General features: G+C 40.2%; 1 protein-coding gene and 1 pseudogene across 1 annotated transcript; one reads left to right on the top strand and one right to left on the bottom strand.

Annotated features, from left to right (window-relative positions):
* Positions 1-27,839: 27,839 nt before the first annotated feature.
* On the bottom strand, positions 27,840-61,165 carry ska2 (spindle and kinetochore associated complex subunit 2). Its single transcript, XM_062433550.1, has 7 exons — positions 61,043-61,165; positions 54,896-54,988; positions 53,453-53,629; positions 43,115-43,189; positions 40,007-40,122; positions 37,335-37,562; positions 27,840-28,019 (listed from the first exon to the last, which is right to left on the bottom strand). Exons 1-7 carry the CDS (start codon positions 61,073-61,075, stop codon positions 27,926-27,928), a joined length of 816 nt encoding a protein of 271 aa, XP_062289534.1. The 5' UTR covers positions 61,076-61,165; the 3' UTR covers positions 27,840-27,925.
* Positions 61,166-63,900: 2,735 nt separating this feature from the next.
* Positions 63,901-66,836, top strand: LOC133994303 (zinc finger BED domain-containing protein 5-like; annotated as a pseudogene).
* Positions 66,837-72,089: the final 5,253 nt, after the last annotated feature.

Below are 72,089 nucleotides of genomic sequence, written 5' to 3'. Positions count from 1 at the left end.
GTGCTAATGGTGTATGAATGTGTGTGAATGTTAATTCCCTTATGATGAGCAGGTTGGCACCCTGCGTGGCAGCCCATGCCATCAATGTGTGTGTGCATGGGTGAATGTGACATGTAGTGTAAAAGCGCTTTGAGTGATCAAAAAGACTAGAAAAGAACTACATAAGTACACTCGATTTACCATTTTGCGTTGAACTAACATTAAAAACACACCCCCAAAAGAATTTAGTAGCTAGAAGTTAGCTAGTGTTTTTAACCCTTGAAATATTTGGACTACATGTTAAAAGTGCTACATCTTTCACACAGTTATTTCTGTATTGATCTTAACCTACTCACATTAAAGGTGAGACTTGGGACTCAAATGTAGTATCCATTATTTTAATTCGAATGTGCACAGACCCCGAAGAGTAAAAAAATGTTAAACTGTCCAAATACTTCCTCTTAACTGACCTTTACATTTGGATATACTGTATGCTTTGTGTTAGTCCAAGAATATTTAAAATGACATCTGCAATATTTACAGTCTGTAAGACAAAAATTAATTCTTAAGACATATAGACACATATGTGATGTCCAATTTTAGTCTTGTTCTGTAAAAAACACTTTTCAGCCTCCACCTTTCGAGATAGACTCTGCCAGCAGTCCACCGTGCTTCATCACAGCCAGCCAGGTGGAAGGACTGTTCAAAGATACTGAATCTCCCAGCCCCAGTGTCCACAGATGCTGCAGCACTATGAAAGGAGAGCAGAGACAAGAACAGAAAGAGGAAAGAGAAGGAGCAGGAGGATCTGAGCAAAAGCAGAGTGAAGAGAGACAAGAGGAAATTAATGGAACAAGTCAAAGTCAACCAAGGGTATATGTAAAGGACAGAGCAGATGAGGGACTTGAAGAAATGGAGCAAGGATTAAAGAGGGTCAAAGAGTGCAAAGGCAAAGAAAACAGAGAAGATGAGGTTGAGGGAGGAAAACATGTGGTAAAGGGCAGTGGGGAAGAAGAACATGGCTGGTGTGACCCACAGAGAGGTGAGAACCAACAAGCTGTACAAGCAGCACCAACATGACTGATTTCAGTTGCTCGTCTGATAGTCATCGGTCACGTTTATTGACCCATCAGACTTACCATGTACAATGTTATTATCACTGATAGGAATGATAGAGGAAACTATTTAATTTCTGTAACTATGTATTTGACGTATTGTTATTCTTAAATGTTTACTGCTGCTTTATCATAGTAAAGAGTCATGTATACATTGTACTGCAAGAGATGCAGGAGGAAGGCTGGTCTGATGATGATCAGATGAGCAGCAGAAACCTGATCCCATGCTGTCCCATGAATAGTTTTTCAAAAAGTGGCAGAGCACAGTAAAAGGCTTTGTTTATTTGATGAGGTATTAGAGGTGCACAGTAACTTAATACAGTTCTTATACAGCAAATTGCAAGGCTGATGACAATTAAATAAAATTAAAAAGTGATAAAAATGATAAACTAATAATGAATACTACATAAGAACTTAGTGCTTAAATTTTAAGTATGTCTCTTTACTAGAGAGAGACTCTACTACTTACACTTAAAGGGCTCTTTCCCTTATTTCTCTTTACTTCAAGAGATAATCGTTTTTTAGTACAGAATGCAGAATAATCCAATTAACTTGATTAATTTAGTCCAATACCACCAGTCTTTTAAGGCCCATATATCATATCATATATCAGATGTTACTCACTGCACCAGGCCTAAGCAAGACCACACAGATAGAATAAAAGAGATTTACCTGTTGCAGCTGCAGTGTGAGTGAACCAGGGGGCAGTCAGCAGACACTTCTATTTTTCCATGTCCTGCCGACAACACCAACTATGTTGTGTCTGTTGTTTGCCAAATATCAGGCTGAAGCATTGATTTGTTAGTACAGAGTACTTCCCGTATTTATAGGTAATTCCAATCAGGTAATTCTCAAATCAGACATTTCCTGTTTTTATGACATTATATAACATTATTATTTATGACATTACTTACCATGCCACAGAAACTGACCTGACTCTTACAGGCTGGCTTCCTGTCTCCTAGCGCCTCACCCAAAATGTCATCCTGTTTTTCAAACTTACCTATTACAATACCATATTATTGAAAAGGGCAATATTTGAAGTACGATTTCAGTCACAGAAACATGCTTAAGACTACAGTGTTAATTATTCCTCATGCATTGATATTTTATTTATTTATCCCGGTACTTCTTTAGAAAGATGCTAAACACAACTTTGTATGATTGTGATCATTTATTCTTCCACATTGATTTGGCTCTTGAGGGAAAATATTTTCTCGGGGCAAGAACATGCTTATGTACTTATAGCTCAGGACAATGACAATAATAGAAACTTAAATGTTACAGATAACAAATCTTTGAATTCAGTAGAAGAGCATGTACATTATAGATTTTTGGAGATTTTATGCATTTGACTTTGCTTTACAGATGTGGGATCAGAAGTAGAGAAAGAGGATAATGATGATGATTTTGAGGACAGGAGAAAGAAAATAATAGGATTATTCGGCAATGGTGAAGAAGTAGGAGACATCAACTTCGCTAACATCAGTAAGTAAAAAGAAATCACAGTGTAACTAATCTTGAAATAGATTACCTTCAGTTTCATTTGGAATAGTAATACAGTGTGTGCATTATTGGGTTGTAAGTGTTAAAGTCTTGGATTGATGTGTACATGCAGGTGAGCTTGGTGCAGACACAGTGACTGCAGAACCAGAGAACAAGATAGAACTTGGGGTGTCTCCTGGATCACGGCAAAGTCTCCATTTATTAGACGATACCAACAGGTGGGTGACTGGGACAATCCCTTGGTGGGGGCGTGGAAGGGGGGGTTTATCCGGTGGTGGACTCAAATTGGGGAACCACTCAACTATGAGGGCTCCGCGCATCACAACTTTTTCACAGTTAAATAAGCGAACAGCGAGGCTGCTGTCAGTCTGTTTAGAGACTTGGTGACAAAAACAAAAAGGCTGTGAGCAACAGGCCAAGCTTCAATATTTAGTAAGTTAACAATGTCCTGAATGTTTTGTTGTGATGTATGACCTACCTTAACTCTGCTACCTGAAGCCTGTACTACGAAGCTGGATTTTTTCTTATGGAGGTAACTTCAGGGTTAACCCTGGGTTTTCCGTCCTACGACGCTGGTTCACTTCTTACCGGGGTAAATCACCATGGTAACTTACCCTTAACGGCTAACCTGCTCCGGAGCAGGTTAAGTTCCAGAGTAAGATCTGACCTGTCAAAACCTTGTCCTCTGACCAATCGCATCACCGAAAAAAAGTCATCATTCCTACAAGATCCCGACATGGACAAAAGTCCTGAGTTTACAATAAAGCAAGAAGTTTTTAAAAAAGGATAAATATAGGCTGGCTAAATTTTTATAGGTCATTAGAAACGTCGAGGCTTTTTATTTCCACTCCGGTTTTAAAGCAGAGCTTCTAACAAACAGAGATCATTACTGTAGCTACACTGAACTCATAATGATGATTTTAACTACATTTTAATTGTGCAAAGTATAGTTTATCTCCAGAGTGAAGCTGATTATGATGAGTATAGACTCCGATTTATAGAATAGATTAGAATAACATGAAAAAACTGTGTGATGATCACTGGAAATAATGAAAGATCCTCTTTTATTAACAAAAATCCTCACACTATTAATTTTCTTTAGTGATTATAAATGCAACATTTGGATCAGATAGATCTCAGTCATTAACTACGTTTCCTCTCTTTGCTTCAGCAGCAGATACAGTCTGACATTATGCAGCTATATTTTATTCTTATGTGAGATATTCAGAATGATTCATTCATTATCAAAATACGCACACTGATGAATATTTGAAGTCACACTAATACCTGTTCCTTGTGCCCTAAACTACTTTTAATATTTGGAAATCATTTCTAGTGTTTCTACATCTGTTAAATTAGACAAGATAATGTGTGTAAAATGCGCAATTATATGGGAACTACAAACATATATTCAGGCAATACAGAACTGAGGTAAACTAAAAGAAAGAATAAATTTGCTTTACAGTATGTTGTTCTGTTGTATGGTTAGATGGTTAGTCTCGTTTATGTTTTGGTCTTGTTTATGTTTCGCCTCATTGCATATGACTTCTTCGCAGTGCGTAAAGCATACTTTTGTCTGCGCGTGCGCCTCATCGTTTCCTCTCATATCATAGGCTACAGCTGTGTACAGTCACGGTGCTGATTTCTGTCGCTCGTAATTAACAACTACGCCTCTTTCACGTGAACGCGCTTGTAGCTGAATAGGAAAACCCAGGATTGACTGAGAGAGTTGATAACTCGCTTCGTAGTACAGATAATCCAGATGTCCAATGTTTGGTTTAGTGAAGCCGGGTAACTGAAAGATACCCTTGTATGTTGAACTTGCTTCGTAGTAGAGGCCTCTGGTGTCTGACCATCAATGACAAGCTAGCGTCAGCAGCGCTTGGCTGTACCTTACATCCAGGCTCTGTCTAACAAACATGACTCTGCTTATTTGCTAAGAAGAAGCAAGTAGAAATGTTCTAAAATAAGAACTAGAAAGTGCATTTCCTGTATAAGATGCATTTGAATACTGACAGCTGGAATAAAATGCAAAGCATTACTGAAAATGTAGTAACCTGAAATGTATTTTGCCTGAAAAAGCTAAAAGTTTAGAGGCTGAATCACAATACCTAAAGAAGCTATGATTTAAAATACATTGCTAGAAAAGCTGGAAGCTAAACTTACTGTCAAAGCTGGACGTTAAAATTAATTGCCTGAAAGGGCCTGAAAAAGAAGAAATTCCTTGAAATAAAACCACACAGATTAACTGAATTGCTACACACTGTTGAACAGAAAATGTACTGGCCTGAAGAACTGAGTTGCAAAGTATTACTAAAATGCAGACATTTCAAATGAAGCTATGAGCTGAAATGCATTGCTAAAAAGCTGGAAGCAAAACTGTAATATGTCAAAGTTATTTACGTGTATTGTGATACATTTTTCAAAAAAAGCGTAGTATTTTAAGTATAAAAGATATAAAAGGCTGATTACAAACTTGACTGTCCTTAAAGAGTAGGTTTAACACTTGAAGGGTTTCTGTAGCTTAAAGTCTGCAGAAATAGTAGTCAATTGAAAAAACATACAGAAGAATAACTTGCAAAGCTCTGCTGAAAATGCAGAAATCTTATTTTTAAATTACAGCCTTGTCCATGTCCCGCTTTTAAGCTTCCCATCTGGAGGCTCTTATTTTGAAAAACAAGCCTCATCATGAGCTTCCTGTTAAGATAGGAATTTGGTATTATTTGTATGATTGATTCAAAGATACATCCTTGGGTGTGCAAGGACACATCATCAGTGACAGTGGCGATTCTAGCTTGTACAGGGTACAGACAAATAGATAGATAGATAGATAGATAGATAGATAGATAGATAGATAGATAGATAGATAGATAGATAGATAGTATCAGGGGAAACTAACATTCACACACAAATTCATACACTGTTGGCACAGCCATCAGGAGCAATTTGAGGTTAAGTATCTTGCCGAAGGACACATAAACAAGTGGACTGGAGGAGCCAGGAAGGAGCCAGGGAAGTTTAGTTGTGCTGTTGAACAAACTACTTTGAAACAATCAGAAAATAGCGTTTTATTGATCTGATTCACCTCTCTTCAGCGCTCCCTCTCTTCATTCACTCTCTAGCTCACTCGACCACAGCGTCAGTCAATCCGGCTCTGTGACTACCTATGTAGCCACTTATTGGCAGAGCGAGTCTGTCCCCCCCATTCAGTGTCTGGACCTTATATACAGAACAGTGAGGTGGAATAAAGTAGCAGCATTCCTGCCTTTAACAGATTTTCCTGAGAGCAGAGGAGAGCAGCAACTATAAATGACAGCAAACTGCAGCAGAGGCTAACATTAGGTGCTTCTCTTGTCCTCTCTCCTTTTCTCAGCAGGGGTTAGCTGAGCCCTCCGTGTGTGCAGAACAGAGATACAGACAGCGGTGGAGATTGTTAACAACTTTATTCAGTAATTTAACAACGTAATCCTTATGAAAGAAGATAACATCTCGCCATATATCTCATTTGAAAATATATTGATATATACTCAATATACCGCCCAGCCCTAAAACAATATAACGTTTTGGAGAGTGTACAGACATGTTCAGCTCACTATGAGCTCAGCCTGTACTACACTGATCCACCAGCTCTTGGTACTAACACAGTTTCTGCTGTATGCTACAGGTCATTCTCCACTCTTTCTTTCTTTTTCCAGTCGGCATCTCTGCCAGTTACTATATGAATAAAGGCAAAAAAGCCCAAAATAAATCTTTAAAAAAAGGCTCATTAGCCTTCTCCATATGGTCCTCCCAGGGAACTGTGAGCTCTATTAGGATCATCTGCCTTGAGGAGATTGATAAAACTGCCACGCCTGGCCTCAACAAGGTTTTCAACACATACATATTCTAGGAACTACAGCTGCTTCCCCAAGTAAACTCGCAACTCCCAATCCAACACAATGGTGAGCAGCCTAGCTGCTAATCTGGGCTGTGGTTGAGGCTGCTCCCCAGCCCTGACAAAGGTGATATTTCTGTGGCTGCGGACGTGTTTGTTGTTGGCAATGATACTGGCCCACACTTCTTCTAGGGCTAGATGCCGTCTGTCCTTGGGCCATAGGCTTTATCATATCAGGGTTATGGGATGGCTCCCATCACTGCCCGTCCTGTCGTGACTATGCCCACCAAAGCCCTGTGTCTTAGCTGGGACTCTGCTACTTCCAGGTCTTCCTGACCTCGCCAATTCTTGTCTGTCCAAACCATGATCCCTGCTGATGCCATTCTGGAGTCCCTGAAACGCCTCTCTTGCGCGAGAAACCCTCAGCTCCTTGTTGGGCTGCTGATAGGGAGCTGGACTTTGTCGCTCCTCCGAGATAATGCTACACTGCTTAGGCTGTGCAGCAGACTCAGTCATCTGTGCAGGTAGCTCTGATCTTCCTCTCCAAGGTCTCCACTGTCGACAGGGTCACCTCGTATACTAGAAGACTCGAGATAAGATGTCATGTTGGTCAATCCAAGCCTTGAACTTGACAGGCAAGCCATACTTGTCTACTGTGATTCAAGTCTCAAGCCTCTTGATGGTTGCTTCGATTGCCACAGCATCTCGAGGCAACAGTGAAAGACCTTGCCTATGCTCTTGACTGGCTTTTCTGTGATGCATGGGATTGCAGTGCCATCCAAAAAGAAGCAAAACGTGTCCACCTACTCCTCTTCAACACCAAGGCCTTGGATTTCACTGGTTTGAAATTCATCATTAACCAGGTGATGAGTTTACTCAAGCCCTGGAGGATCCACTGACCCCAAAGCTCTGATGTTGTGGTAATTGTGAGGTCGTCCAAAAAGGCTCTGATGGGTGGCTATCAAACGCCAGACTTGGACAGAGGTCCTCTGCACTCAGTTTCAGCTGCCTTGATCACCCTGACCCAAGGCAAGGCGAAGGGCACAGCGAATAACTGAGGTTTTACACCAGTTATAATCCCATTTTTTTGAGCAAGTGCCATTCTGATGTTTAATTCTCAGAAGTGACTCTGAGTCTGAAGTTCAGGATGAGGTCCTTGATCATGCTGGGTACATGGTGTTGGTTCAGGGTAGTCCCTACTAGCTTGTGGGGTATTGAGCTGTATGCATTAGCGAGGTCAAGTCAAAGCACAACTATGTCTCCCTCCCTTCGTGCCCCTCCCTGATCACCTGGGTTAGCAAGTTCTGATAGGTGTATACAGTGCATCCTGAAAGTATTCACACCTCTTCACTTTCCCCACATTTTGTTATGTTACAGCTTTATTCCAAAATTGATTAAATTCTTTTTTTTCCTCACCAATCTAATAATGACAAAGCGAAAAAGGTTGTTAAGAAATTCTTGCAAATGTATTAAAAATAAAAATAAATATTGCATGTACATAAGTATTCACACCCTTTGCTACGACACTCAAAATTGAGCTTAGGTGCATCCTGTTTCCACTGATCATCCTTGAGATGTTTCTACAACTTGATTGGAGTCCACCTGTAGTAAATTCAATTGATTGGACATGATCTGGAAAGGCACACACCTGTCTATAAGGTCCCCCAGGTGCACTGTCAACAAGGTCCCACTGTTGACAGTGCACGTCAGAGCATAAACTAAGCCATGAAGTCAAAGGAATTGTCTGTAGACCACCAAGACAGGATTGTATCGAGGAACAGGTCTCAGGAAGGGTACAAAAACATTTCTGCAGCATTGAAGGACCCAAAGAGCATAGTGGTCTCCATCATTCGTAAATGGATGAAGTTTGGAACCACCAAGACTCTTCCTAGAGCTGGCCGTCCAGCCAAACTGAGCAATCGGGGGGGAAAGGGCCTTGGTCAGGGAGGTGACCAAGAACCCGATGGTCACTCTGACAGAGCTCCAGCGTTCCTCTGTAGAGATGGGAGAACCTTCCAGAAGGACAATCATGTCTGCAGCACTCCACCAATCAGGCCTTTATGGTAGAGTGGCCAGACGGAAGCCTCTATTCAGTAAAAGGCACATGACAGCCCGCTTGGAATTTGCCAGAAGGCACCTTAAGGACTCTCAGACCATTAGAAACACGATTCTCAGGTCTGATGAAACCAAGATTGAACTCTTTGGCCTGAATGCCAAGCGTCACGTCTGGAGGAAACCAAGCACCTCTCATCACCTGGCTAATAGCATCCCTACGGTGAAGCATGGTGGTGGCAGCATCATGCTGTGGGGATGTTTTTCAGTGGCAGGAACTGGGAAATGGAAAGATGAACGGAGCAAAGTACAGAGAGATCCTTGAAGAAAACCTGCTCCAGAGCGTTCAGGACCTCAGACTGGAGCGAAGGTTTACCTTCCAACAGGACAACGACCCTAAGCACACAGCCAAGACAACGAAGGAGTGGATTCGGGACAATGTGTGAATGTCCTTGAGTGGCCCAGCCAGAGCCCAGACTTGAACCCGATTGAACATCTCTGGAAAGACCTGAAAATAGCTGTGCCGCGATGCATCCCATCTAACCTGACAGAGTTTGAGAGGATCTGGAGAGAAGAATGGGAGAAATACCCCAAATACAGGTGTGCCAAGCTTGTAGCTTCATACCCAAGAAGACTTCAGGCTGTAATCACTGCCAAGGCTGCCTCAACAAATACTGAGTAAAGGGTGTGAATACTTATGTACATACGATATTTCAGTTTTTTATTTTTAATAAATTAGCAAAAATGTAATTAAATTTGGAATATGGCTGTAACATAACAAAATGTGGAGAAAGTAAAGGGGTGTGAATACTTTCTGGACACACTGTATATACACAATCAGCCAAAAGATTAAAACCACCTGCTTAATAATGGATAGGACCCCTTGTGCCACCAAAACAGCTCTGACCTGTTGATTCATGGATTCCAAAAGACCTCTGAAGGTGTCCTCTGGTATCTTGCACCAAGACGTTTGCAGCAGATCCTTAAAGTCCTGTAAGTTGCGAGGTGGGGCCTCCATGGATCAGACTTGTTTTTCCATCACCAATGCTCAATGGAGACCTGGGTAATTTGGAGGTCAAGACAACCCCTTTAACACTTTGTCACGTTTCCCAAACTATTTTTGCAGTGTGGCTAGTTGTAGGGTGCAAGAAAAAATAATCTATATTAAATATATCTAAATTAATATGGGTGATACTTTAGACCAGGGGTCTCCAACACGTCGCTCACGAGCTACCGGTAGCTTGCAACCCCTTTCAAAGTAGCTCGCCAAATTCATAGATGCCCCGCCCCCTTCTTACACAAAATGATTATTTGCCAATCAGTTGTCAGTTAAACAGTTGCGCTGCTGTCAAGCTTGATTAGTCAGTGATGATGTGAGATGGGCAGCAACCATGACCGCGGCAGGAACCCATAAGAGGCTAAAAACATACTATTTTCATGAAGAGTGGGAAACAGAGTTTTGTTTCACAAACGTAAATGACAAGCGTGTGTGTCTGACCTGCAGTGCAAGTGTGTCAGTTGGTAAAAGATGTAACGTGGAGCGCCATTTCACCAAGGTCCACAGCAACTTTTCACGAGACTTTCCTGTGGGTAGCAGTCTACGAAAAGAGAAGATAAAGGAGCTGAAATCAACGCTTCAAAGACAACAGTCTTTGTTTACCAAACCTGCGAAGAAGGTCAATGCAGCAACAGAGGCCTTGTTTAAAGTGGGGCACATCTTAACGAAGCACCATAAGCGCTTCACCGATGGCGGGATTGTAAAGGAGGCTATGACTGCGGTGGCGGAAACATTATTCAGGTACCATAAAAGTAAGACAGAAATTTTGTCTGCTATTGCCGATGTACAACTTGGTGCAAATACTGTGGCAAGGAGAGTGTCTGCGCTGTCTGCGGATGCGGTAAAACACCTGGAAACCGACATTTTCAATTCAGTGTGATGAGTCTGTCGACTCCAGTGACACCAGCCCAGCTAGTTGTTTTCATTCAATTGGTGTTTGATGACTTTTCCGCCAAAGAAGAGTTTTTGACCTTACTTCCACTGAAAACTACAACCAGGGGAGTTGATATTTACAATGCAGTGAAGGACTACTTTAGAAAAAAAGATCCCTGCTGAAAAGCTGGTGTCCGTGACAACTGACGGAGCACCCGCTATGACAGGTCGTCACTCAGGATTTATTGCGCACTGCAAAGCGGACCTGGACTTTCCTAAGTTTCTGAACTATCATTGCATCATTCACCAGCAGACTATGCATATTCCATTAATTTTGCGCATGCAAAATGGGGATCTCCTCCTCCACACTGAAATCAGATGGCTAAGTCGGGGTAAGATACTACAGCGCTTTCTTTCCTTGCTGGGTGAAATCAAGGCTTTTATGGAAACGAGGGAGGATACCACCCTATTATCTGATGCAGATTGGCTACTTGATCTTGCTTTCTTGACAGATGTAACTGAGAAAATTAACCACCTGAACCTACAGTTACAAGGCAAAGATAAAAACATATCTGATATGATCAGTGCTGTTAAGGCCGTCAGTGCAAAACTGTCATTGTACATTCAGCTAATGAAAAACAAAAGGTTTCAGCACTTCCCCTCTGTCTCAAAGATGTTGGAAAGTCACATAGGTGCAGCCAGCGTTTTTTTGTGGCCTCTTGTCAAGGCTTGGACAGGAGTTTTCAGACAGATTCAGTGACTTTGAGAGACTTGAGCCCTGTGTGACATTTATGGCCAACCCCTTCATGGATGTGGACATAAGTGAGATTTCGGGACAGATGGCTGAACTTTTCTGTGTTGATCCTGTAGAAATGGAAATTGGGGTTATAAACCTTCAAAATAATGTGCAGTTAAAGTCTCAACAGCATTCTCAGCATTTCTGGAGCTTAGTAAAGCCAGATAACTATAAGAATCTTCACCAAGCAGCTCTGAAAACATCTGCTTTGTTTGGGTCTACATACCTCTGTGAGTCGGCCTTTTCTGACATGAATGTCATGAAATCAAAGTTCAGAACAAGACTGACAGATGAACATTTAAATGACTCCATAAGAGTGAACCTAAGTGGCTACACTCCACCATACACCTCTCTTGTTGACTCCATGCAGTGCCAATCATCTCACTGAATACACATAACACATACAACTGGACATGTGAATACTCTTCTGAAGTGATACAGACAGATATAACAAAATGACAAGTGAATAAGTAATATCTGTGTATTTGTAATTCCATTGTTTTGTTTTGACAGCATTCATGTTTTAATTTAATATTGTGAGATACACTGGAAAGAAATGCATACAGACATACAAAATGCAGGTGAACTCAATATTTTTTGTGATGTTTAATGCAAAATGTGAGCTGTGGACACCAACATTTTGTAAATGTTCTGGCAAAACAAGCTTATTCAATCAATCAATCAATCTTTATTTGTATAGCGCCAAATCACAACAAAGTTATCTCAAGGCACTTTACACATAGATCAGGTTCTAAACCGTACTCTTCAGGTTTTAATTTTAAAGAGACCCAACATTCCCACATGAGCAGCACTTAGCGACAATGGCAAGAAAAAACTCCCTTTTAACAGGAAGAAACCTCAGACAGAACCAGGCTCAAAGTGGGAGAACATCTGCCTCGACTGGTTGAGGTAGAGAGGAGAGAGAGGAAGAATAGGAGAGAGGGAGAAGCACATAGAAAATAAACATTGAAGCTAGAAGGTCCGGGACTGGAGTCTGTCATCCGGACGTCTACAGGCCCAGATTGCCTGTGAGACCAGAAAGCACAGACAACTCCGGGGAAGAAGTTTGAATGCATTAATAGTACATGAATGTTAATGGATATAGATGGATGGATAGAGAGAGAGAGGAGGAGAGAGGAGCTCAGTGCATCATGAGGTAGGAGTCCCCCGGCAGTCTAAGCCTATAGCAGCATAAACTAGGAGCTTGCTAACTATAAGCTCTATCAAAAAGGAAAGTTTTAAGCCTACTCTTAAAAGTAGAGAGGGTGTCTGCCCTCCGGACCGAATCTGGGAGATGGTTCCACAGGAGAGGAGCCTGATAACTGAAGGCTCTGCCTCCCATTCTACTTTTAGAGATACTAGGTACCACAAGTAGGCCTGCGTTCTGGGAGCGCAGTGTTCTAGTAGGTACATAAGGTACTATGAGCTCTTTAAGATATGATGGAGCCTGACCATTAAGAGCTTTAAAAGTGAGGAGAAGGATTTTAAATTCTATTCTTTATTTTACAGGAAGCCAATGCAGTGAAGCTAAAATAGGAGTAATATTGTCTCTCTTTCTAGTTTTTGTCAGAACGCGTGCAGCTGCATTCTGGACCAGTTGGAGAGTCTTTAGAGACTTGTTAGGGCAGCCTGATAATAATGAATTACAATAATCCAGCCTAGAAGTAACAAATGCATGGATTAGTTTTTCAGCATCATTTTGAGACAGGATGTGTCTGATTTTTGAAATGTTACGCAGATGAAAATAGGCAGTCCTTGAAATTTGTTTTATATGGGAATTAAAGGACAGATCCTGGTCAAATATAACTCCTAGGTTCCTTACAGTAGTGCTGGAGGCCAAAGTAATGCCATCCAGAGTAGTTATATCATTAGATAATGTGTTTCTGAGGTGTTTAGGGCCAAGCACAATAACTTCAGTTTTTTCTGAGTTTAATAGCAGGAAGTTACAGGTCATCCAGGCCTTTATATCCATATTCAGTTTGTTTAGGTTGAAAATAAGCTACAAGAATAAATGTTAGAAAACATGAGTAGCTCTCTGCCATTTTCATTTTGTAAAAGTAGCTCTCAGAGGAAAAAAGGTTGGAGACCCCTGCTTTAGACTGTATGAAAAGCTTCTCTCACTTCATTAAATCCCTACAACTTGTGCAAATAATACAGACATACTTTTGTCAATATTATTTAGTGACCTAGCACAACTACCTTCATGCTCATGCGTCAGTGACTTCTATCTGCTTGGCTTTTGACCTGAAATTAATCATTTCAGGATTAGCTGAGTCATTGTAATGTAACTACTGTATTCTTTTTTCAGAGCCCACTCAACACTAGATGATGTGTTGCAGGGCTTTGCAGTGATGGGCATTAGAGAGACCCCAGGAAAAAGCAAATGGGTCACCAAAATGTGAGTACCAAGCACACACAAATACAATTACAGGTTGGGTAAGGTGGTCCTGATAAGATATCTCAACTACTAAAACATTACATTCTTATCCTTTTTTCAGTTTTTATTGAGGGGTAAAGGTAGCAAAGTGGATCATGCAGAAAAGTCAATAATTTTCTCAACAGCATTCCAGTATTTCAAGAGTGGCACCGGGGCCTAAGCATGGTGGTACTCATCTGGACATCGTGGTTGTTTTAGTAAAAGTGTGCCAGCGGTAGAAAAAATGGAGAGGAGCACAGATGAATGTAGTTGGAGTAATCTGAAAAGGTAGAATACCCCATATGTGTATAATAATCTAAAAATAGCTTTTTAACCTGCCCTAAAAACAAATATATCGCTTGTCTAACATAACTGTGTGGTGCCCTTTGACATTCTTGCAGAAATGACAAAGGCAGCAACAAAATCTGGACACAAGCAGTCATCTATAGACGCATAATAGAGACAGTTCTGAATGGCAATGTCTTGGCTGTCCATTTATGATCGGATCTTTCGAGACGCATGTTGATACCAGGTGTAAACAGGGCCATAGGGACTCAGACCTGCTTAGTCAGCTGCTGCAGGTTATGAGCCTTATTAAGTCATTTTTTTCAAAAAATACACCAGGACATTTTAAAGCACATTTTGATAGTGGTCAAGTTAATAATTCAATTCAATTGTATTTATATAGCGCCAAATAACAACAAAATTATCTCCAGTTTTCGCCCATGAGCAAAAACTGTCCTTTAATGGGAAGAAACCTCAAGCAGAACTGGGCTCTAGGTGGGAGACCATCTGCTTTCACAACTTTAATTAGAGCCCGAGCACTTATCAATCAATCAATCAATCAATCAATCAATCAATCAATCAATCTTTATTTGTATAACGCCAAATCACAACAAAGTTATCTCAAGGCATTTTACACATAGAGCCTTTTTGAAGACCAGATTGATGTAGACAAACGAAATTTGGTACACATATATTTCATGTCGAAACACACAAAAGTCTCTTGGACCCATAACCTAAGTCCAACAGGAAGTCCGCCATTTTTCCCCATTTCCACACCTCGTACTTTAACGAACTCCTAGAGATTTAATCAGACCGACTTCAAATTCACTCAGAAACATCTTGAGACATAGGAGCTAAACTGATTGACAAGCTTGTCGATTAAAATATGGGGTTGAATAGTGTTAAAAGCTGATGAAAAATACACAAATAGCAGTCGGGCATGGGTTTTGCTGCCTTCAAGATGTTTAAAAACAAAGTTTAAAAGTGTGGCAGTATGATCCTCCACCCCACGACCAGCCCTATAGGCGAACTGCAGTCGGTCAAGCAAGGGCTGTAAGTGAGGGAGAAGTGCATTCTTCATTAGCCTTTCAAAAGATTTCATCACTAAAGAGGTCAAGGCAACAGGTCTAAAGTAATTTAATGCTTTGGGAGGCTTATTTTTAGCCACTGGAATAATAATTGATTGATCAATCAATCATGAATAAAGCAAATGGCCACAAATATTTTTGAGTCCAGGGCTCTTCCTGACTTTGGTCTGTTTAAAAGACTTAACCACTGAGTGTTTGTTAAAAGGAGGAGATCCAGTACACTATAGATCATTTTTCAGTGTTAAAATGTAATCGTTATAATCATGGGTATCAAACCTCAGGTAAAATGTATTAATATCCTGAGCCAAAGGTTTATTTGATATAGCACCATTGAGAGAGACCATGGAGTTGTTCCTCCTTCTTGACCCAGTGATGGTCTTTAGGCCGTCCCAAGCAGAACCTAACTTATTTTGTCTAAGTTCCCTTTCGAGTCTGTCTTTGTAATTCAGTTTTGCTCTCCTGATTTCACATTTTATCTCCCTTTTCACTTTATTCAGCTCTGTGAGGTTGCCCTCCCTGAATGCTTTTCTCTTTTTGCTCAATAAAATCTTCAGTGATTTTGAAACCCATGGCTTATTGTTGGGAAAAATTTTAAAAGTCTTTTTAGGAATCACATTGTCTTCACAGAAGGTCACGTAGCTGTTGATGACATCCGTCAACTCATCAATGTCCACGGAAGTGTCTTTGAACATGTCCCAGTCTGTGCACTCAAAACATCCCTGTAGTCACATAACAGCCTCATCAGAGAGAGAGAGACATAGTGAGGCACATAACAAAAAACTAATATGCACAAAAATAAAACAAACAAACATAGGGGATGGTAGGCAATAAATAAATAAATAAATACCCCTTGTTTCCACCAAAACTATGCTATTACACACAATCCGGTAAGGAGTTCAAGTAAGACTTTATTGTATCCCACAGACACTCCAGGTCCAGATCAAACTGCCCATCCCAATTAAATCAATAAACTCTTCTCGCCAACTAGGTCTGTGTATCATTCGTTCATTTGATATTATATATTTAATATATTTAAGAATCCATGGCTTGTTATTTCATTTTTGTTTATGAATTTGATACAAAAAAAGGAACTTGCGCTTTGTTTTTGGGACTTTTGACTTTAGGCACAGGTCAAAAAAAGAAAATGAACAAAACACCCCAGGGCCCAATTAGTTTTTGCTATTTCATTTTGCCAATTTCCGTGGCCCGAAAGTTATTTATTGACTTCTTCTTCATCTGTTTGTAAATCTGCTGCGACGTTTTTGAAAAACCGATCATCTCAGCTGTTAGCAGCCTCTGATCCGGCTCTAAGATGATGAACCGCTCATCAGAGAGAAAATGAGCCGATGAACTGATCTGTGCAGATTTTTGGTGATTTACCGTTAGCTTTAATGTGTAGCATTTTAATATATGATATTATTCCCTTTGTTCTCACAGATGAAATCTAACATGTTTATCTGAATGTAAAGTAAAGCTTCATGTTTTTACTTTACAGAACAACAGCGATGCCCAGACTATCACCAGCTTTACATACTAAACATAAATACATTATTTTATTAAGTGTCCTCCCGCCCTGTAGAAGCCTATTAGTCTATTTGACAAAGACCAGCATAAATTCCCACAGGTTGGAGATGTTAATGAGTTGGTGTTAACTGTGCACAGACTCCTTTCTCTCTCTCTCTCTCTCTCTCTCTCTCTCTCTCTCTCTCTCTCTCTCTCTCTCTCTCTCTTTCTCTTTCTCTCTCTTTCTCTCTCTCTCTCTCTCTTTCTCTGTCTCTGTCTCTCTCTCTCTTTCTCTGTCTCTCTCTCTTTCTCTGTCTCTGTCTCTCTCTCTCTTTCTCTGTCTCTCTCTTTCTCTGTCTCTCTTTCTCTGTCTCTCTCTCTTTCTCTGTCTCTCTCTCTTTCTCTGTCTCTCTCTCTTTCTCTGTCTCTCTCTCTTTCTCTTTCTCTCCCTCTCTCTCTTTCTCTGTCTCTGTCTCTCTCTCTTTCTCTCTCTCTCTTTCTCTCTCTCTCTCTTTCTCTGTCTCTGTCTCTCTCTCTCTTTCTCTGTCTCTCTCTCTTTCTCTGTCTCTGTCTCTCTCTCTCTTTCTCTGTCTCTCTCTTTCTCTGTCTCTCTTTCTCTGTCTCTCTCTCTTTCTCTGTCTCTCTCTCTTTCTCTGTCTCTCTCTCTTTCTCTGTCTCTCTCTCTTTCTCTTTCTCTCCCTCTCTCTCTGTCTCTTTCTCTGTCTCTCTCTCTCTTTCTCTGTCTCTTTCTCTGTCTCTCTCTCTCTCTCTCAAGGCTTGAATGATATCAAATTGATATGTAATTATATCAAGAGTGAAATCTTCAGTCAGGCTCCGGGCCACTTAAAATAATTTCAGCTACTTAAAAATAAAAATATCTTGACAGCTCTGATGGAGTTCAGGGTTAATCTATAAATTCTGCTTTATTATAAACAATCCCACTTTTAAACCTGAGTCGATGTATAACAGCTGATCTTTGTAGATGTGCAGCAGAACATAGATTCAACCCGATCCGGTGTAAATGAAGTTACCTGCTGTACTTTGTGCTGTACCGCTGCTGTATGAAACTGCAGCTGACTGACATACAGCCATCTGCGTGTTACTCTCAGCTGCAGATTTGCGCAAAATCTTTTGTGGGTAGAAACATAAAACCGAGCAGAATGCAGGTGAAAATACTTCAAGGTGCTGTAACATTCTCAGGGAAAGCCTCTGATGAAACACTGCCAAGCTCTGAACAATATTACGCACACACAGTCATATCTGTGGAGGGCAGTGTGTGCTACAAGCTGTCATAAATTCAGGCTCTCTTTAACTCATTTGTAAGAGTTTTTGGAATTGCCACAGTGCGTAACAAATGCCCCAACCAACTTTTAAGTTCAATGTGAGCCCGCTGTGCACACCTGAATGTGTCATGAAGTCCCTCACACATCCAAAGAAGTCAATAAATAACTAACGGGATACGGAAATTGGAAACATTTTATATCAAAAATAAATTTGGCCCGGGGGCGTTTTGTTAATTTTCTTATTTGATCTGAGCCTAAAATTGAAAGTCTGAAAAACACTTTTTGTATCACATTCATAAACAAATAATGAAATAACAAGTCATTTTTTAAAATGTTGGATTCTCAAATGAATATCAAATGAACGAATGATACACAGACCCAACTACTCAAACTGAAACAGTTTTGGAGTTCTTATCTTCCCGTTTATATCAATTGTTTGTTTAGCAGCAAGACGACCCAGTGTTCAAAAATGTAACAGTCTATTTTGTTTCCTAGTATACACAGAATAGGACTTTAATGTCCTATTCTGTTTAACTAATGATAACAGTCTGGAGGATCTCACTGCAGGGCATTCCCACAGACAGTGATCAGGGTGCCTCCAGCATTTGTCTAAGATGTTATTATTCTATATTGGACACATTTTGATATTGAAGTATTCCATATTCTTTGCCAACTGGCTGCTGCAAGAGGGGTCCCCATGTCTTTCTCCCAGCAAAGTTGTGTTGGTGAGTTAGAAAAAAACAAACAATAAAATTCAAAACTAAATAAAAGGACCCTAAAATGCAATTATAACACATATATATACACACAACAATACAATTATAAACTAAGTAAAAGGACCTTAAAGTGCGATTTTAACATAAATATACAACAATAAAATTAAAAACTAAAAAAAGGACCCTAAAGTGCAACTATAGTGCAGCATTGTACAGTCTGACTGCAGTGGGAATGAAGGATCTGCGGAAGCGCTCCTTCTTACACTTGGGGTGTATTAGTCTGTCACTGAAGGCGCTACTTAAGTCCTTCACAGTCTGATGCAGAGGGTGAGAGGTGTTGTCCATGATGGAGGACAGTTTGGCTAAAACCCTCCTCTCTCCCACCTCTATGGGGTCCAGGGGGCAGCCACAGACTGAGCTAGCTCTTTTAATCAGAATATAATTGTTGATAAAGCAAATAAGAGGTATCATTTAAGTTATATTGTTCCATTAGATTACTAAATGGAACCATCTTCCTGTCAGTGATTATATCTCCCAGAAACCTGATGTTAACTGTAGGAGCAGAAGGGAGTGCTCATTATCATAAATTATTATTAATAAGAAATTAAAGAATAATCAATTCTAGGTATTAATTTGGGGCAGCACAGGAAACAATAACCCAACCGTTAAATTAGAGTCCGAGCTCTGACTATTTTGATTAGCCACTTATCAGAATGGCACATGCACAATGATCACAAAACTCTTCTCTTTAAAGCTATAACAATTTATTAACTACCATCAATCAGCAAGTTAATCAATGTATTGTTATAAACCGTCCTACCACTACAACTAATAGACAAACCCTAAACAGATGTGTATGAAAGACTGTACAAATAAACGTGTGTGTGTGTGTGTGCATGTATATGAGGGAGAAAGGAAGTGTGTGTGTGTTAGACAGAGATAAAGAGGGGTGTGCGTGTGTGGATGCAGGTTGGTGTGTTTAGGAGCGTAGGGATTCAAAATGGCGGACTCTGAGCAAAATGGCGCTGACTCGTGGTCAATGCTCCCAAACACACCGGCTCAGCAGCAACCCGTGTGGCTGAGATGAGGTCACTTGGGATGTAGCTTAGCTTTATCCCTTGTTACCTCACCAACAGCTGTGTGATGAGGGACGTGCATGTGTGTTGTTAGAACAAGAGAGAGAGGAGCGAGGGAAGATGTCCATCGAGAGAGAGAGAAAGAAGCTTTGTACACAGCTAAACGTGCGCAGTGTGGATGTTGTTGCGCATGTTATCTGATGTTGGCTAACAAAGCAGCTCGCTCCAAATGGTGCTAACCCGCAAGCAGCTGAATAAATTCAGAAAGGCAGGCAGCCAGTTCAGCAGGGTGACAAAACACAAGCTGATACATCAGTGATATAAAATGCTAACTAGCATTACAACACACAATTTAGCTCTGCCCAGACGAATAACCTGTTACTCTTCATTTATCTACCAATGTAGATATATGGCGTGATGCAAGCGTGCGTTGCGTTCAAAGCCGATATGGAAAAGGTCTGATGCAGTCCTCAAGCGAGTGCTGTCCTGATCCTCGGCTGAACTGGTGCTGATTATGGCCTTGATGGTGGAAAAATCAGCTTTCGACATAAGGGTGGATGGTGTGGCGTTGCAGGCATCCACCGGAGGATATCCTGATCCTCCTTTCTGCAGGCAAAATTTGAGAGCGGTGACTGGTTGTCAGCGGGACTCGCGGATCAGTTCAAAAGGGGGGGTTCAGGTGAACGTGGGAAGTCTCTTCCCAGCAAGTGAGTTGAAGAAGCTTCTAAAAGAAAGGGGAAAGGTAACACACGTGCGTCATCATCTTCTCTCAGCCATTGGCGTTTCGGAAGGACAGCTTGTGTCCCGCCAAATCAGGCTTTACAGGGGAAAAGGCCCATTTGCTGATGTCCAGCCATAACTAATGGTTTGCCTCCTGTCAAATAAGTGTTGGCTGACACACATATTTGTGCTCAACGTCTGCTTTTATTTTATGTCAACCATTACATCATTAGCAACATAGTCAGACATCTCAGCTGAACTTGCTGGTTCTTAACTCCGCCTAGCCCCTTATACTGGTTCTCTGATTGGTCACATGAGGCATCAGTATACATGTATTACCCAATAATGAGGTTCCTGGGTTTTCTTAATGTTTTTGAAATTCCTTTAGCAATTCTAGAAGAAAAAATCATAATTGGGTTGTCAAGTTCTGTAGGAGGATTTGGAAAAAAACATAAAGAAGCCAAAGAAATATTGTTGTCGAGACTAACAATAATCTGTCTCTCCGGCCAATCCCAACTGCCCATTGAATCAGGGTTATCATAAACCCATGCAATAGGATATCTGGCACTGTAAGAAAAATAATGTTGGTAGATGTATGACACAGCCAGACCACACTTGTCTTGGAATTAAAAGTTTCTTTAGGCTTATTTTAAGTTTAAGTTTCCTATTACACCACAAAAAAAGACAAGAACAGAGGTTGTAACTACTTAAACCAGCTTGATGGAAACTGCATGAGTAAGAATATTCATCTTCAGCACCTCAGCCCTCCCCACAAAGGCATTGGCATTCCTTATTTTCCTCAATAAACCAGGTGTATTCAGTTCAAGTTATGATTATAATAGTATTTCCACATGAATGGTACATTACCCAAGTCTGAAGAAAAAGTATTAGTTAAGAGGTATTGCCTCACATTTACTCCAATTTATTTTATATTCAGAAAAATGACTGAATGTATTGATAAGCCTTGACACTGATCAGATTGACGGCTTAGGTTTATGTCATGTTAATAAAATGTTGTCTGCTTATAAACTGGATTTAAAGTAATAACTAATATAGTAACTAATAATCGAAGTATGGCTGAAGATAATATGCAGCATGCATGGGTGTCAATCAAGACATGGTTGACTGGTGTCAAGCAGGGTCAACATCCCTCGCTCACTGGTTTCTACAGGGACCTGTGAGACGAGAGAGCAGAAAAACTCTGGGGAGAAAGTTAGTAACATGCATTAATGGTACATATAGATGTGAACAGACAGAGAGGAGGAGACAGAATGAGAAGCTCAGTGTATAGTGGGAAGTCCCCTGGCAGTCTAGGCCAGTGATTCCCAACCGGGGGTTGCAACCCCCTTGGGAAGCGCCAAAGATCCACTGGGGGTCGCGAAACCCTCTTGATTTTAAGGGGTGTAATAATTTTGAATGTATTAAATATTTGGCGAGGTGTAGGACGTGTGTAATGTGAACATTTTATAGATAGCCTTTTATCGTCCCATGGAGAAATTCGTTTTCACAATCTGTCAAAAGCCCACCAAACATTGAACAATATACATACACACACACACTGTACAAACCCCACCTAACATTGAACAATATACATACACACACACACACTGTACAAACACCACCTAACATTGAACAATATACATACACACACACACTGTACAAACACCACCTAACATTGAGAAACATATGAATAAAAACACACTGTACAGACACCACTGAACATTTAGCAACATGTAAATACACACACACTGTACAGACACCACTGAACATTGAACAACCGACACATATATCACACTCAGGAGGGCTGGGTCCATATGAGGTTATTAGGGGAGGTTTATTGAGTGCTGAGATGGCAGACGGGACCAGGCTCTTGAAGCGTGCCCGTCTCTATCTCAGAGTTCTGTATCTGCGACCAGACGGCAGCAGTGTGAAGTGAGGGCAGAGAGGGTGATCCGGGTCGTTGGTTATTGCTTGTGCGAGGCGTGTGACTGCTCTGTGGTTGAGCTCGGTAAGGTTGGGTGTGGGATGGTTGATGATCTTGGATGCGGTGTATGTTGTTTTTGTTAGTTTGTTCCTGTTAGTGATGGACAGCATGTTGTAAAAACAGGATGACCAGTACAGGAGGATGGGTTGGATGATGCTGGTGTACAGTAGTGACAGAAGGTGGGGGGCAACAGAGAGGGCACCTGCAGTATACACGGAGGTTAACTAGTAACGTAAACAGGGAGCTGATGGAGAAATGGGAAGTGTCCGAATTAAGAGACTGCAGGCCTGAGCAGTAGAGCAGCAGAGAGACTAACAAGTGGAGAGTTGACACAAGTAAATCCTTTACGTTGCTGTAAGTGCAATAAGAGCTTTGTGAGTACAAGCCAAGAAGATTCATTTATTCATTTATCAGTGCAATCCACACAAAATATGGGCAGACTCATAATGACGAAAATGATTGCGGTAAAGAGTGTGATTTGTGCAACAACAAAATGAATGATAGATCATAATAGGAAACAGAAAAATGAAAATGAGAATGGTCACTGATCTCAGAGCTGCTGTTAAAACACAAGAGCCAATAACTGAGAAAACTGCCACTCCTACGTTCAGTAACTATCAAATGGCTTCCACCCTCTGATTTAATTCACTCACAAATTTAACAGAATATATACTCAACTCAACTAAAATGTAGTTATAAACTACATTTAAAATAGGCAGTATATATAATGTATGTTTTGATTTCTGCATCCAGCCTCTCTGGGAAAACATCTGCCATCACTCTGCTGTTGATAGCAAACAAAAACATGCCACATATTTAATGTCTCTAAGCATTTCATAATATATAAGCTGAGATATTAATCATGTACAATAAATCCTTTTCAGCATCATAGAACACACAAACATATTATACGGATGTAAGGAAAAAGAAATAATAAAACAGAAATTGTGATCATAATAAGAAGAAAATAAGAAGAAAATAATCGGTTCTGAAGTTTATATATTCATTTTACACAGGTTTCCTGCAGGTATTAAGAGGAGAAGAGTTCACTACTTCATTGAACAATTCATTGTTCAATGCTGCTACTGTTTTACAGTGAATATATTAATAAATATAAAGTAAGTTAGCTTGATGTTTAACAGTTAATGTCACACACTGAGGAACCATCCTTTCTACTCCATGTTTAACAGTTAATGTCACACACTGAGGAACCATCCTTTCTACTCCATGTTTAACAGTTAATGTCACACACTGAGGAACCATCCTTTCTACTCCATGTTTAACAGTTAATGTCACACACTGAGGAACCATCCTTTCTACTCGACGGTGTACAAAACTCCTGCGTGATGAACAGAATATTTTAAATGTTGATTAATCAGTCCATAACAGCTTCTTCAGTAGTCCATCGGTGGTGTTTCATGGCCCAGGCAAGTCTCTTCTTCTTATTCTGATGTCTTAGCAATGGCTTTCTTGCTGCAACTCAACCTGTCAAACCTGCAACTTATCTTCACAGTAGAAACTGAGACTTGCTTACTACGACCACTATGAAGCTGTGCTTGAAGCTGTTGTCCTGTGAGCCGTCTATCACACAAGCTGTTGACTCTCAGAAACTTGTCTTCTGACTCTGTTGTGGCTTTGGGTCTGCCAGACCTCTTCCTTTCAGAGTTTCCTCCAGTTTATGAGTGAAACTGTACTCACTGACACCTTGACTTTCTTCGCAATTTCTCTGTAGGAAAAATCTAGATTTTTAAGTGTTTTAGTATAATTTACAGTTTTGGGTAACCTTACCTTTTTTTTTAACCTGTGGCAGTTCACCACGGCTGTGGCTCAGGAGGTAGAGCGGTCGTCCTCCAATTGGAAGATTGGCGGTTCGATTCCCGGCTCCTCCAGTCTACATGTCGATGTGTCCTTGGGCAAGACACTTAACCCTTAATTGCTCCTGTTGCTGTGCCAACGGTGTATGAATGGCTAACTTCCTCCTGATGTGCAGGTTGGCACCCTGCGTGGTAGCTACCTGCCATCAGTGTATGAATGTGTGTGAATGGGGTGAGTGAGTTGTAGTGTAAAGCGCTTTGAGTGGTCGAAAAGACTAGAAAACGCTATATAAGTACAGTCCATTTACCATTTACTTACCTTTGTATCATTTCAAGCTCTTCATTGGACTTGAACTGCTTGAATTTCAATAAAAAACTGGAAAAACTGGGATGTTCTAAAACTTTTGACCGGTAGTGTATATTCATTAAAACATAGGCAGACAGTTTACTCTCATAAAACATGCACAGGTGTGTGTTCACGTGCTGTGCGCCGGTAAAACACAACACAGCCGATCAATTAACACAACGCACTATGATTAAAAAGTGCAAGCTTGTTCTTCTGAGTCTTGCCTGTGTAGTATGCAGAGGTGGCAAAAGTACTACGGATACTTGTGTAAAAAAGACTAGTAAAAGCAGACATCAACTCCTTACTCCAGTAAAAGTAAGAAAATTCGATCACTTCGAGTGATTATTCACGCTCACAGGAATAGATTTAGTTTAACTGAATGACTTAGAAGTCACCAAATGACTTACTTTAACGAATTTCGTTAGTTTATATGATGCAGATTTGTAAAATATTACTTTTATGAAGGTCACAGTCACAGACAATAAACATACACTTGCACTCACACTAGCCAAATAATCTGGATTTTAGGGGGCAAACGTGCTTGGGCACGGTACGATTGCCTAGTGTGAGTACGTCCTAAGAGTGCTTGAGCAGAACAAACGCAGGTTTAAATGGACAACGGGTAATTATCCGCAGTAATGTAGAATATAGCAAAATGAACTTAGTTAAGAGCAGCAAAAACCGGTATCATTTAACGCAGTTGGCAACTTGAAATGAGGCAATATGCTTACTGCAGTATGTCAGCAGCCAAAGTTAATAAGAATCCTATCAGCTCACCAACAAACTGAAACAGTCTAAAAACACAGGAGCTGATTATTTGCACAACACTCTGGGAAACTGTTTGTGGGGCTGATTAACTTGAAACTGCAACAAATATATAAAGCTTTAAAACTTGGTGCTGTAAAGAATTTGCTCATCAAAGGATGAAGAGTTGTTTGATCTACTGTAAAAACAAAAAATCACACAATATCGACAAGCAGATGCTAGTTTGATGCAAAATGCAATTTATTTGAACATAGATCGGCCATCTATCAGTCAATCACTGTGGACATAGTGAGTACTTGGTCAGTTGTGACACACGATGTCTTCAATAGCAACAGGTTAAACCCTGCCCTTCTCTTAGCTTAGGGGTTATCTCAGTTCCACTAAAAGTTGCTTTCAGCAGCTTTGTGAATGAGGAAATTCTTTGGCCACATTGTAGGACTCCTGGTGGTAAGGTGATTCATCTGATTGATTTTGGCAACCCCAATTCCCCCTAGGCCTCTCAGAATAGCAAAGAAATACGCACAGTGCACGATTTTTATGCTGCTTGAAATGTCTTGACAGTATTCATGTAGTTATGTACTGCACAATATAAAAAATAACAGAGTGCTTCCCATGTCTAGGTGCGCGGTGTTTGAGGAGCAGACCGGTAATGATGGAAGAGACCCTGCACACAGCATTACCACCTGAAAATACTGTCAACTGGTAAAGTTAATGCATCTTGTTTCTTTTACCCAAGTTAATATAGCCTCTTACATACAGCTAATTTGTGAAACTGGAGGCAGAATACACAGAGACATTCTTTGACAGATTATAAAGTGCACATGGTTTCTGCTCCACCAATCAGCTTAAAAACAGGAATAGAATTCCCCAGACTGCACATGATAAAATGAACTAAAATAAATGTAAGTCAGTGCTGTCTGTAAACAAATCAGGCACTGTTACAAATTTAGTGCAGGTAAGCATACTCAGTTAATACCAAACACATCTTGCACCTGCTTATTTATATTATTTAGCTTCCCAACCTACAGTCACCGAAGCAACATTTGATAGCATCAGCCTTTGAAGTTGGACTAAACATGTTTGGCTCACAGAAGTTGTGGCTGAATCATATGGGTTGAAGTGAAATATTTGAAGCCTTTAAGTCAGCTGAACTAATTGCTTTATTATTCATGATCTACCACTTGGCTATAATAGCCGTAATGTTTTACCACCACATTTTAAGGTCAGATCTAGCAATACATTCATCTAAATAAGTCCTTGAATTATTTATTTATATTACAAAATATCATTGTTTTTTCCAGTTGTGACAACATACTGACTGCAGATCTGATCTGTGTGTTTTGGTAACGTTTTATCAGTGACACTTGAATACAGAGGGACCAGACTCTTCTCCGGCCAAACAATCAAAGGAAAATATTGTGTTTGTGTGAAAATGCAGATTAGTTTTGTTACAACTGTTGTACTTCCAAGGATATTTAGTTTGTACTGCAGTGTTTCTATTTCAAGCAAGGTTCATGATTTTGTAATTTTTTCGGTTTATGATTTTGCTGAAGCTATAAATAAACTGACCAGTCATGAAGCCAGAATTGTAATCATTGTATTTAAATCAAGTCAGAAATCCTTTTGATCATTTTCTTTAGCAGAAGGTAGAACTCATACCTTCTTGGAAGTCCCACTGACTCACCAGGTTCCAACATTAGAGGTGTTCAGGCTTAAAATCTCCATGAAATGAGGACAAACCAAACATTGTATACAAAAGTGTTTATTTTACTTTGGACTGTATAAGGACATGAGAATGATACACAAAGTCACCAACCAAATTTAAAACAAAGCCACCCTTCCACCTAAACAGCCTGTCTTTCTACTGACAGATGACCTCTCCTCAAATGAACATAGATCAACAATGACATATCTCCCATTCTGAATCTTATACTGCATACATAAACTTTCCCAGCATTTTTCCAGAGATGTGAAGGCAAATGTGACTGTTAGAGACCATGCCAGCTAAATTGATGGCATTAAAGGCAGGATCTACTTAACTTTGTACTGAAGTACTTTAAGAAGTTAACAGTGCAGCACAAAGTCAACAGGTTGTGTTAAGAAGCCCAACAAGCTAGTGAAGTTGTAAATAGAACCACATTTCCATACATGCTCAGTGGCATGCTCTGCAAGGAACCTTACTCCTGAAAGTTGCTATATAATGGCTGTTTTTACGTTATCTCTAAACAAACTTCCATAACTATTAGCTACTAGTCTTTGGTGTGAAGGAACATGTGTGGCTCACTGACATGTTTTCATTAGTTATAGGACAATAAAGGAGATCTACTGCAGATATGTCTGACTTCATCAGTTCATTGTTGGTTTGGCTCCAAACATGAGATTTGATGACCAAGAAATATACAGAAAATGGCCAGCCTTATTTATTCTGCTTCATCCAGTCAGTTTATAATACAACACTTTATGTTTGATCGTTAAATGAGCTCACCCTATATAGTTCAGCACCCAAATCACACACACACACACACACACACACACACACACACACACACACACACACACACACACACACACACACACACACACACACACACACACACACACACACACACACACACACACACACACACACACACACACACACACACACACACACACAGTCTCCAGTTGTTGATCCATCCTAAATCACAAGGTGAAAGTCGCCTTTCCTTTCAGGCTGGACTACAGAGAGGTGCTGCAGGAACTGCTTCATTTTCTGCACACTGAGGGAGCCACTGCAGGAAATGAGAAGACAGGAAGGCACTGTTACACAGACCTTTACTGTAATCTAATAACAGATCATTTCAGTTGAGGTATTTTAAATCAAATGATGCAATGTTCCTTTACATTCAGATAGCATGTATTCAGACAGACTCTACTATGCAAATCTGTTTAAAGTGCATTTTAATTCAAGCATCAGTTTTGTCAAATGATTTGACAAAACAAATAAGTAGGTGACAAAAATGGTGGTGAAAAATTGGTGACAACATTAGCAAAACTTTTAGGAGGGAATAGGATCATGTAAGTATTATACAAGTCTATTTATTGTGTTTATCATTGATGAGGTAGCTACATAACACATACAGTATGTGATCCCTATCACGTTTAAAGATGCATCAATCTACATCAGTACATCGATTCAATGATCACCAAGCCTATAGCATCGATAGAAAATGAAAACATCATCGATCATCATCTTTAAGACGTGCCTTTATTTTGAAATTCCCATGGCACATCGGTGTACACCTGAGCACACACACCTCCAAACAAAGCGACGTCAGGGCAAGCAGCCAGAAATAAAGTCCATGAAGCTATCCTGATACCAAGCAGCTTTTTTCCACAAAAACAAAAAATTCTAAAGGAGCAATGAGTATCACTAATTGCGGCTACAATTGCAAATCACGTTGCTTCAGTCATTGCTGACAAGATGCTGCCCCTCTACATCAGAACACCCTCAGAAGATGAGTTTAAGCTTATTATTCAAGGGTTCAGAGACAGGTGGGGTTTCCCACAATATGGAGGGGCTATCGATGGAACCCACATTGGGATTCTAGCCCCAACTGACTGTCCTGCAGACTACTACAACTGCAAAGGTTTCTACTCTGTCATCCTGCAAGGTGTGGTCGACCATCGTCTTTGGCAACTCATCTTTGTAGGAGAGGGGTCAGAGTGGTACACTGTTTCCTAATATGACAGAGAGGTTTGGAGATGTAAACATGCCAGTGACGGTACTGGGAGATGCTGCATATCCACTTCTGCCATGGCTGATGAAACCGTAACCTGAAAACCAACACACTACCCCTGCACAGCTTGCTTTCAACAACTGTCTCAGCAGGGCTCGGATGACTGTGGAGAGGGCATTTGGACGTCTGAAAGGAAGATGGCGGTGTCTGATGAAGAGATATGACTGCAACATCAACAACGTCAACACTGTGATCTCAGCCTGTTGCGTCCTTCACAATTTCTGTGAGGACAACAGTGAGGACCATGATGGCACAGATGTGCAAGAGGACAATGTGGGAGAGGACTGCACTAATTTCTGTGCAGCAACAACTTCACACACCATTGGAGATGCTTTGACTGCATATTTTGCAAGTCTGTAGTGTAACACTTTTGTTACATGTTATGCTGATGCTGCCAATAAAGTTTGATGTGACCCTGAATATGTCAAGTATTTCTTATTGCATATATATATATATATATATACACACACACATATGTGATATATATATACACATATATATATACATATATACACATATATATATATGTGTACATATGTATATCAAAATGTCTCATATTGACCCTTCCTTCAAATGAATAGATTAAACCAAAGAGGTTAGCAAAAACCTTTTATTAAGTGTGCAAAACCAAACATGTGCAAAAGTAGAACCAAAAGCATACAAAATAGCAACAAAGTTAGAGGTGATGGTAGTCATGTCTATGTGGCTGAAGTGTGTCATCATGGGCAGAGGAGTAGTGCAGAGGAGTGGAATGTACATGTGAGGGCTTCTGCACAGAAGTAAGCAACTGCTGAAACATCCTGTTCGTGTGTTGCTGCCGATGCTCCTCCATTTCCCTCATCCAGTCGCTGAACATCTCCAGCTCCTGGCGGTGACGGACTTGCTCAGCCTCCATAAAGTCTTGATGATGTGTCCTCTGCATCTCCATGAACGCCTCTATCATGTCAGCAACATCAGTCCTCCTCTTCCTTTTTCCGGATAAATGAGGCTCCCAAAGAGATGCATGGAGAAGCTCTGGAGGTTCCTGAGGCAGAGGTGGTGGCATCAGACGTGTTGGTATCTCTGGTCGTTTTCGGACTCCTCTGGTGTGCCTTTAAAATAAAAGAGGGAGAAAACAATGTAAACATCAATATGAGCATAGAGCCAAGAGCTCAGAATTTAGCAGACATGTGTAAATCTGGTCTACCCTGGACACAAAACCGAGTTTATCAGTATCTTTTGGCCATATAATCCAATGACAATTTTAAGTGGAAAACACACGAAAAAAAAAGCAGGAATCAGTGTTTAACAGACCAAAAATGTTTCACCTTACATGAACCTCACAAATGGTAAATTTTGAACGGCTATTTTTCACAACAAGAGTTAGCATAATGTACTGACTGTTCACTGCACATCCATGGCTATCGTCGGTCGAGGAGCCTTGCAGTCGGGGCGTGGACTCCAAAACCACGAGCTGGCTGCTCGGTTTGAGGCCGATGATTTGGTCGATGGCGACGTACCACCGAAATTTGTCCTTTTCATCGGACGACGAGCCTGACTTTCTCAGGGCATCACGTACTTTCTGGTACTGAATTTTTTTAAGCTTGTCCCGGCACTGTTCAGTGGACCTTTGGTATCCACGACAAACAAGATGCTCGCCGATTTTACCAAAAACTTCGGAGTTTTTGTGTGTCTTGTCCAGTTATTGCTGGATGCCATCCTCTGCCCAAATCTCTATTAAAGACTCCAACTCTTCATCAGACCAACGTGAGCCCCTTCGACGCCGCCATTTCTACTGTTGTTGTAAAGGGATGGTCGCATGCTTTATATGTCTTCACCACGTTTCGCGTGTTGTGTACGCATGCGTGACCAAGTGTACTGTGCCTAAGCACACCTCTTCCAAGCGTACCGCACTCACACTAGCCAAATAATCCGGATTTTAGGGGGCAAACATGCTTGGGCACGGTACGATTGCCTAGTGTGAGTCAACCCTTAGAAATCCTGTTAATAGGATGTGGCTGTAGTCCCATCGCATCTCTCTCCTAACGTTGTCTATGGTGTACGGACATACGGCTGAACATCATCTAACCAGAGTCACCTTTGACCCTGAGATTAGTAAATTGGACCAGGTTTGATATGGAGACTGACACAGTCTCTCTCTTTGAGAAACAAAAAACCATCAACATTCCACGAAGAAACCCAAAGTGACAGAACTACATAAAAAGTTACATAACATAACATAACATAACATAACATGGTGTCTCCTTCGGACGTCAGAACTTCACTCCCCTTTCCACCATCAGATTGGATTCCTACAGGAGAAAATCTGTGTCAACTTATTCCTACTAGTACATAGACATCTTTGTCAATAGTATGGTTTTAAACACAAGGTCAATTACTTATACTAATATCGATTACTTACCTTCTTCTTACTTTTAAGTTAGTTTGCACGCCAATTTTTATTCTAAGTTTTTGTGATCTTGTATTTTTCGTCAGGAAAAGGAAAAGAGAAAAGGCCTTGACAGTTAGCACATCACTTTTCCATTCATCCTGTTTTTGACATTTTTGAGGATTTTGAGGATCTCTCCAGAAAGAACAGTGAACGAGTGAAATTGGACTCTTTCCTCCATCTGTCATCAACCTAAGAGAGCTTTACGGCAGATCAACCCTACGACTTATCAGAACGGAGAGGGAGAGACTTGACACCTGACCATCAGTCTGACAGAAGGCCAGCCGACCCGGATCATCCTCACAGCACCCTGCCCAGACCGGCGACGCTCACTGAGATCTTCCACTTGGCGTGCATACGCGTGGTTCTGAAGGACGGACAGCTGAGGCCCTCCATGGATGAAAGTAGGATCCAAAGATTGCTTTTATCAAGGGTTGATATCAGGTCGAGTAATTAAAAATGTCTTTAAAAGTAAAACTCAGTAAAACTTACAGTCTGTGTAAAGTAAAAATAAATATGTTCTGAGTTTGACATACCACAGAAAAGTGTGTTGTTAACCACCCTGCCAAATTTGAATGATTAAAAAAAATCGGCAAATATATGAAATTAGGCTTCAAAGTTGTGTAAAAGTGAGAGAGAGAGAGACGGGTGGGTTATCCGGCTCATATTTGGCTGTGACTGTGATGCATGATATAAGTAAACTAGCCATTAAGTTGTTTATCCGTAAATGTTAATATAAGTTCTTGTAGTGCCTATTTAACTGAAGATATTCAGTTCATATTTTCTTTTCTTTTTATGTAGAATGACAATAAAGCTACTTTCCTTTCCTGTATTTCCTGAGATATTTTTTTAATACTTTTACTTAAGTACATTTTTAAGCAAATACTTTAGTACTCTTTCTTAAGTAATATTTTGACTAATCTACTTTTACTTGTATTGGAGTAATATTTGACAAGGAGTATCTGTACTTTTACTCAAGTAGTGAAGTTGTGTACTCTGTCCACCTCTGGTGAGGACCCTCAGAACAGGGCGAGAAGACAAAAGTTACGCCTATACCAGATCCCTGAAGGAAGCGAAGGTAGGGACATGATGGGCTTCATTAAAAAATGACTGGCAACCGTTTTGCCATCACTACCAATTAAGGAAGACGACAACAGAATTGACCATGCCCACAGAGCACTTGCCCCGACCCCAAAAGATAATGAACCCCCTCACTCCATCGTGATTGGATTCGCTGACTACACAGTGAAGGAACAGATTTTACAGCAGGCCTTAACACACGGCCTAGTGAAGATGGGTGACCGGCAAATCTATTTTGATAACGATTACTCACCGGAGCTCCAGCGAATACGTGCCCAGGTTAGATATGTCATCAAAGAATTGAAGAAGAGAAATGTCAAAGCGAAATGCCTGTATCCAGCGCGGCTGAGGATGATGGTTGGCTCCACGGAAAAGACATTCCAGACACTGATGGATGCGAGCGCGGCGCTTCAGAAGCTGAACATTCAGATCTGAGTTCAAGAGCGTGATAAAATTGAGAGCAAGCTGGCTAACACAGACGGGGGAGACAGGACAGCCGCTGCGGTGGAAACGTGAATTTGCGGCGGGAGGATGACTGCAGGTTATCCTTCCCTGTGAATGAATGAGGGACATGCTAAAGTAAGTTTGGTTGTTTAGTTAAATAGCGATAAATGTCTGAGAATAGCCGGATGTTTTCTATAAGGACTATTGACTTTTACCTTCAATCGGTGCCTCGATACAGTTTCTGTTTTTTTGTTGTTTTTTGGGGGGGGTTTTGCAGCATAAGAAAATACTGGCGTTTCAACTACACAAAGCTCAATCTAATGGAGTAGTACCCAAAATTAAACACCCTGATACTAAGAAAATCACATTTCAATCAAAAGCAGTAGCAGAAGCATTTGCCATGTACTACAAAAAGTTATACGAGGGCCAGGACATACAAGGGAAAGAGGCTAAAATATCACGTCTTCTTAATTCGGTTCAGAGGAAGACGCTATAAGGATGTGCTCCCCTATTACGGTAGAAGAAATAACAGAGTATTGGTAAGCTGAAAAATAATAGATCTCCGGGGGCTGATACTCAGGGGAATATTATAACGTTTTTGTAAATAAGTTGGCACCAGTTCTCTGTCGGGTATATAATTATGCATTGGATGAAGGCGACCCACTAAAATCCTGGTCTGAGGCAATTATTACAGTTGTTCATAAAGAAGGGAAGGACCCCACACAATGTATGGGATATCGGCCCATAAGTCTCCTCTGTCAGGATTTAAAGATCCTGACCTCCATTCTGGCCTACAGAATCCAAAGATGCATAAGGAAGTTAGTACACCCGGACCAAACAGGGTTCATTGCTGGGCGCCAGGGTACCAATAATGTTAGAAAAGTTGTAAATTTACACTCACTCGTCGCAGGAAGGGAAACTCCATCAATGCTTCTCAGCTTAGACGCTGAGAAAGCATTTGATAGATTAGATTGCACATTCCTTGAGTAAACACTGGCACATATGGGCTTTGATCAGACTTTTATTAAAAGGATTAAAGTGTTTTATATGAACCCAAGATCAAGAGTTAGAATCAATGGGCATTGTTCGGAATTCTTTAATCTGGGTAGGGCTACGAGACAGGGGGATGCGTTGTCGCCGGCCCGGTTTGCTCTTAGTATAGAACCTCTCGCAGAACTAGTCAGGAGTAACCCCCTTATTCAGGGTATAAAAGATGAGGGAGGGAATCAACGTAAGGTTCATTGAAAATCCTGTATCCTCTGTTTCTGCCCTCTTGCAAAATCTGGATGATTATGGTCTAGTATCTGGATACAAAATTAGTCCCACTAAATCAGAGGCAATGATGATTTCAGGGACATGGCCTAGCCAACTTGATTACATAGTGTGTTTTCGCCATTCTTAGGAACTATACTCACTCCCAAAATGTCACAGTTATATCGAGCAAATTATGGAAAGCTACTTGAGGTGTTTAAAACTGACCTCAGTAGATGGGATGTGTAACCGCTATCGCTTTTTGGTAGAATAGAGGCTGTCAAAATGAACCTATTGCAGAGACTTCTGTTCTTATTCCAATCTCTGCCTATCTGGGTCCCAATGTCTACCTTTAAAATGCTGGAAAAACTCCAAACATATCCAAATTCATATGGCAGAATAGAAGACCAAGGGTAAGATATAAAATTCTCAATCTTGAGAAGGACAAGGGAGGTCTTTGCCTTTCCAATTTACAACACTATTTCTGGGCTGCACAGTTAACGGCAGTGGTAGCCTGGATTAACAATGACACAGAGACAGGATGGGTTAACATAGAACAGAGCTCAGTGCCAGGAATACCCTTATCTACCTTAGTTTTCATGAGCCAACAGTCCCAAAAGAAAGTGGGAATTCAAAACATATGGGTGAAGCATACCTTGAAAGTGTGGTCTGCAGTTCAAAAGCGATTTTTGGGGGTAGCTATCCTTTCTCGGGCTATGCAAATCGTTGGAAATATAGAAATCCTCCCCTCAATAACGGATAACACTTTTAAGAGATGGGCAGACAGTGGTTTAAAGACTATTGAACAGTTATTGTGTGAAAACATTTTGCAGCCATTCTCATATCTCCAGGAAAAGTTTCAATTGCCATCCTTTGACCTGTTTAGGTACTTCCAGATTAGGCATTACATCACAAAACATAGAGATTGGAACATAATCTGTAATTTGCCAACAAACATTGAAACATATTTTATCAATATAATTAGACACCAAATTCCCACCAAGAACCATGTTTCCCATATCTATGGGAGCCTAATGATGGACTTACCTTCCACATTAAAAACAAATGGGAGCTGGAGCTGAATATTATAATTTAAGATATGGAATGGGAAATGCTATGTACTGGATGTCATAAAGGTATAAGCACTAATATGTGGAAGGAGTTTGACTGGAAGACCAAAATACGTTTTTGTAGGACACCTCTGGTACTCTCTAAATGTGTAGACAGCCCTACAGCAAGGTATTGCTGGAGGTAATGTGGTATGATTGGTGATCACTCCCATATATTCTGGGATTGTCTTAAATTGGTTCCTTTCTGGAACCTGAGACACTTTATACTAGATCTGGTTGCAGAGGAGGTATGTACTAGAAACCACATGTATCTGCTGCATGTACTCCTGATGACTGCAAGGAAGATGGTGACACTAAATTGGATGAAACCACAACTGCCCACGTTAGAACAATGGAAACAGAAATTAAGGGAAATATATGGGATGGAGGCTATGACTGCCCAGGTACAATTGAAGACAGACCTTTTTCAACAGAGATGGCTGCCCCTAACAATGTATTTTTCTCACTGAGAAGAAAACTAAAGTTGTTCTGATATTATCTTTACGCCTTTTATTTGTTACTATTTTTTCATACTTTTCCAGTATTAATTTTATACCACATATGCAAGGTCCAATATATTTTATGTAATGTTATATCTACATGTAAATTCTGATGAGCTGCCAAGTGATACATGTTTGTGTTTTTTTGTGCTTGATAAAAAAAGAAAGTTATAAAAAAGAAAATTAAACCATATTTAATTTCTGCTCATCCCTATTTTACCAGGAAAAAGAAAAACAGCTTGTATTTCGGTTTAATTGTTGGTATTTCAAAACAAAAATCAAATAACCACTCGTTTTTGGATGGATTAAATTAAATGACTCTTCTTGTTTTTTTACTCTGGTAGCTTTTATTGCCCTTACAGTAACATAAGGAGTGTAGCTGTCATCTTCATTTTTCACCTGGTTCACTGTCTCTGTGTGAGCAGCACTGAGGGCTCAGCTCTGCGGTGAAACATACAACTCTTTAATACAGAGATCATCATCATAGCCATAAAGAAGATCTCTCATTAAGACTTTCTTACAGTGAACCAACCAAAACCAGCATAATGTTGCTGCTGCTGTGTTTTAAACAGCACGCTGGTGTTTCAGGTTCAGAGGTTTGAGGCTGAGCTTCAGGGTTGAGTGGAGGTGTGTGGGGAAGTTTATTTGTGCTGTTGAAACAATCAGAAAATAATGTGTTATTGACCTGATTCACCGGTTTTACTGTCACCGCTCCCTCTCTTCATTCACTCTCTAGCTTGCTCGACCACAGCCGCTAATAACGCATCCTGTAGCCGCTTACTAGCGGAGCAACTCTGTCCCCCGTTCAGTGTCTGGACCTTTTATACAGAACGGCGAGGCGGAATAAAGTAGTAGTATTCCTACAGTGACCAGGCCCTCCTGAGAGCAGAGGAGAACAGCGCAATGACAGCAAACTGCAGTAGAGGCTAACGTTAGCTGCTACTCTCCTCTGTCTCAGCGGGGCGGAGCTGGGTCCTCTGTGCAGCAGACAGACAAACAGCAGTGAAGAGTTGTTATGACTTCACTCAGTAATTTAAATGCAGTAATAATCTGCTTGCTTCGAACACCATTTTTAAAAATTTAGTGATATTTGGAAATTGACTTGCGGGCTGCCCATGTCTGCTCTGTGTGTTTGTTGTGATAATATGTAGAGTATCACATAAAAAAGTATTATTATTATACCTTTATAATTCTCATCAGATCTTCATTGATCTCATATTTTGCCTTTTGGCAGTCCAATTGACGGAAATCCATAGTAGCGACGTATAACTTTAATCCCTGATTAAGATTGTTAAACTAGGGCCCTAAGTGTACCTATATGTTTGTTGCTATCTTTACCAGTCCTGTTAAGATATATGACTGGAACAAAATTCTGAACACTAAATTATCCGCCCTGTAATAGAGAATGAAGCGGTCTTAGAATTAGCCAATTTACTCTGATCAATATGTTCTTCAGTAAAGTTTTCCACCACACTCACTGCAGTTATTTTCACACCTGTTGTTTTTGCTGAAATGCTGCTGCAGCTCCTTGTAGAAAACATTAAGGTCGGCCAGCTTGATGTCAGATCGTATGCTGAGAGGAACCACCTCCAACATGGCTTTACTCGGCTTCTCATATACATAGTCTATGGACACAAGGGCGGAGAGTTCAGTCTGAAATTTCAATTCAGTCAACAGATGGCAGAATATGTAAAACTGCACAAGTACACTACAATTGATTCGACTGCGAAAAAACATCATGTGCCATTAAATGTCGACCTCCACCTCATGGAAAGATCGACACAGTAGAATAGCAAGAAAATGTATGCGGCACCATTTTAACACATAACATATATAACATTATTTGAAAATAACCCTTTTAACTATCTCGCCACTTATCTGCCATATTGTCACATTGCTCTTAGCATAGCCTGGACCTAGAACATTCATATTTCCCTTTTCCCCCTCCAGTCTGATGCCCAATCTTGTTGTCCCTTTTGCCTCATTGGCTCGATGATGTGCCTGTATGCTCCTGATGTGCTGCCTGTTTCTTTTCGGCCTCCCTGGTCTCACGTCTTACCCGTGTCTGACTCCCACTCAGTTTCTCCTCCTGGCTTCTCTCCAACACATCCCTCTGTTTCTGCCTCCAATTTCCCACTCTCTCTATCTGTGGCTCTGCTCTTTCATCATGACATGATAACTTTAGCTGTCCCTCCTGACAGTTTCTGTTTTTAGCCAGTTGTAGCCAGCCATATTTGAAAGAATTAACTAATTATGCAATTAAGCTGCCACCACAACCTGACTAGCAGGATCTAGAGTTGCTGACAAAAGTCTTGTCACTTATCCATTTTGTAGAACAGCTTATAACCTGACTTTTAATTAATCCATTGGTTTTAGAAATGGCTCATATGAAAGCTAAAAACCTCCCAAATTATGTTTAATATACTAAAATAAATTTGCTTCACTGAAGAAAGATTGATCATTTAATGAACACAGAAAGGTCTGATTTTGGCAAGACAAAAGTTTTGTCGCCTACAGAGAATAATGTGAAAATTGAACAAATAATTTACTTCAAATACAAAAATATGTTGCATAACATTAGTGAATTAAGTAGTGGTGCTGTGAGATCCATATTTAATGTAGGCTACAAAATAGTACCTACTCAACGTGGGCGGGGTCGTCATAGCACAGCTCCGTGAAACTGCCGTGACTTCGTTTTATGCGCGACACAAACACATAAACAATGGAGGACATGGAGGCGATGGTGTACTTGCTGCTGTATGAGGCTTTTTGTAACACATTAAGCAAGAAAATTGAGCCGTGTATAGTTGTAACGCTGCTGCCGGTATTTAAAAATGCTGTGTTTGATTCTTGTGTGGGACGGCTCATGACGCTTCCAGCGACAACTCTTCTGACCAATCAGTGGCCGGTAGTCTGGTGACGTCACATTTAGTATCGGCTTGGCTCGCTTGGAACCTCACCAGAGCAGGTACTAAAAAAGTATCAGGTTCCAGGTACTTTCCCTAGTGGAAACGCAAAAAGAACCGATGCGAGTCGTGCTGGAACTGTGTAGTGGAAAAGCGCCATTAGTGTGGGCCATACAAGGCGGGAATGCTGCGCCTTTATTCCGCCTCCCTCTTCTGTATAAAAGGTACAGAAACTAGGGATGCCGCCGATATTAGCAAAAAAAAGCATATCAATATGGGATCGGCCTGCACGGGAAAATCCCGATCCGGACTCCCGATCCAGTTTGTTTTCAAAACTCCGGTCCGTGTTTTCCAGCCCCCCGATGTAGATAATCCATTCCAGTTTTTTTCAGCTTTTTTCCCCCCAAATCCGGTCCGCGTTTTTCAGCACACCTAGCGCACACTATCTATTTTCTACTCAGCTTTTTTGTGTGTTTTGCTTTTTTCATACAGTTTACAATATTGTTTGCACTGATGGCTTTTTAAGCCTTGGTTTACACTCTTGTTGTTCAAGAGCAGAGCACTGATGCCAATTCAATTTGTGTGGTTAATTGACTATTTATTATTTTTATTCATTACTATTTTGTGTTTATTTAACCCTGTTAAGAATAAACAGGTCAGCTTCTCATTACCAACCATTGTGGATTATTCAAACTAACCTAATTAAGTTGGCTAGTTGTTCTTAAGAGTAAAACCCTTTTCAACATGAGTATAACAACAAAATAAGTAAATATCTTTAATCTTTAATACATGCTTGGATCGGCCGGTATCGGTATCGGCCGATGCTGAAAGCTACAATATCGGTATCGGATCGGAAGTGCAAAAAGCTGGATCGGGACATCCCTAACAGAAACGGCTGCAGAGGTAAAGTCACAGAGGCAGGACAGCTGTGGTCGAGTGAGCTTGAGAGTGAATGAAGTGAGGGAGCATTGGGACCGAGAAAGCCAGTGAACCAGATCAATAAAATGTTATTTTCTGATTGTTTCAGCGGTTACTTTCAACAGCACTAATTAAACACACCCACACCCTCACACAACTCTGCTCAACCCTTTATGAAAAACATTAACATCGGCACAAAAGAGCAGAATCCACTTGGCATAAGGCCGAATATTTCAAATTTTTCTTTTATTATGCCAGAGGCCAAACTTACTTGCCAATCCCCAAACTTCATCCTGAGGGGAACTTAAATGTGTTTAAAAGATTTCATAGCCATTCATCCTACAGCTGATATTTCAGTCTGGACCAGAGATTGTCTATTCTAGGGCTGTGGAAAGAATTGAGGGTAGGAGACTTACTTGGTGGGTGTTGTTGGCCAGACATTTCTACAAAGGGAGGCACCTGGAAGAAAACGTTAAAAAAGTTGATTTCAGGTTGCAATCATCAGTGTCATACTCAACTGTGTCAAGTAACTGAATAATCTCAGAATCCTGTTTGGGACAGAAGATTCCTGCCCACTGAAACAGAGTAAGATTAAGAAAGCAACTTTATGACCCTTTGGGATAAAGCATATGTGAAAGAATGGAAGTAAAGTTCAATGCTGGATTTGGTCTTTGACATCTGAATTATGCATTTATGACAGTTTCAAATAATATGAGAACGAGAGGGATTTGTTTTCAATCAATAGAGAAATCTTACTTAAGACACAGGGTCAGCATTCAAGAGAGTCTTGTGAAACTATCTAGCGAAATAATTAGTTAAACCTTTACATTTTAACATGATGTCTTACAATAGGAATTTTGCATCACACACCATAAAAATACTGCCTTCACCTGATGCTCTTTTAACTTATTAACATAATATGATTATAGCTTTTGTGGAGTTTATGCTATGATTACCGTATTTCCTAAAATAAAAGACAGGTCTCCACTAATATATGGTAATTTCCCACAACAAGGTTCTGCAAATATTTCACATTAAAAACATTGTTAAGAAATAGGACACTTTTCACAGAAACCCTAGAGGGCTTTTAATTTGAAACGGATACCAGAAGTGTAAAAAATTAAGTCTGTGACATATTCTACAGAGAACTGCATGTCACACAGAAAAAAAAGGTAACACACCAAATCTCTATGTTCATGAAGCACTGTGTGGCTTTTCTAACCTGTGAACATGGGTGCAGAAATGAAAAGCAAGAGGGTCTGTGACACACGTGCTGCTCAGGTATAAGGCTGGTGACTTTGTATAGTTGTCTTACTGTCAGCAAAATTTGTGTTTGGATCCAAACCAACAATGAACTTAGTATTGTGTTTTGTCAAAGCCTCATGTATCTTATTCCTCTGTGCCATAGACCTCCATTGTTATACTATAAAAAAACATATCAAGTAGTACAGTACTGGGTGGCATGAAGAGTGTGGTTTCTTTAGTTTGTTTAAGATCTTGGAAAGAGCAGTGGCTGCCCAGCTACAACATCACATGTCCCACCATGAGCTCTTTGAACCTCTCCAATCGGGCTTCAGACCCCATCATAGCACCGAAACCGCCCTCATCAAAATAACAAACGACCTCCTGATTGCTGCAGACAACGGCCTTGTTTCCATCCTCATCCTCCTTGACCTCTCTGCTGCCTTCGATACCATCTCCCACCCCATCCTGCTCTCCCGTCTCTCTGAGCTCATTGGCCTCACCGACACTGCTCTCTCCTGGTTCCAGTCTTACCTCTCCAACCGTAAACAATACATCACTCTGCAAGGCTCCTACTCCACCACTGCAACAGTTAACCATGGTGTCCCCCAGGGATCTGTCCTTGGCCCCCTCCTCTTTACCATCTACTTGCTCCCCCTCGGTCAGATCATCCGCAACCATGGACTCAGTTTCCACTGTTACGCAGACGACACCCAACTGTACGTCAGCACCAAGCCCTCCTCACAACTCCCACCAATACAACTCAACAACTGTCTGCACGATATTAAAACCTGGATGACCAACAACCTTCTGAAACTCAACACCAACAAGACAGAGCTCATGGTGGTGGCCCCAGCACCACTGCTCAGGAAGGTTGGAGACCTCACCCTGGTCATCGACGGCTGTACCACCTCCCCATCTCCCAAAGTGCGGAACCTGGGCGTCATCCTGGACCCCACACTCTCATCAGTTTCCACATCCAGAGCATCTCCAAATCTGCCTTCTTTCACCTCCGTAACATTTCAAGACTCCGGCCGTCACTCACCGACTCAGTCACCGAAACCCTCATTCATGCATTTGTCACATCCCGTCTGGACTACTGCAATGGTGTCCTGTCTGGGCTGCCTAACAAAGCCCTAGACAGATTGCAGTATGTCCAGAACTCAGCTGCCAGGGTGTTAACCCACACCAAGCCCTGGCAGCACATCACCCCCATCCTCAAGAAACTCCACTGGCTGCCAATCAAACAACGCATCAGCTACAAAATCCTCCTCCTCACCTACAAATCACTTCACTCACTGGCACCCAAGTACATCACTGACCTCCTCCACCCGTACACCCAGTCACGGTCCCTGCGCTCCACCAGCAAGGACTTACTCAGCACTCCCCGCACCAGACTCAAGACCTTTGGTGACAGGGCTTTCTGTGCTATTGCCCCTACCCTTTGGAACACCCTGCCCCCTCCTATCCGTTCCGCTACTTCTCTGTCACAGTTCCAAAAGTACCTCAAAACACACCTCTTCTCTCTTGCCTACCCTCCCTAAACCCCCACCCTGCCCTTACCCCCCTACTCCCACTCTTGTAAAGCGACCTTGGGTATCTTGAAAGGCGCTATATAAATCGAAGTTATTATTATTATTATTATTATTAAAAGCAGAACTGCTGAAAAGGTCAATGGTGGACTTTTATGATATGATGATTTCATAATTTTTATATATATGCAGGAATGATTCATATATTCAGCAGACCACACAACTTGGAAGCTAGAAAACTTTTTGTTAAAATCACTTTATGTGCCAACCAATTAATTTTCTTTCGAATGAACAGGTTCGAATCCTGTATCCAGTTCCTATAATACCTGCATGCAGACAAAGTCACCAAAGGGTTCAAAAAGCTGCCAGATCTAGTGACAAAACAATGTAACTGACCTGAAACTATTTTTTAACAGAAAATGCCATCTTTATGTGTATAAAACTCTATTTACACAACAAACTACCAAGAATCTAAGAAATTAACAATAGTATCTGCTACCTCTTTAACAGAATTGTTGTTGATTGTTCATGTGCTGTCTGTGTAAGATTTGTGTATTGCTGAATTAAAGAGACGCTGACTTCACCTCATTGAATGGTGACTATTATTTCAAAATAGTTAACTTTGCCACAAAGTTAGCATTACAAATAAATGTTTCTGGGAGCTGATCAGGTCTTACCTCAGTTGTGGTCTGACTGATGGCGGAACCAAGGAACTCTGTTGACTCATGCTCTGACTCTGTCAATGTCTGAACCTGCAGTATGTTTACAAGGACAAAGTCAACAGTTTGTAACCACAGCTATAATATCATTTTGTATAATGAAATGCCATGGCATGTAGTTTTCTGTGATGTCATTGGCATTTTTAGTACATTTACACCAAGGCGTCCACATCTGTTCTTTTTGAAACACAGCCATCATTTCAGTAGGTTAGTGGTTCAGAAACCAAATCAGACATGTTATCTACAGAAATAACGTATAAAAGTAGGACAATGTGTTCCTATTTACAAACAGAGTAAACAACTTGAAATTTGTAATACTTTTATATAATGGTGTAATACAACAAACCACATAAAATGCAATGAATAAACTCTTAAAGGGGCTTTATGCGAAATACAGCTTTATTAGCTTTCAGGAATTCTATTTTTGCTATGTTAACAACTAATGGTGTATTGACATCTTGAGTAGAGAGTTACGTCACACGTCCTCTGTGTGTGTTGTTCTGGAGCCTTTGTTTTGGAAGCCAGGCCGGCAGCGAGTTCATGTTAGTGCATGTGAAACACTCCTCCTCTCCTCCACCTGAACCGTTATGCCACTCCCCCTATATAACCGTTAGTCCACTCCCCTATATAACCGTTAGTCCACTCCCCTATATAACCGTTAATCCACTCCCCTATATAACCGTTAATCCACTCCCCTATATAACCGTTAGTCCACTCCCCCTATATAACCGTTAATCCACTCCCCCTATATAACCGTTAATCCACTCCCCTATATAACCGTTAATCCACTCCCCTATATAACCGTTAATCCACTCCCCCTATATAACCGTTAGTCCACTCCCCCTATATAACCGTTAATCCACTCCCCTATATAACCGCTGCAGCGAGGGAGGAGCAGCGCTACTGGAAAACAGAGACCCGGGTCAGCCTCGGTCTTTCATTTCCAAGGCTGAGAGCCCTGCGAGAGGCAAAAGGAGCTAGAGCTTCTTCTCTTGGACCGGTAAGTAACTTTGTGTGTATATACAGTCACATATCTGTTTAGTTAGTGGGGGCAGTAAACCACATTTGAGATGTTAAAACAGAACTGTAATACATCAATGTGTACAACAGTTGAGTTTTGTTTTCATTTCAACTGCCAAGTGTAGATTGTACAGATTTACAATTGATCTTTTTTGTCCAGATGGTTCCAGCAAGAAGAGAAAGGTGATGTATAACTATGTATGTATAAAAATGTAGTATTTCATTGTTTTCTGGAATTGACTGTGCAATACTGCTCACCAATAAACATGATTTGAGATTATATTCATGCTTCATCCATTTCAACCTTCAATCCTTTGTAACACTGTAGATAAAGTATTAGTTAGGGCTCCACTGGCTTAGTCCACTACTGCTTAGAGAGTGTAATTCAATCACTGACAATACACAAGTGAAATGTAAGTTGATGTACTGTTTACCACAAAGCAGAAAACTTACAGTGTTTCCCAATGTTTCCTGTACGCCGAGACATCCAACAAAAAAAAAAGAGGCCATGGTGTGTATGGACACTAGGGATTCATATGTCTACCGAAAATAAGACATTTTAAATCCCGGGAAATAAACGTTTTTTTAATAAGGCATACCATTAACTAAGCCATGGTCATTTCAAGCAACACTAAATGCAGCAATGAACTGAACTGAGGCGTGAAGCTAGGCGGGGCGGGGTGGTTGGGTGAAAATTAAGCGCTCTGATTGGCCGAAAGCACTCCACTTACGCACAGATCTTCAGTGACAACCTGGTGACAACTTGACTGAAACTGGCGAAATGCGAGATCAAACAATATGCGTACATGTTGGCAGGTCTGCATTATGCACATATTATGCATACATGGGTTCCCGATCTGACCTTTTTTGTGTACTATTTTTATCATTATTAAAGCAAGAGAACACAATTTATGTCCATTAACATTATAATGAATAGGCTATAAGATTAAGCTTAGTTTTTATCCAGTGTGCTGCGTGGACTTCATTACATTTGCTGCTCCGCTACTACCACAATTATGAAATGCCAAGTTTCCGACTCAAAAATCGGCCCAAAAAAGGGGGAAAAAATCGCATAGTGTATGCCCAGCTTAAAGCATGTTATGTAGCGTGGCCACTGGGGGGACTAGAGCACCACTAAAAGAGTGGATGAGGATTAGGTTGTGTTTAATTCACAGTAATGCACAGTGTCTGAATAATTATTGCTGAAGTGTTCCATTTGTTGACTAACTAAAATGATTTATAATAGCTTGCCACTTCAGTGTAGTGGCATTCTAGGTGTTTTAGTTACCTAGACAAGCATAAGCTAATCGACTAGAGACTAGAAAGCTGGAATACCAGGGCTCATATATTTTAACAAAACATTAAGGAGAATACCCAGAATACGCAGCTAGAATAAAACTCTGAAAAGTCAAATTAACATTTTACAACAAGAAAATGCTTAGTTGGAGACAGCAGGCCTGAATCATGGTTGGTACAAGAGGAAATGTGGATCTGTGGCTGAATGGCACACCAGAGAAAGACAAAGAGGATACAAGCTCTATGGTTATTAATAGACTCTCTATAATTAATGCTCTTTCAACTTATACATTTGTAGGCATTGTTCACTGTCTTGGACAGCAGAAAGCCAAATCTAACCAACCCAGGCAGATTATCATCAATTCTGTCTGCAACTAGGTGTGGGCTCTGTCTAGGAACAATGACATCTGTAGAGAGAGGAAGATACTATTAGCTGAGGACTTCTGCAGGCAGGAATGCAAAGCCCCAGCTAGGCTGTGGCCCAGGGTGTCCAAAGCAAAAAGCAGGGTCATGAATCACCAGCAGGTAGATACGTGAATGATCATCCAGCAGGTGAGATATCAATAAGAAAATTGTCCTCACTCCATTTAAGTTAGGTGGTACACTTTACAATGCTGCATACTGATGGCTGGTGGTATATGTGAGTATGTAGTAGGGCTGGGCAATATGGCTGAAAACTGTATCATGATAAAAAAGTTTCTTATCATTTGATATCGATAATTAATGATTTATTTTTTTTTAATGACCTATTGAAAATATGGACCAGGGGGAAAAATATTTAATATAAACACTTTTATTGTAAACCTAACCTTCCTCTGATTTTAATCACTTGTTATCAATCAATGCAGGGGTCGGGTCGCGGGGGCAGCAGCCTAAGCATGGAAGCCCAGACTTCCCTCTCCCCAGCCACTTCGTCCAGCTCTTCCCGGGGGATCCTGACGCGTTCCCAGGCCAGCCGAGAGACAGTCTCTCCAGCGTGTCCTGGGTCTCCCCGGGGTCTCTTACTGGTGGGACGTGCCCTGAACACCTCACCAGGGAGGCGTCCGGGAGGCATCCTAACTAGATGCCCGAGCCACCTCATCTGGCTCTTCTCAACGCGGAGGAGCAGCGGGTCTACTCCGAGCTCCTCCCGGATGACTGAGCTTCTCACCCTATCTCTAAGGGAGAGCCCAGCCACCCTACGGAGGAAGCTCATTTCGGCCGCTTGTACCCGCGATCTTGTTCTTTCGGTCACTACCCAAAGCTCATGACCATAGGTGAGGGTAGGAACGAAGATCGACTGGTAAACTCCCTCTTCACCACGACGGATCTGTGCAGAGTCCGCATTACTGTGGACGCCGCACCGATCTGCCTGTCGATCTCTCGCTCCATCCTTCCCTCACTCGTGGACAAGACCACGAGGTACTTAAACTCCTCCACTTGGGGCAGGATCTCATCCCCGACCCGGAGAGTGCACTCCACCCTTTTCCGGCTAAGGACCATGGACTCGGATTTGGAGTTGCTGATTCTCATACCGGCCGCTTCACACTCGGACCCCCTCAACGCCCTGGCTTTGCCTAGAAATCCTGTCCATAAAAATTATGAACAGAATCGGTGACAAAGGGCAGCCCTGGCGGAGTACAACCCTCACTGGAAACGAGTCCGACTTACTGCCGGCAATGCGAACCAAGCTCTGACACCGGTCGTACAGGGAACGGACGGCCCATATCAGGGGGTCCGATACCCCATACTCCCGGAGAACCCCCCCACAGGACTCCCAGAGGGACACGGTCGGATGCCTTCTCCAAGTCCACAAAACACATGTGGGCTGGTTGGGAAAACTCCCATGCACCCTCAAGGATCCTGTAGAGGGTGTAGAGCTGGTCCACAGTTCCACGTCCCGGACGAAAACCTCGGGCCCCATGGGCGCAGTCCCAGCTACCAGGCCCTCGCCATCGAGCCCCACCCCCAGGCCTGGCTCCAGGGGGGTCCCCGGTGACCCGTGTCTGGGCAGGGGAAATGAAAACCATTTATTGTACTCATCATAATGGGTCTTGTGAGCTACGCCTTGTCTGGTCCCTCCCCCCGGATCTGTTTGCCATGGGAGACCCTACCAGGGGCATAAAGCCCCCGACAACTGAGCTCCTAGGGTCATTCAAACCCCTCCACCACGATAAGGTAGTAGCTCAGGGAGGGATTTAAAAGAACACAGTTTACTTATTTAATACAGTGTGTACCTGTGTGCTTACTCAAGTCCCAAAAACTCTTCATCAGAGCTGTCGCTGTGTTGCTACTGCACCCAAGTCGCGCTTCAACATCAGTTTGGTCTGTAAATACTGAAACATCACAGCTACTAGTGTCTGAAATACTTCTGATCAACACACAATCATTTTTCTGTACAACATACAGCATTAACGGCTGTATTTTAATAGCTGCCGACCCAGCTGGAGCGTGCAGTGCATGCTTGACAGCGCTGTTTATAGAACGTTATAGTTCTGTGGCTGCTCACATCGCCAGCTTTATAGTTACACGTTACTCCATGTGTTTGCCCAGTTTGAGGTCAAAAGGCCTGCAACAGCTTTTAACACCCACATAATCACCCTGCAGGAAGATGAAGTGAGACATGAGTAGATCAGAGAAAGACTGCTAGCCCTGATGGAAGAACCTAAAAAGTACTCAAAACATGGGCTGACCAGGTCACTGGGGTCTTCACGAAGATCTTCATTATCTCCCTGACACAAGCCGTCATCTCATCCTGCTAATTTGTTAATTACCAGCTTAGTCAATTTAATGATTTCAGTCAGCAACATGATATGTATAAGCTGTTGTAGAGCAACGCAGCTAGCTTATAACCTCCAAGCTAATAAGGCAGAAATGGCAGCTAACGTTAGCTAGCGTTAGCTGGCATTGCTAATGTTAGCAACATTTTTTTGTAAAACCTACATTATAATAAGGCATTACTGGTATTCTAGGTTTGCTAATATTATAATTGTCAAGTTTAGTTACAGCTTAGTGACTTTGTTTGTACAGTAAATACATTAGTGGTGTGTTTATAAGGATTTGGGAGACTCTGCTAGTAATGAAGGGGGAGATGACTCTACAGCCAGAGCTGCAGCACTTATTGACCCAGAGCAAAGGGCTTTCTATCCGCTGGCTCCTCAATTATCTGTGCTTCACTGTGGCTCACAGTGTAGCCTCACACCTTCACATTGTTCATCAGGTAAGGGTATTATTCATATCTAGAATTAATTGTATATTCCACACATCTGTTTACATAATGTTGGAGGGGAAATAATTGGGAAAATATTTTTGTATGACGCAGGCTGGTACAACTATGACACTACCTATGACCTCCATTTTTAACATATATTTGAATTAACACATATAGATTTTGTGACCGAGCTGTTGTATGGGATACTGAATTTATTCACATGCACAACTTGTGACATTCTACTTTTACTACAGACTTCTCTTAGCAGCACTGCATTCTGCCTCTACAACAACCCACGCTGGTGCAAAACAGTTGTTGTCAGAGAAGAACTGTGACATCGAACTCCTAGCTGTCTCCCTTCTACCTTCCCAGGGAATTCCCATAACTGTTTTTTATTTTGGTTTATATCCACCCCAGAGCAAAATGCATCCACAGCCACAGAATATATCAAAAATATGCTTGACAAACTCGAACTGATATCCCCAGACTCCCCCAAATTCATCATGGGTGATTTCAACCACTGTTCAGTTGACAAATCACAGTCTAGCAGTATGTCAACTGCACCACCCGTCTGGGGAAAACACTGGATAAATGCTATGGTTCAGTCCCAGATGCCTACAGAGCTGTCTCCCTCCCTCCTCTCGGCTCTGCTGACCACCGCAGCATACTGCTTGCTCCTGCCTATTCACCTGTGGTAAAGAGGACAGAGAAAGTCCTCAGGGACATCATCAGTGGACACCGAAGAGTATCGACAGGCTGCAAGGGTGCTTTGAAACCACGGACTGGAATACCCTCACATCCTCTTCCACCAACATCAGTGAGCAAGTGGAGACAGTCCCAACATACATCTCTTTCTGTGTGGACAATATCATCCCCCTCAAAAAGGTCACAATCTTCCCTAACAATAAACCCTGGGTGACTAAAGATCTGAAAAAAAATTCTGAATAAGACAAAGAGAATTTGTTTTACTGGTTCTGAAGTTGAGAAGGAGGAGGTCAACAGAGAAGTCAAGCAAGCCATAAAGATTGCCAAGCTGAAATATAAAAACAAAGTTGAGCAGACCTTTGCAAAGGGGAACCTCCGCGCAACTTGGCAGGGCCTCAAGAACATGGCAGCAGTGAACTCTGTCTCTACCAGCAAGCCCATCCAGGTTGCAGGCAGCAGCTTCACTTCACTCCCGAATGACCTCTGCTCTTTCTTCACCAGATTTGAAAAAGGACAACAGCACCCAGCTAGAATCAATCATCTCCACACTCAGACCTGATGACTCCGTCCTCACCATCAACACAGCAGAGGTGGTGAGAGTCCTCAAAAGGACTAAAATGAACACAGCTCCAGGACCAAACAACATCTGTGGGCGGACCCTAAGGCACTGCGCTGAGCAGCTGGGAGGTGTGTTCCAGCATCTGTTCCAGGGCTCTTTGACCAGCAGCACAGTCACTGCGATGTGGAAACACTCAACAGTGATTCCTATCCCGAAGAAGGGCACCACTAAGGTCCTGAATGACCTTAGACCTGTGGCTCTCACCTCTCTGGTCATGAAGGCCATGGAGAGTATCATCAAGGATCATATATCACCAAGGTAACTGTCTCGATGATGGATCCGTTGCAGTTTGCTTACTGGGCTGGCAGAGGTGTCGATGATGCAAAAATATTTCTCTTAAATACCATCCATAAGCATCTGGAAATCCCCAACAGCACAGCCAGATTTCTGTTTGTAGACTTCTCATCAGCATTTAACACCATGCAGCCACACATTCTGGCTGAGAAGCTTATCACATGCTTCCATCTCAACCACCAACCTCACCAACAGGGCACAGAGGGTGTTGGTGAACTACACCCTGTCCGACACCCTCTTCACCTCCACTGGCTCTCTGCAAGGCTGTGTCCTCTCCCCACTTCTATTCATCCTCTACACAAATGACTGCAGATCCACACAGTCAAATTGTCACTTTGTGAAATTTGCTTATGACACAGTACTCCTGTCCCTGCTCTCCGTCCACACACAACATCACAGCTCAGCTTTGCAGGACTTTGTGGAGTGGTGTGGAAGCTATTGTCTTGAGCTCAACATAAATAAGACCAAGGAGATGATTGTGACCTTTTCCCCCAAAACAGAGACAGATGGCTGAGGCAGTCATCACCATCATACAGGAGGAGCCAGTGGAGATTGTGGAGGAATATAAATATCTGTTAACATTCTACGACAACTTGCTAAGGTTTTCTTCTAGCACAGAGGAAATCCTAAAGAAGACATCATCAGAGACAGTACCTACTCAGGAAGTTGAAATAATTTGGGATCAACAACGATATTCTCACCACATTCTACTATATCTTCACTGAAAAAAAACATTTTCTTTCACTTGCTGGTTCAACTCTATCACCCTACAAAACAGGAACCGCCTGCTGAATGTGGTTAAGGTCTGCCCAAAAATCATTGAGCAGCCTTTTATGATTTTTTTTTCTTTTTTCTTTTACATAAACTCTAAGATTTTGCATTACAATATCTAAATGCACTTTATAATCGAAGCATCTAATACTTTATAAATTATTATTCATGTGTTGAATGTTGTCTGTTGCAGTGTGTGTGCTGCTTGTGTTTGTTGATTGTGTCTGTTTTTAGCTACTGTCATGCCCCTTTTAAATTGCCCCTCGGGGACAAATTAAGTGATTTGAATTGAAAAAAATTAAACGCGCTGGATATTGTCTGGGAAAAAGTCTGGGAACAGGACAGGACCGGGAGTCATTTTTAAAGGAGTGGGGCGGGACAGGAGCGTTTTTGCGGGAGCGGGATGGGACAGGAGTGAAAATCCACTCCTGTGTCACCCTGCCGTGTAACCCTCTAATTTAAATACTTTCCGGATGCACTGTATGTGTTAATTTGTTACATTTTGTATTACAAAGTTAGGAAAGCAATGTTTAAGTCAAGCTTCCTGCTTTCAGTCTTTTCCACACAGCGAGGTATGTGGTTTATTATTTCAGCAATAGTATTGGATCAGTATCGGGTATCGGCCGATACACAAAGCCAAGGTATCGCTATCGTTATCGGGACTGAAAAAGTCAGATCGGTGTATCCCTACTATTCATAGACTACAGCTCAGCATTCAACACAATCACCCTGGACATACTAGTCAACAAACTGCTTGACCTAGGCCTCTCCTCCCCCATCTGCACCTGGATAGAAGACTTCATCACAAAACCTCGCTCTCCCACAGACTTATTAACTTGGCCCCTACCTCTCCTTTACCACCATGTTCAGCACTGGCACACCACAACGCTGTGTGCACAACCTATTATTTTACTCCCTGTACACCAACTGCAGACTGTGTGTAAAGGGTTTATACCCTCCTGTTCCTGGGAACCCTGATCTCCAACGACCACAGCCACTGTAAAAACAAAAAACAAAAAAAAGGCACAGCAGCGACTACACTTCCTGAGAGTGCTAAAGAAACCAACAACCTGGACACACTAGCTGTGTATCAATTCAGGGGCTGCAACCCTAACCCTAATCCTAACCCTAACTCTAACCCAATTCGAAGGCTCTTTGGAATGCACCCTTCAATTGCGGCCTCTTTTCTTTTCCCTCTTTTTGGAGGATACACTGCTACTATCCTTCACGGCCTCCCATATCCCAAGATCCTTTGTGCGCCGTTGCCAAGTCCTGGAAAAAAATCGGCAGCCGATGGAGCCGCTTCTCCTCTTCCTCCAGAACAAGGAAGATTAAAAATAAAATCAAAAATTGCTCTGGCTCAATCATTTTTTAACTTTCTTTCTTTCCTTTTGTTCTTTCTCTCTTACTTTTGTGGGCCTGGGCTTCAGAAATCGTGACGTAACGGTAAGGGCAGGAACATCTGGTGACGCAACCAGGAACTCCTCCGAAGTTTCAAGGAACTAGCACTTGCATATGGCCTTTTTTTCGCATTTCATTTCATGTCAACTTCAATTTCTATTTCCAACCATGTAATTATCCTTCCGCGACATGAATTCACGAATTATGTTCCTCTTTGTCTCAGGGTTAACATCCTTTTTGTTCCACAGTTAAATAACAACTCGCCTAACAAAAACTTTGGTTTATGAATGAGGGTCGGGGATCATGTTGTTACCACAAATAAACGCGCTGCGGACACACACACACATACACACATACACTTCTGGCGGTAGAAGCGCCATACTAGAAGTTGCCTGTTTTACACCAAAATGCCTTTGTGCAGATAAAAGTGAGAGGATGACACCTGTAAACATTTTTTTGGTAGTTGGATAATGCTGGAAGTAGAATTATTGTTGATCTTCATTTTTTATGAGAGGCTGCATTCATGTTGGTTACCACTCAACAGCCAAGCTGCAAAGTAAACAATCACTATATCTATAAAGTATATATATCCACAATCAACACATATGACTGTTTTCATTAACAACTAGATCATACTTCACAATGTGATTATGCATGTAAACCCTAACCCTTTTCATGCATTGGGTCCACACTATGTTACAATTACGTCTGTTTGTCGTAGCCTATATAAACTTTAACACAAGTGTGTTGGGGACATACTTACTGTGACCTTCATATACAAATATATACATTCTTCTCACTGCTTTAATCTTTGAGCGTGTCTTTTGGTAAGTAAAACTTGCTGCAGCACCCAACGGGCGCTTTGTTCTAGTTATAATAATTGTGATTTACCATTAACAACTGGCATTCACAAAAGTTTTATAATGTGAAACACCCCAACTATCTCTACTATATGTACATAAGATGGTGTTTGTACAGTGAGCGTGCTGTTTGTGTGTACCTCCACATCAGTTGTCTGTTGGAAATGTTGGATCAGCCCCATGACACTGATGAGGTTGATTCTGATGGAGTCCATGGACTCTTTTTGTGCAGCTGCGATATCCTTCAGCTGAGAGCACAATGCTGTGTGTTTGGCCTTGATGGCTCTCAGGTTCTCCAGCATCACCGCTGGATTCTCCTGCAAGCAAAGTGTTAACCATTAGCCTTATAACCTGCGCACATTCAAGCAGTCTTAGGGCCTGATTTACTAAGATCCCAAATAGTGGGTACTAAATTGCGTGCACAGTGCAATAGATTGCACGTTTAGTTTGTGTGCGTTTTGCAGGTGATCTACTAAGAATAACTGTGTAAATGAAAACAGGTGCAACAGGTGCAGACAGCAGTATTTAAATGAGGGTTTTGTGTCTTTATGGAGAGTTTGGAATGAAATGTGATCAGGTTCTAGTGGAAGAGGTTAACTAATATATTGAGTTATAACAAAAACTAATATTACCAGAAAAAAAACGACATATGGGAGAGTATTAGTGATGAAGTCAATGCTGTTAGTAAAACCACAAATATTACACTATAAAAATATTAACACAGGTGTAAAAACTCTGTCCTGTGTGTATTCTGTCATTGTGCCTCCGTCTCCTCCTCTCTACAGTAACAGAAGTCATCTGAGCACAGTGCAGCAGGTTAATACCTGTCCTTCAAAGGTATTATTTATAGACACAGTTAGCTTCAGAAATAATACCTTCAGGTTTGGTAAATCACAATGTGTGTGCTAAATAACATATTTACATTTTCTCCTCCCTGTATTTTTCACACTGGGGTTAAAACGTCTCATATTACATATTATTCATTATGGTAAACATACTAAATGGACAGGGTGTATTATCTTACACAGTTGAAAGACTCAGACCTCAGTGCGCTGCGTTAGTAGATCAGCTTGCACATTTTTTATGGGTGATGTCAAGTTTGCACACGTTTCTACACACACAGACCTTTAGTAAATCAGGCCCTTAGTTGTTTGTTTTTTGGCACAATTCACAATGTATATTGTTAGTGGCCATGTACAGTGAGAGGACTGTGGTGAAAAACCAAGGAGGTTAGAGGATAAGGTAGAATACATGGGACTTCAAATATGAATTATCTTTAAGATTATCAGAATTTAATTTTACACTACAAAATTATACAAAAATGTATTATTACACATTGGTTAAACTTCCAAACTGATGGTAATTTGTTGACTTTGCTCTGATGCAACAGGTATCACTCTGTACTTTCCGGTTTGCAGGGGTGTTGGGCTGCAGGCACCCAGAAGCTGTAGAAAACGCCCTCAACCCCACCCAAAAAAAACCTTTAAATGACTGTATTTTTTGTCTGTGACTATGTCTCAGATAATGTTTTTAGTTGAATGAAAATGTAAAATAACAGATGCGGTACACTCCACAGTTAATACCTCAGTGGGACATCCATTCTCTGCACTGTTGTTGATGAAATCCAGCTTCAGACGCCTCTCAATGTATTCCAGGTCTGCCTCTGACTTCTGGAACTGCAAAGACACTCAATTTTATGCTCTGATAGAAGACTGGTAAATTTACCCTGCTTCCCTCTCCTCATAAGTGGAACTAGGTTTTGTCTTAAATGTAGTGTTAATACATTACCTGGGTTTCAGTATCAATACCAAATTATTTTATTTAACAAAAGAAGCCAAAGTTCTCAAATGTTGTTTCCCAAAACCTAAGATGAAACCTGAAATGTCTTGTTTTGTCTTGACCAACAGTCCACTACCCAAAGATATTCAGTTACTGTCATAGAGGACTAAAGAAACCAGAAGATATTACATGTAAGAAGCTGGAACCAAACAATTTTGGCATATTTTGATGAAAGTAACCAATTTTCTATTTTAAATGAATGTTTGGAAGCCATCAAGATTTGGGTGACTGACAACTGCCTTCGTTTAAATGCAAATAAGACAGAACCCCTTATAACAGCTCCAGAACATTTTAATCCAAACATCAAGCAGTATGTGTACATTGGGATTGTTAAGTGACTGTGTTTAGTTTAGTTTAGTTTTCCAGTGGTGGAACATTGCTAAATTAAGATCTGTGGTGACCAAGATTGAGATGGAGATGATTATTCATGCTTTTATTTCTTCTCATCAAGATGATTGTAATGCTATTTTTATCTGTTTAAACCAAACTTCTCTAGGGCTGCAACTAACGACTATTTTGATAGTCGACTAGTCAACAATTATTGAAACGATTAATCGACTAATCGGATCAGTGGTGGTTCTAGCTTGTGAGGTTCCCTGGTGAACTCCCCTTCAGCACCATCCATATATATAGACCGATAGATAGAAATAACCATAAATACCAAAATGATATATAATCATGAATACAAAAAATGAAATTCAAGGAATAGAAACAATTTTTGTATATACATAGAAGTTAGTTATTTTAATTATTAGGAATTATAACATATTGCTAATAAAAGTAAACTGCACAAATCATATATCACACACAAATACAACAACACATTTATAAATCAGTATTACCATCCTCCAGCAGTGTCAACCAAGAGTAAAGTCTAAACCAGTTCACCTTGGTGGTGTGAAGACTGATTTTACATTATTCTTAATGATTTTACTCACAACCCAGAAAAAATACAACAATGTGTCTGAAACTACATATTCACAGTATGAACTGTGGTTTATTTGGTGTGACTGATTTTAATTTTTGCATCATTAGGCTACCATACAAAATGATGTGTGCTAGACTCCTCAGTGGAGACCTGAGGTCAACCTACTGCTGCTCCTCTCCTACTTCTGACTCAGCAGGTAGAAGCTGTTAGTTCATAAACTAGAAGTAGGGCGGGCAGTGTAACAAGGTAAACTGATCCACACAGTGACATCATATCATTGGGACGATAGTGTGTGTGTGTGTGTGCGCTCCGTGCGTGTGTGCCCTCCGTGCGTGTGTGTGCTCCGTGCTGCCCCCGGTAAGATGCTGGCTGCCCATACTGCCACTGAATCGGATGAATTACTACAGCACCACAGTGTTACGTATATCACGCTTTCCCAAGGATTTTTGAACATGTGGTGTGCGGTGTGCACAGTCTCCCGCAGGGAGAGCAGCCTCCAGTTAGCTCCGGGAAAGTCATCACTGTACAACACACAGAGGACGCAGCGTTGCTGAGGTGAGACAGACTGAGCACTGAGTTATTTTCTTCACCTCAGAGTTGGGTTAAGTTGTTTAATGGTGCAGTGTGTGTTTTTCAGCTGCTTTTGTTTGTGACTGCTGGAGTTCACCGCTCCGCAAAGCACGAAAAACACGCCTGATGACGTAACCAACAATTATCGACTATTAAATTCGTTGGCGACTAACTTTGTCATCGATTTTTGATGACAAATCGTTGCACCCCTAAACTTCTCCAACTATAACCGTCTTCAAACTGACCAAAATGCAGCAGCTTAGCTTTTAACTAGAAATAACAAAAGATGAAAAAATCACACCAATTTTATCCTCTGCAATGGCTCCCAATTGAATTTCGCATATATTTTAAAATACCTGTGCTAACCTAGAGCCTTGCATGGTCAAACACCTCAGTATATTGCTGACCTCCTCCTCCCTTTTATGCCAAAGTGGGCTCTTGGGTCTACTGAACAAAACTTACTGGCTAGGAAATCCAAGGTGACCATGTTTTTCCAGAAGTTGCACCCAAGTTATCAAATGTTCTCCTCTTATTGCTGAGATTCCTACAGTTCTGTGATACCTACTGTATATGAAGCAGCTGAAAACAGACAAGCTTTTGATTAGCCTGTTTGAATAGTGACTCCATTTTATTTACTGCCTTTTCTTTTTTGCTTATGTCTGTGTTTTGTAGTTTTTTTTAAAGTGAATCATGTATTTTTCATAATGAAAAGCGCTTTGTGATTTTGTATCTGTGAAAGGTGCTATACACATAAAGGTTTTTGACTAATGGGTTAATTGTTGTGGCTGTACACGTAAACACAAACAGCAATAAAATAACTCTGTCAACACAAAATAGTCTAAAACTGAAAAAACATTCTTAAATGAGGACGTATCTAATCAATAATCAGTAAACAAGAACTGACCAGAAGTTCAAATTTTGCTTTGAGGAACAGTTTTTAATATTCTATATGCTACAGACATATTTTGATTTGTATCAAAAATGTTTATAAGTGCAATACCAAGTCCTACTCATAACTGAATGAAAACCTAACTAACTAAGAAACTGGTATTTTTAGCAGTAAATGTAATAGCACCATGAAAACTTGGCCATCTTTAATGGACATCTGTTCCATGTCTCCAGTTCTGACCAAACACACTTACTTCATTAAATCAATCTTATTTTTAGGAAATGTTGTAATCTAGGCCAAAGTACCAAAAGACCATACTATTGTCTATCTATCTACTTGTTTGATTCATTCTACAAATGTAAAAGCAGTCAGCGCAGCAGGTCCCTGCAGTTCTCAGATGCTTTGACAATACTATTGCACTGCTAGCTGTCTCATACAGTAGTGCAATGAAGTCAGAGCACCTGCCAACAGCTGAATCTTCACAGTAGAAACATTTCCTTCACTTAGAATTATTTTTGACCAATGCACTTTTAACATTGCACTGCTTCTCGTACACGGCCATCAGTAGAACAATAAATAAAACTAAATAATAGGGTCATGGACAGACAGCTTAGCTAAATGTTGGAATTTCTCATGGCTCACTGAACTGTATGTTTGAAAAATGTGAGACTTCATTGTATCAAATGGAATGTGACTTGTTTTGTGTGGTATACGATTGAAAACCTGACCATCAATTCAGTATGCATTCTTTTTTTATTTGATATGGATTATCAGGTCTGCCAGTCGGTCAAGTGCCAGATAAATTGGAATTGAAATGTGGTACAGACATTACATTTTCATCAGGTAAAAGGTCAATTTGTCCAGTACTTTAGTTATAAAGTATTATGCATTCACTAACTTAGACTTCTTCCTCAGAGTTCTCTGTGCTTTCTCATCTCACAGGTAAGGTAACCTGGGGTTGTAGATATCTGGATACTAACTTCAATGTTGATTGTTTTTTCAATGTGCTTCTCTCTCTTATCCTTTCTATATACAGTATACAGGGATTAAAGCAAAAAAGAATCTTCTGACTGAATTTTTTTTCTCGACCAAGTCATAAACTGTTCACCATCTACCTTTTCATAGAAACCCTTTTGCGGTTGCTTCCTAGGATTTAAGGTAAAACAAGGTGGAAACGGCTGAGAAAACGGCACATTGTTCTCCTGCTGAACAAGATTATATTTCATCCACTAACCATTGCTGCTCTTTTCTAAATGAAATGGAAAAACTTACAGGCAATAATAAGGCATACTGGGGTCTGTATTTCCACAGTGGGGTCAGAGGTATAAATGTTTAGATCCCTGTCACTGTAGGTGACAGGGAGAGGATTTTTATTTTTTTATTTATGTATTGCTCTCTTGCCTTGATGACAACATCCAGTCTCAGAATATGAGAAAACGGGTCATTTTTGGTTGGTTTGCCAGTGATTTTATCTATTATCATTCTAAATATGAATAGAAAATCGAACCATTTTTTTAAATTTCTGCTCATCCCTATTTGACCAGGAATAAGAAAAAAATGTGTTTCGATTTAGCATTTTGTATTTTAAAACAAAAATCAAGTAAGCACTCATTTTTTGGATGGATTAAATTAAATGACTCTTGTTTTTTTACTCTGGTAGATTTTATTGCACTTACAGTAACATAAGGAGTGTAGCTGTCACCTCCAGTTTTCACCTGGTTCACTGTCTCTGTGTGAGCAGCACACACTGAGAGGTCGCGGGCTGCCCATGTCTGCTCTGTATGTTTGTTGTGATAATAATGTAGGGTATCATGTTATATATTATTATACCTCTGTAATTCTCATCGGATCTGAATGGATCTCATATATGGCCTGTCGGCAGTCCGGTTGACGGAAATCCGCTATAGCGATGGAGAACTTCCCTGTATATATCGTCTATAATAATCTTTTAATTGTTGTTTTAATAATGTGCGGGCTGAGGTTATCAAGTACGTCCCTCACTTTGCAAAAGACAATCTAAAATGGCCTTGAGCGTCCATGCTTTTGCTGCCATTCTTCTAAAACAGCTAATCTACAACCCCATAGAGGTGGGAGAGAGGAGGGTTTTAGCCAAACTGTCCTCCATCATGGACAACACCTCTCACCCTCTGCATCAGACTGTGAAGGACTTAAGTAGCGCCTTCAGTGACAGACTAATACACCCCAAGTGTAAGAAGGAGCGCTTCCGCAGATCCTTCATTCCCACTGCAGTCAGACTGTACAATGCTGCACTATAGTTGCACTTTAGGGTCCTTTTTTAGTTTTTAATTTTATTGTTGTATATTTATGTTAAAATTGCACTTTAAGGTCCTTTTACTTAGTTTATAATTGTATTGTTGTATATACACATACATATATATATATATATATAGACCCTAAAATGCAATTATAACATATATATATATGTTATAATTGCATTTTAGGGTCTTTTTATTTAATTTTTAATTTTATTATTGTATATATTTGTTTTGTTTTTTTCTATATCACTATTTTTTCAGCTGCTGTAGCAATTAATTTTCCCCACTGTGGGATGAATAAATGTATCTTTATCTTTATCAATGCAACGCATCACTTTGACAGCTTGTCGATCAGATTATTTAGATATATAGATTATTTAACAACTTTACTTGTAAATGGCTAGTCACTGCGAAAAGTACCTATATAAATTGGATTGTGAGTTGAGAAAAGTTACAGAAATTGTAATGAATTTGAATGAAAGGGATTCTGAAGCTGTTTAGCCATACAACAGGCAGTTCTGATGGAGTATGCCACAAACTGTTGGTGTGACTGTACACTCAGTCTTGCTCACCCAAGCGTCAGAAATGATTATTGACTGTGAGAATATTACTTAAGTAACGTATTAACTCAATCTAACTAAATCAAGATGCACTTACTATATTTTTCCTGAGCGTTCAACTGTGTCGTAGTGGGCTGCAGTGTAGCATCGATAAAAGAACTTAAATATGTGGGGTGGCTGTAATGTAGTGCTAACAATATATGTGAGATGCGACTTAAAAATCACCTGTAATATGTTTGTGAGTGTTTGACGACTCTGCTGACAGAGCAGACCACAGCGGCTGCAGTTGGGTACAGAAACGAGTTAGCTCGAAAACCAGTTGGGACATAACACCGGCGATGTTGACTGACAACCGAGTTGATTATGATGCTACGTTCATGAAGGAGCTGTGCACATGTTATTAAATATTAAAGCCAATGGGAAGCCACTTTAAAACAATACGCCTGTACTGGTTTCGCAGTGGTAGTCAATTTAGCTGTGGGTTGAAACGGGTCGTAATGTGTGGGTGTTCCAAAGGAAACCGCTGAGGCGAACAAAACACTTTTAGTGAGAAAGGCTGCATCTCGTATTAACAACAGAGTGATAATTAATTACCAGCTGATTGTGTGTGGTTCAACAAGGATAGGAGAGCAATTTCAGAAAATGAAATAGTTTTAAACTATATTTACCATCGCCTCAAGCTTTTCGACTGTTGTCTCCATATTGAATACTTTTCAGTCTTCTGCAAGCTCTGTGATTGGCCAGCTGTCAAGAATGCAGAAACCCGATTGGACAGCTGTGTGAAGTGCGCCATATTGCTGTGTCTGTCTCGCTTTGCACAATGGCTGCATTTTTACAAACTTTATTTACAAGTCATATTCCATCATTACAGCTTTTTTTCCCAGAACTTTATTTAAAAAGTTTCACTACAGTCACAATGTTGACATTTTGGTAATATCGAACCTGATATCGAACAAAGTCTGGCATCTCACATTAAAATAAAAAATAATAAAAACATTTTAAAAAAAAACATACAGATTTATAAGTCAAATAAATTAACATAGAAAAAACAAACAAACTGAAACAGGCGAAGCAGATTACATTCCTAAATAGTTCTTGAATTATATTTTCAGTAGGCTATGTATACAATTCTTATCTTTAACCATTTTTATACATTCAAGGTAGTTTTTGAAATCAATTTCAAATACAGGAAAGAAAGGTCGACCTTTGGAGAATTTAGCTTTGTGGATATGAAATTTCGCTATTAGAATAATCAGGTTAATTAAGTGTTGCATTTTCCATTCCTTATTATCATAATATAATAATATATCTTTGGCTTCCAATTTAATTTGAAGGTTGGATTGTAGAGTGATATCATTTTCGATTTTTTTCCCAAAGAATTTGGGGAAATTTACATTTAAAAAAAAGATGTTTAATTGTTTCTTCTTCAGTGTTACAAAATACAAATTTGACATCAACATCAATGAATCTTGACAGATATATGTTAGTTGGGTAACTGTTATGAATAATTTTATATTTGATTTTATTGGAGATACCAAATGTGTGTGGAAGGAGCCATGTTGTTTTCCAATTAATATCAGAGAAAGAGGAGGTCCATACAAATTTTCCTCTAGGCGTGATTTTTCTTTTCCTGTAAAAATTATTCCTAATATGCTTATTGTTACATTGTCGACTCATAATGTTTATACCATTAATGAAAAGGGTGAAATCAACTTTCTTCATCTCTGGTCTCTCAAAATGTCCTTTCATCAATTGGAGAATTCCACTGGGAATAGCGTTTATCACCATTTGATATTCTTTACAGGTAGACTTGTAGTCAAGACCGCCTAAACCGAGACCAAGACACTACCAAGACCAGAGGGTATCAAGACCGAGACCAAGACGAGACCAAGGCCAAGACAGACTGAGTCAAGACCAAGACAAAGTCGAGACGAGACCGAGACGAGACCAAGACCGAGACCAAAAAAAACAAAAAAAAAACAGCTAGTGAGCTAGTGTTACACCATAACTTGCATCAATTGAATAAGCAGCATACTGGGATAAGGGGTTCAGTCCCAGTTTAAATTCAATTTAAGAAGGTATTATTTCAACTACAGACAGAACAATGCAGAATGCTTCTTTCTTGCCCCTGGACTGCAAATTTCTTTATGTTCCGTGAATGCAAATTTAATGATGGCGGAATTTGCTGACATTATTATTACTAGGTCTGACTGAGACTGACAGCTACGACGTAAACCTAACGTTTCGCGCTGGCTACACTTGCGTCTTTTGATCGGATGAGCGCCAGTTTCTTAATCACAACAAAATACAAGGTTGCATTTGAAGGGCGTGAAAGGCGAAATAATTTAATGTTGCATTATCGAATGTTATGTTTTGTATCATGGACATTATTTGTTGCAAATCTCCCGACCACTTTGTCGACCTGAGACCGCAAGACCAAGACAATGAGACCAAGACAAGACCAAGACCAAAGACGGTCGAGACTGTGACAAGACCGAGACCACGTAAAAGTGGTCTCAAGACCGGTCTCGAGACCAAGACCGGTCTCGAGACATCCAACTCTATTTATAGGTAACAGGAAAGATTTTGGATCTGAGAAATTCTTCATAACTAAAAATTACACCTTCATCATTTTGTAAATCTGCAAGGTCAATTATTTCCCTGCTATTAATTCGGCCCTGCTAAGTTCTTTTTCTAAATGATGGCATTTTCCAGACAAAGTTGATTAAGGTATTATTTATTTCTTTGCAAAGGGATTGTTGAACAATAAGAGAGAGAGTCGGATATACAAATCTAGAAATACCATCTGCATTACTTAGAAGAACTCTTCCTAACAGAGACAAATCTCGTTGAAGCCACATATTAAAAATGCTTTTAGTTTTTTGTATTTTGGGACTAAAGTTTTTTATTTGGCGTTCATTAAGATTTCTAGAAATGTGAATTCCAAGATACTTAACACTTTCTTTAACTGGTATCTTACATATTAGGGTTTCCTTTGTGTTGTAAAGACATAATATTTCACATTTTGTTAAATTATGTTTCAGACCTGATGCATCAGAAAAGGTATTTATTATCTTAAGTGCTGTCTCTATTTGTTGTTTATTTTTCAGAAGTAAGACTATCATCTGCTGGCTGAGTTATCCTAATCTCTCTATCAAATATTCTTAAACCTTGAAGGGCATTGCTCTGTTGAATCTGTATTGAGAGCAATTCAACAACTATAAGAAAGAGAAATGGCGAGCAGGGACATCCTTGACGGACCGACCTATAAACTGAAATTATTTTTGTAGTATTTGGGAATAAAACGACACAGCTACTGATATCTTTATAAAGCATTCTGATATAGGAAACAAACATTTCACCAAAACCAAAGGACTAAAGTGATCTGAATAAAAATTGATACTCTACACTGTCGAAAACTTTATAGAAGTCTAAGAATAAAATGAAAGCGTCTGAATCAATATATTCAGAGTAATCTATTAAATCAAGAATAAACCTAATGTTGCAGCTTATGTGACGATTAGTCATGAAGCCAGTTTGAGTTTCATTTATAATTTCATTCAAACCTTTTCTTAAACGCCTGGCGAAAATGAGTGAGAGTATTTTATAGTCAACATTAAGCAATGTTATCAGCCTCCAGTTATCTAATAGAAGGTGATCTTTGTCTAGCTTGGGAAGCAGTGTTATTATACCTTATTATACCAGTGTTATTATACCTTGATTCATCTTCATTATTTATACATTCCTTCAGCATTTTAAAAAGAGGGTGTTCAATTATATTCCAAAAGCACTGGTAAAATTCAACGGGAAGACCATCCATTCCTGGAGATTTACCTTTTTTCATTTTGTTTACAGCATCTAGCATTTCAGGTTTAGAGATCCAATTTAAACTGATACTGTCCGATATTTGGGGAATCAATTCTTTAACATTATTAATGAATTCTTCACCATTTATTGAGTTATAATTAGAACTGTATAAATCAGAGTAAAATTGAAAAGTATGATTTGCTAAATCAGTTGGATTGGAGGTTATAGAGTCGTTTATTTTCAGAGATGTGATATTATTTCTCTTGTAGTTCCTCTTTTCTAGTGTGTAGAAATAGCTTGCATTCTTCTTGCCTTCCTCTAACCATTTAGCTCTGGAACGTATAAAGGCACCCTTGGTCATATTCGAATATAGTTGGCCTAAATCGTCTATTAATCTTATCAGTTTGATTTTTTCCTTTAGAGTAGGAGAGGTTTTTTTACCAAGATATTTAGTTCTTCCATAATTTCAGATTCTTTAAGATTACTGCGTTTTTTCCATTACTTTACTACTGTATGTCTAATGGCTGATTGTCTGATTTTAAATTTAAAGAATTCCCATTTTTGTACATTATTTAATTCCTTTCCATTTAAAATATTCCCAGCAATTGTTTTTACTGAGTTACAAAAGGCTTCATCTTTCATAGGTTACAATTTAATTTCCAATAACCACGTGAAATTGCTCTTTGTTCTACAGCAGTGGTTTTCAACCTATGGGCCGCGGCCCTCTGGTGGGCCGCGGAGGTATGGCAGGTGGGCCGCGAAATCCTTTTCTAAAAATCTAAAATATCATAGTTGTGTGCGACTGTGTCCTCAAAAATTAAAAAAAAGTTATTTCCTGAATTTTATGTATTGTTGAGTATGTCTTAAGAAGTATCTTTCAAAGCAAAGGGGGATGGTTGTGATTGGCTGCTGACTACAATCAGCTGCGGTTCGGACCGGTCGTTGTCATAGTGATGATAAAGCAAAGCTAGTTACCTAGCTAGCTTAAAAAAAACAGCAGCAAAATGGATCGCTGGTTAGCAACAGGGCGACTTAAAAGAAGCGAGAGTAGTATTACAGATACAGAATCTACAAGTGATCATCCTGTTGCCAAACAAAAAAGAAAGGTCCGGCGAAAGTACAGCGATGAGTATCTGGGGTTGGGGTTTCATTGGACTGGCTCCGAGGTTGAACCACTACCGCTGTGTCTGGTGTGCTTGGAGACACTGTCAAATGAGGCTCTGAAGCCGTGTAAACTACGCCGTCATCTCGAAACAAAACATGGAGAGTATGTCACCAAGCCTCTTCAGTTCTTTGAGAACAAGCTGAAGGAATATCAGAGCAAGAAAAAAATAATGGAAGGTCGGGCTATGGGCAATGACAACGCAATTGCAGTGGAAACATCGTACCTGCTGTCCGAGCTAATCGCTAAGACCGGAAAACCACACACTGATGGCGAGACTTTTCTTCTTCCAGGTACTAAAATTATAGTGGAGAAGATGTTGGGAGAGAAGGCATTACAGCCTATTAAACTCATTTCACTGAATTGATGACATGGCAGACAATGTGCTAGATCAGCTGATACAGGACGTGAAAGCGAGCCGTTTCTATGCCATCCAACTGGACGAATCGACTGACATTGCCAACGTAGCGAACCTGCTTGCCTACATCCGATACGAAAAAAATTCAGAGATAAAGGAAGATTTTTTTTCAAATGGCATTGAGTGGTCCAAATGTATTGGGCTGAGCACTGATGGAGCGCGTGCGATGCTGGGCCAGCACAGCGGAGTAGTCAGTCGAGTGAAAGCGGTGGCCCCTCTCGCCAGCTCTGTCCACTGCAGCATACACCGCGAAGCCCTGGCTGCAAAGAAAATGCCACTGGAGCTAAAGACTGTTTTAGACCAAGCAGTGAAAGCCGTGAACTTCATCAAGAGCCGTCCACTGCAATCACATTTATTTGGCGTGCTCTGTGGAGAGATGGGCAGCGATCACAAGCAGCTGTTGTTAGACACTGAAGTGCGGTGGCTGTCCAGGGGCAAGGTGCTGTAGCGCCTGTTCGAGCTTCGAGATGAAGTGCGCCTGTTCTTCCTCAACTCAAAGTTTGAACTTGCACACTGCTTCAATGATTTTGAGTGGCTGGCTAAATTGGCTTATCTCGCCGACATTTTCAGCCACTTGAATAGTTTGAATCTAGCTCTTCAGGGGTCAGCTGTCAGCGTGTTCAAGGTCCAGCACAAAGTGGAGGCAACCATAAGAAAACTCGCGCAGTGGAAGAAGCGAGTCGACCAGGGGAATTACGACTCCTTTGAAAACATGTCAGATTTTCTGACAAAGGAGGAGACACGGCTTCCCAACACCGTGACAAGTGTGCAAGACGGACTGTTGGATCTCTCCTGCGACACCGCATTGAAGCTGGTGTTCTTGCACAAGCATCTGATAAACTTTTGGCTGCATGTTGCCTCTGAGTACCCAGACCTGGCCGACAAAGCTGTGCGATACCTGATGCCCTTTCCAACGACGTACCTGTGTGAGAGCGGGTTCTCTGCATTAGTGGCCGTGAAAACCAAGTACAGAAACAAACTGAATTTTGAGCCAGATCTTCGACTTCGACTTTCATCCATTGAGCCAGACATTAAGTATCTTGTTGGCACCATGCAACACCAGCCTTCACATTAGGTGCAATGTTTTGCTTTGCAATCATTTTCTCTGCAGATTATTGTTTATTAATACATAAATCGGTTGGCATAGTAGGCCTAATACAAAGTAGTGATTTGCTAAATATATCTGAATATTGAGTTCCCTGCATAGGCCTACTTCATATTAAGTTCAGTCCTTCTAGCCTACCTGAATGTTGACTTTTTCCACATTACAATAACATGCAATGTTAAGATTTCCCAATAACTTGAGATTAATACAAAAGTGATTTGTAGGACTAATATTGTTGAATACACAAGTGATCTTCCTACTCCATATGTTCAGTCCTAAGCCTAAATGTTGAAAATGTTTATTTTATATTTTTCAAATCAAAGTGATTAAAAACATTTTTTTGTTTTAATTACCCTGTGAAGAAGTTGGGAATACAAAGGTGATTTATAGGCCTAGGCTACTGTAGGTCTACACAAGTGAACTTCCTGCATAATTCATATTAAGCTCAATCTTAGGTCTAAATGTTGAATTTTCACATTAAAAATATACCTAATGCCATGTTATGATTTCCCTGTGAATATGCTGAGAATACAATTGAGAATATATTGTTAAATACACAAATGAGCTTCCTGTATACTCCATATTAAGTTAAGTCCTAGGCCTAAATGTTCATTTTGTTTCACATCAAAATCATTTAATAAAAATGCTCTGTTATGATTTTTTGGCCTTTTTCATAATTCAAATCAGTCCTAAAGGTTACATTTTCCACATTAAAATGGCAGTGGTCTCAAAATGCATTAATTTGCTAAAGAGATGACTATCATTTTGTGATCTGAGAATGGAGCATAGCTGTGTAGTGTTTCAGAGACATATTGTATAGTGTAAGTAGATAATAACCACATGTCTATTCGAGATTGTAAAGAGCCACTAGCATTACTCCATGTATACTCTTCTTGGTTGGGATGAATATATCGCCAGGCATCTATAACATTAAGTTGCTCACATAGGTATGATATCACTTTAAATCTTGAAGTGGAAGGCATTCTTAAAGGAAATCTATCCATTAAGTCATCAGCTCCACCAATAATAATAAATGAGCATCTTTATATTTCTCTTTCAACTTCTTACGTTTTTCTGTCAGTTGGACAATCATATTTTTTGCTAGAGCATTATTGTTGTGACCATAAATGTTATTCACCATCAGAACCACATCGTTTACTTTAAGAACCAAAATAATCCATCTACCTTCTTCAGATAAGTGAGATTCGAGAACATCCCCTTTGAATTTGTTAAACAATATAGCTACTCCTGCCACATTATTAGAGGCATGATTTGAATAAATGTGATCTCCCCATTGACCTTTCCAAAATGTACAATCATCATCACCGGAATGTGTCTCTTGTAGAAAAATTGAAATCTGCATTAGACCTTCTACAAAACAGAAAAACTGCTTTTCTTTTGGTAATATTGGGTATACCATTGACATTAAGAGAAACTACTTTAAGGTTAATGAAATTGTTTGTTGCCATAAGTGAAAATAAAAAGAAGTAGTTAGATGCCGAAAAAAAAGAACAAACAACATAAGAAAAGAGCTTATAAAAAACTCTCTACCTTGGGTAAAGGTAAGAAATACTCTGAACATTATGAGTATCAGGTGCAAAAGATTAACTGTTTTGAGACCATAATATTACCTGTAATAAGATGTCTTTTATCAGCTTGACAACAGTTCACTTGCCTCTCTTTCTCTTTTAAAAAACCCCAAACATCATAGTCATTAAAGCTGTCTTCTCATACAGTAAATTTTACTCCATCGATGAAGACGATCGGACCTTGCCATCTGGTTTTCTTTCCCTTCTTGCTTGCCTGTTCGACCAAAGGCCACAATTTATTCCTGCAGTCTCTCTCGGAGCGGGTTAGGTCCTCGCGATACGGATGTTCATCTTCTTCATGATGTCAGCGTTACGTGACTCTTTCCAAATCCTAAACCTGAAGGTACGCATGTTAAACTGAATGATGACTGGACGTGGTTTGTTGTCATCTCTGGGGCGTCCCACTCTGTGTACCGTGTCAACCAGGAATCCCAGTTTACTTTTGTCATCCGGTGCAATCTGGCTCAGTATTTTGAGGACTTCTTGCCTCACATCTTCTTTTTCTCTTTCTGAGAGGTTGATGACACGCAGATTCCATCTTCTGTTATATCTCTCCCCTTCTTCGGTTTTTTCTTTCAATTCCTCCACTCTTTTATCCAGCAATTTCACTTTATGTTCCGTCTCTTTTGCTTGAAATCCAAGCCCTTTCATCGCTTCTTTTACCTCTTTGATGTCTGCTGTGTTTTGGTTCATTTGTTGCTCAAAAACGGAAAAACTCTTCTTCAACTCATATATGGCTTGGAGGATGTCAGAGTTAGAAACCATGTCCTTCTCGTCTTTGTTTACACACAGTTTCTTCGGGTTTGGGCTTTTGCTGGGAGTCTCAGGAAGAGGTGAACACAAACCGTAGAAGCTCTCCTCTGATTCCATGTTCATCACCAGACTTCCTTCTGTGACCTTTTTGGCGTCTCTCTTTGTCATTTCAGATCACTGGAGCAGTGATAGATGTTAGTTGTCACACGTGTCGGAAAGTTAATGTCCTTGGGTCGTCAAAGTCTTCAACTTGGCATCAAAACTCTTCTATCAGTGTTTTGTCTATATCTAGCTGTTTGACAAGCCGTTCAAATGGTTGGCCTCGTTAAATTAACATAGATACTCGTTTAGCACCGTGCAGGCTCTGGCAAAAAGTTTTGTTTTAGTCAAAAAAAAATATTTTTGGCTCTGAGCAAACTGATAGAAGAATGGAAAGTGTCGTATACAACTGATAAAATAATAGTTGGAGGGGATTTTAATATGACACCAGATCTCTGGTTGGATCATCTTCCGTCAAAGGGTCAGTTTCATAATTATAATGATACCATATTGGATTTTGTTACAAAAAACAACTTGACTGATTACTGGAGAATGAAAAATCCTATTACTACACAATATACTTGGTTTAATGCATCAAATAATGGCCAATGCTCAAGAATAGATTATTGGCTAATCTCAAATAATTTAGTTAATGATGTCTCCAAGTGTGAAATCTCAGCATCACCTTTAACTGATCACTGTGTCATGTTGTTGTGTCTCTCTTTATCGAAAAATTGGTTTATTCACAATTCCATTTGGAAATTCAATAATATTCTTTTGGAAAATACAGATTTTTGCAAATCTGTATTTGTACTGGAAATGTCAACCTCGAGTAAGTGCAAGTGGTTTAAATTTAAAATTAAACAGGTTGCAATTAAGATAAGTAAAGTGTCCTCTAAAATTAAAAAACAGAAACAGCAAAACATTACAAATGAAATCAATAAATTATGTTGTAGAACGGATTTAACAATGGAGGAATATGCTAAATTGAACAGTCTTCAGTCTCAACTAGATTAGCAAACGATTACAAACTACTGGCACATGTTTATGCAAACCGATTAAATGAGGGTTTAAAGGAAATAATAGATGAATGTCAATCAGCTTTTATAAAAGGTAGAAGTATACACAATCATACCAGGTTGATATTAGAGATGCTTGATTATAAAGACCTTATTGATACTGATAGTTTGGGGTTATTTCTTGATTTTTATAAGGCTTTTGACACCGTTGAACATTGTTTTTTATTAGAAGCATTGCACTTTATAGGTTTTGGTAAAAAAATGTGTGATATTATTAAGATGTTTTATATTGACATTTATAGTTCTGTTTCCTGGAACCCTGGAATGACCCCGAGGTTCAAGGTGCTACGTGGTATTCGGCAAGGCTGCCCAATCTCCCCGAAATTGTTTATCTTGACCACTCATCTGTTAACAATGCTCATTAAGAACAATCCTGAAATAGAAAGTATTTCAATATTCAATAACGAATTTAAAATAAGTCAGTTTGCGGATGACACAGCCATCTTCTTAAAAAATAAATATATGGTTGAGAAAGCTCTTAATAATATTTCTATATTCTCCAAAGCTTTCCTTAAATATCAAAAAATGTGAATTCCTCCCCAACCATACCAGTATTGCTTCAATTAAAGTTGCATCTGAAGTAAAATATCTTGGAATAATGATATCTAACAATGTTATCAGAATAGAAGACGTTAATATAGCTAATCGCTTAACAGACATGAAGATATCTTTAAGTCGCTGGCTAATCAGAGATCTTACAAACCTTGGTAGAGTCATTTTTATCAAAAGCAGAAGGTATCTCTAAATTAACTTATCCATGTCTCTAGCCAATTCTATTATTTTTCAGTTCTTATGGAAAAATAAAACCCATTATATTAAAAGATCACAGTAAGTTAAAGAATATGAAAATAGGGGTATTAAAGCTTTAGGATTTGATTCAATGGTTGGAACTCTAATGATTAAATGGTTGAAAACATATTTCTCACAGCCAGAGTCCATGTGGTTTCATATTCCGAGAACCTTGTTCAAAAAAAAATAGGAGGGCTTGAATTTCTACTAAAATGTGATTTTAAGGTACACAAGGTTCCTATTAAAATATCTAATTTCCACAAGCAGATTCTTCAATACTGGAAAATGATAATTACTTATAATTTCTCCCCTCATGGATCTACTCTATGGAATAACAGAGTGATCACAGTAAACAGGAAATCGATATTCAGAAGAGATTGGTATGAGAAAGGCATTGTGTCTGTAAAGGATATAATGGACTCTGATGGAGGTCTTTCGGACTACAGGGCTTGGTTAGAAAAATATGAATTAAATTATACTCAGAGAGAGTATAATAGGATTTGTAAAGCAATCCCCTTACCACTGATTTAATTAATCCAGAATACTTTATTATATTTTAATGTTGAAGCGGTACTACCAAAATTGATGATTAATGATTGTAACTTAAAAGATAATAAATGTAATAACAAATTGATTAGTGCTGCCTTAAAATCTATAGTATTTTATGATTATAACAGAGGTTTTAAAGCACAAGTGACTGATAAGGTAACTGTGTGTATGATGGAAAAAGCACACTCTAAATATATTAAATGGCCTATCTCCCCTAAAATTAAAGAAACTCATTTTAAGATACTCTATAAAGTTTACCCGGTTGCTGAATTTTTAAGAAAAATATTTAAATTTGAAGTTGACCTGTGTACCTTTTGTAATGCAGCAGATGAAACATTAGAACATATGTTTTTCTAATGCCCTGTGTCCTAAGTTATTACTTAGAATAAATGACATCCCGGCTTTTGATATTTCTCACATATTCT

Source organism: Scomber scombrus, chromosome 14 (assembly GCF_963691925.1).
Source record: "Scomber scombrus chromosome 14, fScoSco1.1, whole genome shotgun sequence".
Taxonomy (NCBI): Eukaryota; Metazoa; Chordata; class Actinopteri; order Scombriformes; family Scombridae; genus Scomber; species Scomber scombrus.
The sequence above is the reverse complement of the archived record's forward strand: the minus strand, read 5'-3'. Positions and strand labels throughout refer to the sequence as shown.

Coding starts and splice junctions, on each gene's coding strand:
- ska2 (XM_062433550.1), bottom strand. CDS start 61,075: ATGGAGACAACAGTCGAAAAGCTTGAGGCGATG. Junction 54,989..61,042: donor TCGAAAAGCTTGAGGCGATG/GTAAATATAGTT, acceptor GTGTCTTTGCAG/TTCCAGAAGTCAGAGGCAGA. Junction 40,123..43,114: donor TCAGTCAGACCACAACTGAG/GTAAGACCTGAT, acceptor GTTTTCTTCCAG/GTGCCTCCCTTTGTAGAAAT.